At 39.7% G+C, this 71,728-nt stretch overlaps 4 protein-coding genes and 3 non-coding genes across 9 annotated transcripts in view; 2 read left to right on the top strand and 5 right to left on the bottom strand.

The window, feature by feature from the left end:
• Nucleotides 1-2,364: 2,364 nt before the first annotated feature.
• Nucleotides 2,365-5,954, bottom strand: LOC106383041 (putative terpenoid synthase 7). The gene is made up of 7 exons (XM_048751386.1): nt 5,595-5,954; nt 5,195-5,459; nt 4,712-5,090; nt 3,962-4,183; nt 3,253-3,394; nt 2,851-3,099; nt 2,365-2,783 (listed from the first exon to the last, which is right to left on the bottom strand). Exons 1-7 carry the CDS (start codon nt 5,841-5,843, stop codon nt 2,490-2,492), a joined length of 1,800 nt encoding a protein of 599 aa, XP_048607343.1. The 5' UTR covers nt 5,844-5,954; the 3' UTR covers nt 2,365-2,489.
• Nucleotides 5,955-13,085: 7,131 nt separating this feature from the next.
• LOC125584828 lies at nt 13,086-13,196 on the bottom strand. The gene has a single exon (XR_007321735.1). It is a non-coding gene; the product is annotated as a small nucleolar RNA R71 (small nucleolar RNA).
• A 15,615-nt stretch (nt 13,197-28,811) lies between these two features.
• LOC106385427 (TLC domain-containing protein 4-like) lies at nt 28,812-30,737 on the bottom strand. Of its 2 annotated transcripts, none has more exons than XM_048751385.1 (8): nt 30,481-30,737; nt 30,195-30,391; nt 30,014-30,102; nt 29,804-29,861; nt 29,654-29,728; nt 29,385-29,582; nt 29,211-29,270; nt 28,812-29,086 (listed from the first exon to the last, which is right to left on the bottom strand). In XM_048751385.1, exons 2-8 carry the CDS (start codon nt 30,306-30,308, stop codon nt 28,949-28,951), a joined length of 732 nt encoding a protein of 243 aa, XP_048607342.1. In that variant the 5' UTR covers nt 30,309-30,391; nt 30,481-30,737; the 3' UTR covers nt 28,812-28,948. The 2 variants fall into 2 exon arrangements, with proteins under 2 accessions (XP_048607342.1, XP_013680796.2); XM_013825342.3 differs by having other exon boundaries at nt 29,804-29,945; nt 30,481-30,730.
• Nucleotides 30,738-42,482: 11,745 nt separating this feature from the next.
• LOC106424629 lies at nt 42,483-52,713 on the bottom strand. Of its 2 annotated transcripts, none has more exons than XR_007320891.1 (2): nt 43,069-52,713; nt 42,483-42,930 (listed from the first exon to the last, which is right to left on the bottom strand). XR_007320891.1 is itself a non-coding variant. In XM_048751384.1 (2 exons), the coding sequence occupies exon 2, from the start codon at nt 50,900-50,902 to the stop codon at nt 45,182-45,184; it is 5,721 nt and encodes a 1,906-aa protein (XP_048607341.1). In that variant the 5' UTR covers nt 50,903-52,228; nt 52,367-52,713; the 3' UTR covers nt 42,483-45,181. The 2 variants fall into 2 exon arrangements, 1 of the variants encoding a protein (XP_048607341.1); XM_048751384.1 differs by having other exon boundaries at nt 42,483-52,228; nt 52,367-52,713.
• LOC125584736 lies at nt 50,154-50,260 on the top strand. The gene has a single exon (XR_007321645.1). It is a non-coding gene; the product is annotated as a small nucleolar RNA R71 (small nucleolar RNA).
• An 11,117-nt stretch (nt 52,714-63,830) lies between the features above and the next one.
• On the top strand, nt 63,831-63,937 carry LOC125584785. The gene has a single exon (XR_007321693.1). It is a non-coding gene; the product is annotated as a small nucleolar RNA R71 (small nucleolar RNA).
• Nucleotides 63,938-71,493: 7,556 nt separating this feature from the next.
• The window catches only part of LOC125583251, a 1,404-nt gene continuing 1,169 nt past the window's right edge, over nt 71,494-71,728 (bottom strand). The window contains exon 2 of the mRNA XM_048749886.1: nt 71,494-71,728. This exon is cut by the window's right edge and continues 585 nt beyond it. Coding sequence (XP_048605843.1) covers nt 71,494-71,728 — 235 coding nt within the window.

Here is a 71,728-nt window from a genome sequence, read left to right as displayed (position 1 = left end):
TACTCAGTGATTGATCCAGTCTGCTTCAAAGCAAATAACCTCGTCTCTGGTTCATTGTCAATTGATTCTGAAAACCTGATCAACAACCTTTGTTTAAAATCATTCCAACTCTGAAAACCCCCTCGACGTCTCACCCAACCATACCACTTCTTTAATGCTCCTTGTAAGCACAATGGAACCAAATCCATCTTCGCCTCATCACTGTATCTCCCAAGAGCATAAAAGTACTCAATATCTCCAATCCACTCAGAAACACCCGAACCATCACAACAAGGCATCTCCACTTTCTTTAACATAGATTCACGACTCGCTAAATTCAATCCCTCAGATCGATAACCTAGCGGGAAACGTCCGTCTCGTTCCGATAAAGAAGGATATACCTGAGACGGTTGTCGTAGAGATTCCGAAGGTGGAGGACTCTCTCGGACTGGCATCTTCCCAATAGATTTCATCATCGCTTGAACCGACGAATTTAGCTCCTTCATCGTCGATTGGAGTGAATCCACCATTGAATTCGTAACCGTATGCTCCTTCGTCAATCGAGTCACACTCTGCGCCAGCTCGTAAACCTGCGCTTTCCATTCCGCTTCCACATCGTCAAAATCCTCTTCTTCACTCGATCGCAACGTCGGAGGTATCGCCGCCATCGTTGCCGCTGTATCCGAACTTTTCACCGCACCAATGATAGAGTCTTGATACTCGTAACTCAACGAACACGAACTCTTGTATTATAAATCTCGAGAAACGTTTACACTTTGAGGTATGAACTAAACAAGTACTCTCATAACGAATACAAGTTCAATCCGTCGATCTCATGGCGGTCGAGAGCTCAAGACTCATGTCGTCTATGAACATACAACATCAAAATATAAAAATGAATAAAGGAATTGAATTCTCTATATAAGCTGATCTTCAGTCTTGAATCTCATCCGTAACTGCAAAGCCTCTGAAAGGTTCAGAAGGTTCGCCAAACTCTTTTAAACTCTCAACGACTCCCTCCACGTCACCTTCATTTAAACTTCCCTTGTTCTTCTTCCTACGCACGTAAGCCTGATGGTACCTATCAGCTTCCTGATGGAAATAACTTGGTGGGCAATGCCGAGGAAGGTGAAATGGTAAATGATCTTCTTTGTTTTCACCATCTCATGAGTCTCTAAGAGACATTTGGCAAACTTTGGTTCTCGGCCATGGTGCGAACGAACTCAGTGTATTTATCGAATTTTCTTTTTGGCACTTGGACTATACAATCCTACGGTTGAGAAACAAAACAAGGTTTCCATCCATCAGAAACCTCCCTTGGGTTAGGGACTATAGTTTTGCATTCCATTTGTATTTTATAGGGAAGAGAAAACCTCTTGATGATTTTTTTTTTTGCCGATCTATGTAAGAGCCATTGTCAGTTTTCGACTCGAGAATGTTTTGATAAAATAGGAAACAGAATGGGCAATTGATTTGTCAATGTAGTGTTTTTGGTTGGGTACGACTTACGAGTCATGTGACGTGTGAAAAGAGTAGGGTGTCAATTCGGGCTGGCTCGGCCCGGCTCAAACCCGCTAAGCCGTAAATATTTGAGCCTGGCCCGGCTCGGCCTGAAAATATTTTGGGCTTAAAATTCATAGTCCGGCCTGGCCTTTATAGGGCTATAGGGCTTTTCGGGCTTTTTTGGGCTTTTCGAAAAATAATTTGTCATTGTTACTTCTATCGTTTTAATACATGTGGTTTTTCATTAAAAATAGTTTCATTTTTTTGTTTTAATATATAAAGTGAGTTTAAACTTTTCTTCTTAATCAAAATGTTTTACTTTTTCGTATGCTTTAAATACATATTATAAACAATCCAAATCTAATAAGATTTAAATAATCAAATATAAATTATAACTAAACATATAAGAGAACAAAATTTATGATAAACATAGTCAAAAGTTTCATACTTTGTAGTTTGAAATAAAAAACATGTTGTACATGAAAAAAAAGTGCATTTGCAAAATTTAAAATGAGATTCTTGTAATGATCAAACAATAAAATGCATTAGCAAATTTTATATTTGTTTTATTAGAGTTTAGATTAAAATATTAAAATTATATGTCAATACTAATAATATTTTTGATTGCAAGAACGATAATATTTAAGCTACAGTATAAAATTTCGGGTTTTCAGGCCGGTCCTAGCCCAAACGGGTTTAGGCCCAAAAAACCCAAAACCCAAACGGGCATAGCTCGAAAAGCCCAATTTTTGGGAGGCTTATAAAACTAAGCCCAAACCCGATAATTTTTAGGGCTGAGCGTGCTCGGACCGCGGACTTCGGCCTTAATTGAGAATCGTTTCAGGAAGAAGAATGATTATAACGGACAATAGTCGCAATACATTAAAAAAAACATTTTTTTTTTTATTTAAAGAGTGGCCGACCACTATCAGTCCCTAGAAACCAAAGATATGGCCTTGTAAAAGAAACCAAGAACATAGGCAACACGCTTAGACATTCCAAAGTTGTTAAAGACGAATCTGATCGACAAACAAAGAAGTCATGTACTCCTTCATTTTTCCTTCGGGGCGAGTGAATCCTTCATATCCATAGTAGCAGACGGTGATCGATTGTGCAACACCTGTTGCTGTCTTGAGAACCAAACGTGACAGACGAGTTGTCTTCAAGAGCTCCTCATTTATTATGTTATCGGTATCCGCAACCATTTTACGTAGCTCCCTTAAGGCATCTTGTTTGCTAACTCCATATTGCTTCATATAACAGTTGACTGCATTCGTGATCTGTCCTCTACGCATGTCATCCTAATCAAAGTTTTAGAAATAGTGTAAGATAACAAAGCATGAAGAGAGAAACTATCCAGATTCTTACCTCTAAACCGGTTATATCATTCATAAGACGACCTCTAACAGATATAGATTTCACCAGTCTTGGTCTAGATTTAAGCCACTCGTAAGCTTCCTTGGTAGCCATCTTTCCCAGACAGATGAAATAACCAGCCAAAATTACGTACACTCCGATAACCACCTCAGCTACCTCCATGTACTCCTCAAAGCTAGGCAGGTGAGCGGCGTGTGCCCATTTTGCATGTTCAAAGTTGGCTTTCACATTTGCCTTGAACTGCAAGCTCAAAAGTATAATAATAAAACCTAGGACACAGCTACAAAATTCTCGTTATTTTTTTTTTCTTTTGAATATCAATCTTACGAGTCCACTGAATAAAATTTCTAATATAGGAAAATAAATATATATTATCCTTGATTGATTGGTTACCTCTTCTATATTGGCTTCCAAACTGTAAGGTTTTCCTCCCGGTCTAAGTTCTTTTTCAAAATCTTCAAAAGTATCCAATATAAAGTTTAGTATGGCTTTCAAATATTCTGGTTGTTTGTCCATAGCAGGATCGTAAGTCCACCTGTACATCATCATCACCACCACCACCGCCACCATAATGATTGTTTTTTTCTTGTTTACATAATGTTCATTGTTTATAGGAAAAATTATTGCTTTGTTACGTGAAGTATTGATCACCACATGGCTAGCTATACAGACTAAACTAATACATATCTAACTACACAAAGTATATGTTATGCATGACAACATCCATCAACTTAATGATGCTATATAGTTAACATCACGCCCTTTAATTCTCTCATTCATCAATTAAAATTTGACTCACCAAATTTTAACTTAACTAATTTGTTTGATTTTTCTTTTTGTCTGGATGGGTCTAATTTTGCGGATGGATCAAATTTTAACCGATCAGTGGGAGAATTAAACTTAGTTAATGCTTGAGATATCCATGTCATTTTTTAAATTAATAAAATTAAACACGTGATGTTAATTAAATAACATCATTAAATTGATGGATGTTATAGTAGCTAGATATACATTATTAGTCTGCATAGCTACTAGCCATGTGGTAGTCAATTATTTAGGTAGCCAATATTCATTTATCCTTGTTTATATGAAATTTTGATACCTTTCCAAGCTACTGGCGAGGATTTCAGCCTCAGGAAGAGACGCATATCTGTCGAATGTGTCATCTATCAACGTTAAAATGGTGTAATACTGAGTCAACGTAATCCTTGCACGTGAGAGTTGTGGATCGGAGAACACAGCTTGCACCAAGAAATAACTTTCGACAATTCTATGTCTGAAGTAAGGTGGCAACTTTGATCCAGTGTCCACCTCCTTGAACCAGCTTGAATCCAAACATGTATATATTATGTTAGAAAATTTCTTTAAACGATTATAAGCTGGTGGGACCAATATAAATATCTAAAGATTTTACGATGTCCGGATCCGGCCTCAGGATATCCAACATCTCAACATCTTGATATCCGTGTAACTATCAAAATATTCTCATGTGTAGAAAATGAAAAATTAAAATATTAAAAATAAAACCTAATATTTTATAAGCAAAAGATATATGATATTAAGAAAATGAAAATCTAATATCAAAAATTATTTTATGTAGAAACATTAATATATTAAAATAATTTTTTACAAAATTTAAAACTAATATGTCTTTATTATGATATTCTGACTTTAAAATTTAAATATACAGTTTTGACGAATCCAAGATTTTTATATTCAGATCTAGATCCAGCTTTGATATTCGGGTTCTTGGACCGTCAGATCAAGTCTGGATCTCGGACTCAGGACAATTCCACCGCTAAAGCCAAGCCATATAAATACTAGTATCTAAATGAGGAGATATGTTACATACTTTGTAAGGATTTTGAGATCTTGAATGTGCTGGAGCTGCAGTAACTTGAAACTGATCTTAGCAAACTTGAGTAGCATCTCGTCATGATCTTCTTCTTGTTCATAGAATGAGATATATTTCACAGCGACTAACATCTCCATGTTCCAACGCTGAGACAGATAGAGAGCATTTTGTATATGCATTGAAAGATGAGGCGGGCATGTTCCACCTGCAATTAATGACTCCAAATGGCTCGATGTGAAGCTCAATGCTTCGTTCAGTATATAATCTTTCGTTGTCCGCAAGTGCGCAGCTTCGTATAAGCTCAATATACCCCTGGGATCATCTTTAAGAGTTTCTTTGAAGTCTCCGTTGCTCTCTTTGAATCTTGTAAAGACATCTATTTACAAAAACGGATCAACTTATTATACATATGAATTAGACGTAACACACATCACTATGAACTTCGATTAGGATGGCAATCCATGCTAGTGATTCCCTTACCAGAAGATATGTGGTGACCGTATGTCCTGAAAACCCAGAAGATGATGGAAACTTTGTACAAATCTTCTTCGTTATCCATCATCTCCTCTATCTTTGTGAAACTCTCTTTTAGAGTATCATACATCTCGTCCTCGAAGTGATATGCAAGACCAAGGCTCACCAACAAATATATCATAAGGATTCTCTCAGTACCTTGGGAAGACATGAACACGTTCTTCACTTTCGGCTTTAGTGTATCAATCTCTCTCTTAAGCCCATCCATTTCCTTCAAGAAGTAGATAAGCACACATGCATTAGCTTATTTCTACATTAAAAAAAAAAAACTTAATATGAATTTGTTTTGGAACAACCTTAATATGCATATGCATATATATATAGACTTATATGATAAGGAACTCACGGAGACATCGAGGGTAACAGAGTGAAAGTGATGAGTCCATTCAGACGGTGGCAACTCCTTGAACTGGCGATTACTTAATTGACCATCACACGTAGTGGCCTTCAAACGAACATGCTTTGTACGTTTATCTGGAAATGAAGTCACGGGAAAACCGTAGAGTTTGATTATCGGAGGCAGAAATAAACTGTTCCGACAAGGAAGAGAAAGATGAAACCCAAGTTTTGGTCCAAAAACTGCTGTAGTTGCCATATTTTCCTGCAATGGTGTGGAATCTACTTTGACCACCAAATTTACAAAAGCTTAGTTTAGTCACTAGAAAGCAGTCATGAACTTTTCAAAACATAACGGCAACACAAATTAAGCCCTCCTTTCTTAAAATAGTAAGAGTTTCATGGCCTTGTCGTCTCAAAGTGGCTGACATTTGTCTTACGTATTAGACATCTGTTCCAACTCTTGGCATGTGTTTCATCTTTGACATCTGTTTCATTTGTTGGTTTTGGAGAGTGTATATATCTGATATCTCACATATTTATAGGAAATTGTAGCTTTTGTTTACGGGAAATTTTCATTTTTATCACTTTTTTTGGTACCATTATTCATGTTTACTACCACTAAAGAGACATTTTCAAAAAAATCTTCTTCATTAAGTAATAAAAGATTCTTATACTATTGTTCTCTGTATATATAATAAATAATTACCTAAACATTTTTTTATGTTTTCGAATTATACTTTTTCAAATTCAATTTTTTTATAAATATTTTTTTGATTTTTTTTGAATTTTGTTTTTCAAAATTTCTATTTGAAAATCGAAAATTATTTTTGAAACTATTTTTTTAAATTTTTAAAATTTTTAAAATTTTATTTATTATATTTATTAGATTCCTAAATTTCATATTCCAAAAACTCTACCATACTCTTCAACTCTAAACCCTGACTCTATATTAGTTAACCTTAGGGTTATAAATGTCTTTTACCCTTCATTAAAAGTGAGGGTAAAATTGGTTAGTATAAACATGAAAAGTGGTACTATGAATGTGGTATTTTAGACTATTTTCTTTTCTTTATTGACCTAGCTTAGAAACTAATTGCATAATTTATTTTCTATTAATCCAGTTCATGTTATTCGGGAAAACGGCTTATCCATGCCCGCACTATGAAGCCAGGAAAAATACATACCCAAACAATATTAACGTGCTAAAACATTCCTCAACTAAATAAGAATTTGAATTGCATACATAAACTCATAATAAATAGTTAAAACATGCCTATAGCCGGTTATATGATGATTTGGACTATTTTTTTTTAAATGTTTTGTAGTTTAGTCCCTATAATTCTATTTTTTGTTTAGTACAATTTTATTGTTTTTTACCAGATTTTAATTAAATTTAAATAATAAATTTAATTATTTATCAGAAATTTAGATAGTTATCATATACAATATATTAATTAATTTAGTTATCAAAGTATGTTATCTACCTTATTAAAACATGAGAATTAATTATAAATAATCTTACTCATATGTAACATTTACAAGAAATACCACTCAATTTATATTTATATAAAATTTTTTTTACAAATATAGTCATTCAAATTTTAATCAACATAATTAAAAATACTCTTTAGAAATTTGATTTTATTGTAGAGATCTTTAATAATATTACCCTTACTTAATAAAAAGAAAAGAATTGCTAGTTAACCAATAATAGTTTCGAATGCATCATCTCAAGAAACAAATATCGCACAAAACCACAAGACCATATTACATTATTTTTATTTTGCTACAAAACTAGTATGTAATAATAATAATACACAAAAAGTTTACAAAACTATTTCCCGATTAATTCTCGTATAATTACCAAATAATTGATTCGGCGCTAGGTTAGGGTCAAGCGCACACATTATGCCTAGTGTAATTAACATTGGTTTTGATAACTACAAACAAAAATTACAAATTTTTAATTTTATTTATATTATATATATCACGCAAGCACATAATAAGATTTGCAACTAAAATAACCTAAGAAAATATAAAAAATATTTTATAAACTTTAAGAACTAGTGAGATTAAATCAGACTTTAAATTATGATACTGTTTTTATGTTGTTTTCTATTTATTTAAATTTTTTGTATCAAATATTTCAATATGAAATAATAATAAAAATAATATATTTATATTATTAAATATATTTTATTTGATAAAAAATATTTCTATTTTATATATCACCAAATATTAAAATTTATTTCCAATTTTGAAATTATAAATAAGGTCAATTTGATGATTTTAATTATTTGTGGCACTTTACAAACAAATAAAATGACAAAAACTAAAAGATAATAATTTTAAAAATAAATCAATATATTTTAAAATTGACTGACACTTGTCAGTTACGAGGTATGTCTTAGCTATTTATTATGAGTTTAGGTATGCAATTCAAATTCCTATTTAGTTTAGGAATGTTTTGGTACGTTAATATTATTTGGGTATGTATTTTCCCTGGCTTCGTAGTGTGAGCTTGAATAAGCCGTTTTCCCCATGTTATTCTACTAGTATATAAAAGAGAAAATTTTATAAAAATAGTCTAACTAAATTTCGTTAAACTTTTTAATACCCAAACCTTTTTCCTATCCAATTTAATACCTTTACTAATTATTTTTTTTCTCATTTTAATGCACAAATTTTCTAGTTGTACCCATTTTAATACCCAAATTTTGTTTATTGTAATAAAATTATTAATAAGTTTCAAACAAAAAATTAAAAAATCTCCAAAATCTAAAAAAAATGTTTAAAATTTCTAATTTTATTTTAAGTTACAGGAAAAAGTAAATAGATTATATATAAAATTTAAAATTTAGAAAAAATTAATTTTGAAGAAAAACTTTTGTTTTCTATTTCACAAAACATACTAAATTTGATATTTAAAACTTCAAACTTTTATTACTCAGTTTAGGCTTATCCAATAATTAGCTACATTTATTTCTAAAACTAAAAGAAAAATTAGAAGTTTTGTGGATTTTAGAAATTTTTAATTTTTATTTAAAATTTATTAATATTTTTGATTAAAATTAACACAGTTTGAGTATTAAAACGAAAACCGTTAAGGTATTAAAGTGTATAGTAATAAAAGTGTGGGTATTAAAAAACTTAATAAAATTTACTTGGAGTATTTTTATAGAATTGTTCCTATATAAAAGTCATGAATTCTAATTTTTCCTATGATTACAAAGTCTTGTGTTAAAAGCTTATACTAACCAACGTTGAGCTAGCCTAGGGGTAAAAGGGTTGCGGCTGTAACTACCGCCACTTGGATGCAATTCACGTTGGGAGAGACTATTTACAATGCTTGAATTTTCGGAAAAGAGGTAAAACCACCCTTAATTATTTTTAAAAAGCTTATACTATTCGTTGACAAAAAAAGGGAAGAAAAAGCTTATACTATTTCTATATGATTTTGTTCAATTGCTATTCAATTTTGAAAATACTTGTCTTTAGACAATTGACTACATTAGTCCCAAATGATGTAGAGATCAAATCTCAGTAGGAATTATATTCATGTACATGGTGTGATTGGTAGTTGCTGTAGGTGCTGTCCACATCCCTATTTATTTCTAAAGCACCAAATTTAGAACAATCAAGCTTTAAATTTTTTTTTGAAACCACAACTCTTGAAATAAGCTACAGCTGTACAAGTGCTCTGCAGAACCAAATATCCAAAGCAATTTTTTAGTGATTTCCATAAAATTCTACAGCAATAAAATCTAAAGCCACAACAAAAAATCTACATATTTTTTTCTACAGCAAAAATTTTAAAGCTACAGCCCTTACCAATCGGACCCACAACCTTCTTCAATGGTTTATTAAATGTCCACAAGCAAAACAAATCAAAGATATGCAAACACAGAAGTTCACAACTCCATAGTGACTGACCAAACCATTACATATAACTAAGCACAACAAGATGGACTCACTGCCCTATCCATGGCCCTGTCTGGTATAACCATTCCTGTTGGATTTTGTGTTGGCTGTACTCGCGGTAACCTTCTTGCTGTAACCGGCCAAAAGAAAAATAAGGTATAACGGAATTTAGAACTAGAAGCAAAAAAAAAAAAAAAACTGTTTAAATTTGATTCTCACGAGAGCTCACCGATCTCATAGAATATCTCTTTGACTTTAGTTTCGGTTTTCGCTGAAGTTTCCATGAAGAAAAGACCGTTCTCCTGAGCATATGCTTGTGCCTCCTACAAGGAAGACCATTAATGCCAGGTATCGTCAAGGATTAGGCTTAGCAGTAAAATTCAGAAGTTACACTAAACTCGATAGATACCAGAAGTGTTAGAAGTTGTCTTTAATGTGGTTGAACACCCCAATTTGAGCAGTGAGCTACTCTAAACCTAAAATAATGCCTACTTGACTAGGGATGCATGTATAACTCATAAACGTAAATGGTTCGACCTGAAACTTCAAAGGGACAGTCTCGAGAAACGAGACACATGGTAGCAGGATAAGTACTCAACTCATATGGAAACATCTAAATCATTCTCCAAAGATGACTAGATACTATTAATGCTTGATGACAGCCTAACCATCTATAAAAGAAGCTATACTATGTTTTGTTGAGTGTGTGGGGTCCTGTAAGGTGGCTAGGTTTGTCAGGTTAATTAATATGGATGGTACATTGTAATTTACAACAAATAGATGCAAGCTCATGGTTTGGTCCTGTAAAACATGACTCATGAGAACCCAAATGCAGCTGAACAAGTTTGACATGATAGCTCAAATTTAAACTTGACAGCAAAATCCAAACCTCCCAATGAGAGAAATCAGCCAGGAAAGAATATGATTTTTCATACCTCTGAAGTCACTTTCCTTGCATCTAATAAATCAGATTTGTTTCCCGCAAGGGCCACGACCATACAAGCGTTACATACTCTCAAAGGGCACAAAGCATGAGATGTGACTGAACAAGGAACATATGAAGCTGAGAAGAATGATATGGCCATCGCCTTGATCATTCAATCAGTACCGGAGGCCCTTATCTTGCAAGTTGGCGATCTGGAGAATGCAAAGAAGGTGTGGGAAGCAATCAAAGCAAGACATATGGGAGCGGACAAAGTCAAGGAAGCTAGACTTCAAACTCTAATGGCTGAGTTCGAACGTTTAAAGATGAAAGACAATGATACAATCGATGCGTTTGTGGGGAAATTGTCGGAGATTGCATCAAAATCAAGCGCGTTGGGGGAAAACATCGAAGAATCAAAGTTGGTTAAAAATTCTTGTCTTCTCTCCCATAGAAAAAATACATCCACATCGTTGCTTCACTTGAACAAGTCTTGGATCTCAAGACAACGAGAATCAAAGACATCATTGGTCGACTCAAAGCCTATGAAGAACGAGTATGCGAAGACGAAGAAGATGTTCAAGACAATCAGAGCAAGCTGATGTATGCTAATATGGAGACGCCACAATCACAGTCGAGTCGAGAGTATCGAGATCAACAAGGAGACAATAGAAACAGAGGCCGAGAAGGACGTTTCTATAACAGAGGAGGACGAGGACGTGGTAGATTGATATATGGTGTTTTATACATCTTGTATATATGCTTTTCAATTGGTTTTCAAGTCTTTATCGAGTTTTCCTAGTCCTTTTCGAGTCATTACAGGTCTGGAGTTGCATTGGAACAATGCAATTTGGTGATTTTTACGCGGAACAGTCTGAGTGACTGTTCCCGATAGCGGAGCAACCCGAGTGACTGTTCTGGATAGAGCGGAGCAACCCGAGTGCCTGTTCCAGCGGCAGAGATTTTTAAGGAAACTACAAGTCATTACGGGATTTGCCCTAATTATCCCATCTTTTTCTCCCAGCCGCCAGTGGCTTCCATAAAACTTCTCTTTCTGTTTTTCTATATTATTCTATGCTTTTTCTTTGAGAAGAAACCAGACCTTAGAGTTGGAGACTTGAGATTTTGCTACTTTGTAAAGGGAGAAGGCCATCTCTCTCGATTTAGAGAAGAACCCCCTGAACCCTATTACTTTATTTCAGTCATATTTCATGTTGCTTTATATCTCTGTCTCTATGTTTTCTTGCTCCATGGCTAAGTAGTCAGCTTGCTTAGTCTAGGGTGTTAGGGTGTTAGATCGGTGAGCTTGACATAAATAAGTTATAAATCGATTGTCTTCATTCACTATTGTTCTTAAGGCTTGCATCAAGTTAACCACTTAGTGCCTGATTCTAGGTTTAATCTATTCATCAAAAGTGTTATAGGTTGCTAGACATAACTTGAATGAGCATCATATCCCTAACCAGCGAAAGTAGATGTTAGGGTGTTTTGTGAACATATCGGACTTGATCTCTATTGCTTGCTGTCGCGTCTTGATCCAAATGAGAGTTTAGGTATCAAGATCGATCAGCATAGGGAGCCGTACCACGACAGTGGACTGTTCTACTTGAGTGATCCGAGTTCTAGACTTGCTCTTAATTAAACTTGAATAATTGTTTGGCTCACACTTACTTAACACCCGATCAAACCACCCTAGCATTTTTAATCATCTGAAATCTTTAATTAATCTTATTACTTACTTGTTACGAAACCTTAATCTCAAAACCCTATCATTGTTTTAGCTAAGTATTGATCCCATAAGGGTAAAGTGTAATTGTTGGTCTCTGTGGATTCGATCCTAAAGTGCTACATCGACATACCATTCGATTGTGGTAGTATGCACATTAGGTTAATTGGTGTGCGTATACACGTAATATCAATTTGGCGCCGTTGCCGGGGACCATCTTTTTACCTTTATTTCTCGGTTATTTATTTAGTCTAAGACCTCTAACTTGTTCTATCCATTTTTTTGTAACTAATGTTCCAGGTGTATGACCAGTAGACATACTTGGAGAAACGCACAAGGAGAATTGGTTACACTTACCAACCAGGAGCTAGCAAGGTTAGAAAGAACAAATCGTCAACAGCCAAGGCAAACCGACACCACTATGGGTGATCACGCCAATCAGGATGATCTCACTGTTGCAATGGCACTCATGCAGCAGCAGATGCAACAGTTGCAGCAGACCATCCAAGCTCAGCAGGATGCTGCTGAACAGGCTGCTCTCGCGCGACAGGAACAACAGGCGTAGACTGTTCCGATCGGGGAGAGAAACCTTCCACGTAACATCCCTACTACGCGCTCTGCCATTGTTCCTCCACCCTGCACCAGGCATGACTTCGAAATCAAGCCTGCTTTGATTGGTCTAGTACAGAGAAAGGTGTTCTCTGGTCTCTCTACAGAAATTCCAATGGAGCATATTGAGAGCTTCAAAAAAGTCTGCAGTTTCACTCGCGTGAATGGTGTTCCACCAGACTACATCAGGTGCATGTTATTCCCATTCTCTCTTGATGGAAAGCTGCACGGTGGTTGAACTCTCTCCCTACCGGATCTCTCACTTCATGGGAACATGTCCGATCAGCGTTCCTCAGCCATTTCTACTCTAAGGCGAGAACAGCCGCATTGAGGAACAAGATCACCTCCTTCAGACAGCTCACTGATGAGTTTTTCTGCGACGCATGGGAGCGCTTAAATGACTATCGCAGAGAATATCCTCACGATGGATTTGATGATGATTACCTCCTGGACATTTTCTATGACGGAGTGGACTGGAAATACCAAGGTGCTCTAAACTCTGCGAGCAATGGAGACTTCATGACTCAAACCACTGATGGAGCGTTTAAGCTGATTGAGAACATGGCTGCTAGCTCAGCTAATAAGAAAGAGGAGAGTGATTGCTCCAAGAAAGGGAACAGTTCCGACACCCAGAAAATAGATGAGCTGACTGCCAAGGTTGATCCGCTACTGAAAAACAACCAAGGGCACATCTTCAACATGGAGCAAGCTACGGCCGAGCAGATTCAGAACCAGAACCAGCGACAACCGCAGAACAATCGGCAAGCTGTTCCAGCTACTGAGAACAGTCAACCAGATGAGCTGAAGGGTCTGGGTATGATGATGCAACAGTTGTTGCACGGTCAGCAGGTTCAGGCCAAGGCGTTGAATCAGGTAACCACGTAAATGGACACCAGGATGGGCAACATGTTCACTGAGCTGAATAACAAGTATGACACTCTTGCGATCCACATAAGAAAGATCGATGTTCAGCTTGCTCTAACAGTTGAGAGTGTCAAGAGGCAACAAGAGACGCTCCCTGGAAGAACTGATAAAAATCCTAGGACTGAGCACTGTAATGCAATAGAGCAGCCGTTCGCTGAGACTGTTCTAGGCGCAGAAGAGAACACAGAGCAGCCTGCTAGCTCTGCAGTAACTGCTCCCACGAATCTGCTGAGACTCCACCATCTCGAGTCTATCTTCCCAAGGTTCCCTATCCAATTCCACCTAGACATCTAATGGATCCAATTAGTGAAGAGCAGCTGATAGGTTTTAACAAGATGGTGAGAAGGCTTCCTAAAGAACTTGCATTCGAAGATGCTCTGCAGATTCGTCCATTGCTAAAGTTCTTTAAAAATTGTAGAGAGACTCAAGAGGAGATCAAGGTCCTCTATACCAAAGCACTGTCTACACCAGCACTGAAGGTATTGCCTAAGGTTGATGATCCAGGAAAGTTTGTTTTCCCATGTTCCATCGTAGGAACAACCTTCAAGGACGCTCTTTGTGACTCTGGTTCTTGTGTGAATCTCGTCTCAAAGGCTATTGTAGACGATTTGGGTATTGCTGAGGTTGAGCATTCTCAGCTGACCCTGACCTTTGCAAACTCTTCCAGAGCAGTCCCATATTGAACCATCTGCAGCCTTCATGTTCAAGTAGGGGAATGTGTTGTTCCCGCTGAGTTTCAAGTTGTTGAGATGAACAAGGATCATGAGATGCCTTTGATATTTGGAAGGACATTCATGGTTACTGTTGGAGCAACCATCAATATGCCCAACAAGAGAGTCTGCTTCTCCAACATCAATAAGAAAGTTTTCTACAAGGCTGTACCCACCAGATCTTCCTCATCACACGCCTCTTGCATCTCAGTGTTTGATGTAGAAAAGCTGAAGGTTGTTCCAGAGAAGGAGCATGTCGATAAGGGTGAGAGCAGGCTGTTCTCTGATGAAGATCCTAGCACTGATCCTACTAAATTCAGAGGGAATTCAAGGGTGAAACAGAAAGTCCAGAAGAAAAGGGTCAAGGGAGATCCTACAATGACTTTGATACCTCTCAAGTGTGATGAGAACTCCATCGAGTATGAGGTAAAGTGCAAGGGTACTTCCAAACCTTTCTCTAAAGTCAGAGCCATTCTCACACATGAGCTGAAGGAGAAAGGGAAAGCTGCTATGAAAGGGTTGTTGAGCAGGGTTTTGAAGCTGAACATGTCTGATTGTGGAGCTTGTTTTGGAACAGGCCCTCCTGCTCAACCAGATTGATCCCTATCACCAAGTCAAGCTAGTGACTTAAACCAAGCACTTGGTGGGAGGCAACCCACTGGTAAGTGTATATATAAGTTCGTTTTGTTTTTGTTTACTTATTTTTTGTTTTAGTTTATTGAGTCTCAAGTCAAAAAGCAGAAAACCCGAGATACTTCAAAAATTCGGGGTTGCAGCAATGGAACAACCTGCCCTCTGAAAAGAACGGCTGTTCCAGGTGACCATCTGATGATAGAACACCCAGAATTTTCATGGAGTGCCCGCTCCACTCAGGTAAGTATCTCAACCAAAAAAAAATGTTTATTCTTGTTTTCACCTTCTCTCTGATTTATTTTCACACCAGGGACGTTGTGAAGTAAGTCTGGGGGAGGGTTTTCGTCGTTTACTAACTTGTTTCTTTCTTTTGTTTTCTTTTGGGTCAATTTGAGTCAGTTTTTATGATCGAGTCAGTCAAAACTTTGTGGGAATTAGGACCTTATTCCGTGTTGATCACTGACCACCTCGTGCTTTAATTATCTTATTCAGTAACCTTGGCAGTGACGAAAGACACACATGTGGACCTGGAACACCCTGACATATCTCACTTGATTTTTCAGAAGTTCTCAGCCGATCAGGTTACACTGGGTAGACTTAACTCCACCTAACTTGAACCTAATCTTGACTGAAATTCTTCTTGTTATGGGCATTAGATCATGGAAATGAGAACACACTCAGGACTTCTTATCCTTTTTGTCCATCTTGCTGATCCTGAGTGGCTAGCTCATCTTTAGCTAGTTCCCACCCTGCACCTTAGCCTTTATTCCACCTTCATGCATTTGTTTTTCAGTGTCATATGTGCAGATATGTGCAAATAGGTCGGAGAGGAAAGGATCAACGCAGCCTTTTACTCGTACTGCTGCAGAAATTACGTCAGAAAGGAGAACAAGCAGATTAAGGGAGCAACCGCTCCATAACCAATGAACTGCGCAAGAGCAGGGGTGGAGAACCAGAATGGTCGTGAAATCAGAACCACCAGTGGCACTCAGAACGAACATGTATTACCTCCTTCTTCGTCACATCACCATATCAGTCTTCAAAAAAAAAATTTTAAAAAAAAATTTATTTAAAAAGATACGAAAAAACGAGAATAATGTGATGGAGAAGGGGAAGAAAGAAAAGAAACATGGAGCCACTGGAAAGGTCGAGCAAGAAGTTGGTACCAAGTATTGAAGAGTATGTAGAGGAAAGTGGAAAGCAGAACAGTCAGTCGCCTGTTCCGTCATCAGAACAGTCGCACCAGATAGAAAAACGAGTAGAGGCTGTGGACATCAATGGATCTATCCTCTCTTGCCATTTTGTGTGATATCCTGCATCCTCTACAATGAATGGTAGCCCCTAAACACTCTTAAATCCACCATTAAATAGCTTGTTACACACCTAGACCGTCTACCCTGAATAGTGCCTGTGATGAGAAGCTCACGCTACTCTTAAATGAATATAGGGAGTTCTGTCTCGATAGTGTTGCTTTTTCAGGTTTGCGATGTAGAGTATGGAGCCGATTTTCGAACAACAGTCAGTGGGGTTCCGGTAAGGGGGTGTTGTCCTAGTTTTACTGCTTGTATGGTTCAGAGATTTGTGGTTAAAGTATGGTTGCTGAGAATAGGAGAGTTCCTACACTTTCAAACCTTTCTCCCTGTTCTTGATACTTGACATTGTTTGAGGACAAACAAGGATCTAAGTCTGAGGGAATTGATATATGGTGTTTTATACATCTTGTATATATGCTTTTCAATTGGTTTTCAAGTCTTTATCGAGTCTTCCTAGTCCTTTTCGAGTCATTACAGGTCTGGAGTTGCATTGGATGGGAGATAGACCAGCTGGAACAAAAGAGGTAGAAAACAATGCAATTTGATGATTTTCACGCGGAAAAGTCTGAGTGACTGTTCTCGATAGCGGAGCAACCCGAGTGACTGTTCTGGATAGAGCGGAGCAACCAGAGTGCCTGTTCCAGCGGAAGAGATTTTTAAGGAAACTACAAGTCATTACGGGATTTGCCCTAATTATCCCATCTTTTTCTTCCAGCCGCCAGTGGCTTCCATAACACTTCTCTTTCTCTTTTTCTATATTATTCTACGCTTTTTCTTTGAGAAGAAACCAGACATTAGAGTTGAAGACTTGAGATTTTTCTACTTTGTAAAGGGAGAAGGCCATCTCTCTCTATTTAGAGAAGAACCCCCTGAACCCTATTACTTTATTTCAGTCATATTTCATGTTGCTTTATATCTCTGTCTCTGTGTTTTCTTGCTCCATGGCTGAGTAGTCAGCTTGCTTAGTCTAGGGTGTTAGGGTGTTAGATCCGTGAGCTTGACATAAATAAGTTATAAATCAATTGTCTTCATTCACTGTTGTTCTTAAGGCTTGCATCAAGTTAACCACTTAGTGCCTGATTCTAGGTTTAATCTATTCATCAAAAGTGTTATAGGTTGCTAGACATAAGTTGAATGAGCATCATATCCCTAACCAGCGAAAGTAGATGTTAGGGTGTTTTGTGAACATATCGGACTTGATCTCTATTGCTTGCTGTCCCGTCTTGATCCAAACGAGAGTTTAGGTATCAAGATCGATCAGCATAGGGAGCCGTACCACGACAGTGGACTGTTCTACTTGCGTGATCCGAGTTCTAGACTTGCTCTTAATTAAACTTGAATAATTGTTTGGCTCACACTTACGTAACACCCGATCAAACCACCCTAGGCTAGCATTTTTAATCATCTGAAATCTTTAATTAATTTTATTACTTACTTGTTAAGAAACCTTAATCTCAAAACCCCATCATTGTTTTAGCTAAGTATTGATCCCATAAGGATAAAGTGTAATCGTTGGTCTCTGTGGATTCGATCCTAAAGTGCTACATCGACATACCATTCGATTGTGGTAGTGTGCACATTATGTTAATTGGTGTGCGTATACACGTAATATCATAGATCATATAGAGACATTGACATGTCGAAGATGATTTGCTTTCGTTGTGATAAGCTGGGACACTTTGCGTCAAGTTGTCCGGACAGATTGTTGAAGCTACAAGAGACTTATGAGAACAAGGAGGAGGATACACGAGAGGCAGATGCATTGATGATGTATGATTGTGTATCTCAACGAAAAGAGCGTTAAACCGAAGGAATTTGAAGCCAGCTCGAATGGAGACAATATATGGTATTTAGACAATGGTGCAAGCAATCATATGACGGGGAATCAGAGTTACTTCAATTGTCTCAACGAAGTAATCACAGGGAAAGTAAGATTTGGAGACGACTCGCGTATTGACATCAAAGGGAAAGGCTCGATCTTGTTCTGCTGCAAGAATGGCGAACAAAAGACCTTGAGAGATGTATATTACATTCCCGATTTGAAAAGTAACATCATAAGCCTCAGTCAAGCCACTGAGTCGGGTTGTGATATAAGAATGAGAGACAATTACCTTACTCTCCACGACAAAGATGGCAATCTAATTACTCGTGCTAAGCGATCAAGGAATCGTTTATACAAGGTCATTATGGAGATAGTCGATACAAAGTGTTTACAATTGGTCGGTTCAAACGAAGCTACAACTTGGCATGCGAGGCTCGGACACATTGGAGATATATCAATAAAGACGATGATCAGAAAAGAACTTGTCGTCGGGTTAACAAATATTACAATCAACAAAGACACATGTGCGTCATGTTTACTTGGCAAGCAAGCTAGGAGATCGTTTCCACAAGCCACAACGTATCGAACATCAAAGCTATTAGAGCTCATACATGGTGATCTCTGTGGACCAATTACACTGTCTACGGCAGCAAGAAACAAATATATTTTTGTGATCATAGACGACCATTCCAGATACATGTGGTCCATTCTCTTAAAAGAAAGGGGAGAAGCATTTGAGAAATTCAAACGATTCAGAACCATTGTTGAGCTAGAGACAAAGACGAGGATCAAGTGCTTCAGAACCGATAGGGGTGGTGAGTTTACATCTACGGAGTTTAATAACTTCTGTGAGGAACGTGGAATAGTGAGACACTTGACAGCTCCCTATTCTCCACAACAAAATGGAGTAGTCGAGAAAAGGAACATGACGCTCCTGAAGATGACCAGAAGTCTTTTGAAACACATGTCAATACCGAATCAGCTTTGGGGCGAGGCGGTAAGGCATGCTACATATCTTATAAATCGAGTCTCTACACGAGCATTGAATGATCAAATGCCATACGAGGTCTTGAAAGGACAAAAACCCAACATAGCTCACTTACGCGTGTTCGGTTGCATCGGATACACTAAGATTGATAGTCAGTTTACCAAGAAGCTTGACGATAGATCAAGACCTCTAGTACATTTAGGGACTGAACAGGGATCAAAAGCTTACAGATAATACCACCCCACTCATCGAAAGGTGGTAGTAAGTAGAGATGTTACGTTCGATGAAAAGAAGACATGGCAATGGACTTCCACCAACGAAACACTTCTTGAGCAACCAGGAACATTTAAAATCATGTTTCTTGGAGATCACAGGAATCAGGGCATAAGAGATGATGACAAGATGGAGAAGAAACAGAGCAAAGCAGTAACGATGTTTCTGACGCCATCGAAGAAGAAACAGAGCAATCGGTCTCAAACGATGATGAAGGAAAAGATGGAGCTGAAGGCAATGCTCTAAGAAGATCGACGAGAGTGAGTAAGAAGCCTGGGTATCTTGAGGACTATGTTTGTTTAGTAGAAGCTGAAGGAGAGTGTTTACTTCTCTTGATCAATGAAGAACGCTATGACTTCGAAGATGCTATCAAAGAGAAGGTCTGGAGAGATGCGTGTGATGATGAGATTTCATCAATTATCAAAAATAAAACATGGGATCTAGTAGACTTACCGGATGGAGCTAAAGCAATTGGACCTAACTGGTCTTCAAGATAAAAATAAACTCTGATGGAAGCATAAATAAACACAGGTCGAGACTTGTTGCTAAAGGATACATACAAAGACATGGGATTGACTTTTAAGAGGTGTTTGCTCCAGTGGCTCGCATCAAGACAGTCAGGATCATCATTGCCTTAGCCGCATCTTGTGGTTGGGAGATTTACCACTTAGACGTGAAAACAGCTTTCCTCAATGGCGAGTTAAAAGAGGGCGTGTATGTCACACAACCTGAAGGATTCATAATCGAAGAGAGTGAAAGCAAAGTTTATAAACTAAACAAGGCGTTATATGGGTTGAAGCAAGCTCCAAGAGCTTGGAATGAGAAGTTAAATAAAGTGCTTGGAGAGTTAAACTTCATACGATGTACGAAGGAGGCATCACTTTATCGAAAACGTGAGAAAGGACATTTACTTCCAGTGGCAGTCTATGTCGATGATCTTCTCATCACCGGATCAAGCATAGATATGATAGTGGAGTTCAAGAAAGGTATGTCAACGGAGTTTGATATGAGTGATCTTGGTTTGTTAGCCTATTACTTGGGTATCGAAGTGATCCAATATAAGGGAGGAATAAAGCTTGTACAATAAAGATATGCAAAGAAGATATTAGACGAAGTGATAGACTATGGATTTGACCCATTTTCATCCATGGTTTATAGGTGTTTTTACTAATAATTATTATATTATAGAGTCTATTTATTATATTTATAAGATCATGAGTGATTTGGAGATAAGTGATGATTTTGGAGCATTCTGGAGATATTTGGAGCATTTTGGAGATATCTGGAGCAAGCACCCGAGATGACCATCGTGCTCGACCATCAGTCGATATTGGAGAGGAATAATCAATCGATGTTCATATCTTGACATCGATCGACAGCGAAACGCGCAGAAAGCCCATTTGGTCACAGCCGACTTGAAGCCCAAGTCTTCACCAATTTACAAGATTACCCATGATGAGTTTTAACCTAATTATATAAGCTTTGCCACCATGTTAGAGGCAGAGTGTGCTTTTCTTGTTTTATTATTTTCACAGCAAGGTTTTCTAGGATTTTGATAGATTGGAGGGAGGATCCAAAGTTATAATTTGTGATTGGAACTCCATTAATATCTATTTACTATTCTAATGAAGTTTTCTTACCTAACTGCTGTTATGAATTGCTTAGCCATGTCTGAGTAGTTTCATTGTTAGATTTTAGGGTTTAAATAGGTTAGATTGGATTAGCCCCAGCTATAGATTGCTGAGTGTGGTAATTGTCATTAGGATTGTTCATTAGTGTCTGTCTCTAGATTAGCTACCTAGAACTTGCCCTAGGATAGATAGATAAAAGCGAGAGCTTCACTCTCATCCTGAAAACATTCTAACTGAGCTAAGTTTCTTGCTATGAGTGATCTAGTGAGCTTAGTAAGCTATCATTCAACCCGCGCATAAAGCTTAACTAGAAGTGCGTCGATCGATATCATTATTGAATTATCGATCGACGGAGCGAAAGGTGTATCGATCGATATCCCTATAGGATCATCGATCGACACTTTCTAATTGGTCGACATACGATAGTTGAGATCATTAGATCTAGTTAATAGACAAGTCTAAATATGCGAAAGCTGATAGACTTGTTGACTAAGTAGTTGAGCTTTACATTATCATGCATGCAACTCATTAGACATCTGTAGGATTATAATCTCAAGTTTCTTGAATAAAAACCCTGATTCTAACTATTTCCTTTTTAAGCACCAAAACCTCAACCAATCAATTGAAAAAACACTTGTTCAATATAAAACTGCAATTTACATTTAAATTTCTAGAACCATCTAGATTAACAAATCATATTAGATTTCTTAGGTTCCCTAGCTCCCTGTAAATTTGATCCCTAAGTACTACAACTCGACCTATTATTTGAGAGAGTATAAATCACTCCTTAGGGTAATTTGAGTGGTTTCACGAAGCTGTTTTGAGTGATTGCAATGCGGTTCATGCTCTAATGGAACCGGGTCTGAAACTCTCTCTAGCTCAAGAACAACAAAGCGTTGACGAGAAGGAGTATAGGAGACATATAGGCTGCTTACGATATCTACTTCATATACGACCAGACTTATCATATTCTGTGGGAGTGTTAAGTCGGTACATGCACGAGCTCAAGCCAAGAGTGTCACATGCGGCTGCTCTGAAACAAGTACTTAGGTATTTAAAGGGAACTTCGTCATATGGTCTTACGTTCGCGCAAGGAAGTGTGAGAGAGTTGAATGGTTATGTCGATAATGGGCATAATATTGATGAAGATCATGGATAAAGTACCACTGGCCATATCTTCTACCTCAATAACTGTCCAATTTCGTGGTGTTCTCAGAAGCAGAGAACAGTAGCTCTCTCGTCCTGTGAAGCATAGTTTATGGCGGCTACCGAAGCAGCTAAACAAGCGATATGGTTGCAGGATTTGCGTGAAGAGATTACAGACCAGACGTGCAAGAAGACTGCTATCTACATCAATAACAAATCAGCAATTGCGCTTACAAAGAATCCAGTCTTTCATGGTCGAAGCAAGCACATACATAAGCGATATCACTTCATTCGTGAATGTGCCAAGAACGAGGAAATCGAGGTTCAACATGTTCCTGGAAACGAGCAGAAAGCTGACATAGTAACCAAAGCACTTGGAAGAATTAAGTTCAAAGAGATGAGAGAGTTGATCGGAGTACAAGAAGTGAACTTCAAGATTAAAGGGGAGAATGTTGGAAGTAAACTTAAAGTTAACTTGGAGACCAAGTAATACTAGTCTTATTTAAGTTAAGATTAGGAGAAAAGGAAATATGCTTTATCTATTGAGTTTAGGAGTTTATAAGATCTATATAAGGAGATGTCAATTGTGTGACATCACTTATGAGTTATGAGAAATCTTTGTGAGAGCTTGAGTTTTTGAGAATGTTTTCTTAAGCTATTAATAAGAAGTTGAGTTGTTCTTATTGAGATCTTTGAGTTCATAGTTAGAGATCAAAACACATTACGAAACACTTAAACTAACAAGCATAGACCACAAGAACAGAGACAAGAGAAAAAAAAAAACGAACGACTAAACACCCTAGACGAGACTCAAGCCCAGCCATAGAGAGAACGAAACCGGCCTGATAGTTTATGGACAACCGTTGCTGTAGATTGTGCCTCCAATGCTCCTCTGCTTCACCGACCCCCTCCAAAACCAACTAAACTCGCCATTGGACTATGAAGAAAGGATAAAGCTTCTTATAAAAAGAACAAGAAAAAATATTACACGGCAAGTTAGTATCACACGAAATATTAACTATATATACTTTTCAAATAATAACTAACTAGGTGTCTTCCTGCACCATGTGCAATAAAAAAATTTAATATATTTTTTTACAGATAAATATAAATTATATTTTAAAATAAAAATTTATTAATATTTTAAATTTTCTTTTTAATATCAATATTTTAATATAAATTTGATTTAATTAAACATAAAAATTATATTTAAGAATATGCATGTATATATTTGAAATTATAATCTTAGATAGATTTTTCTATCTATTTATTTTAATTAAATATATTAAATAAATTTCTAAAAGTTGCATAATTAATAAAAATTAAAATTAAACAATGTTTATATAATTTGTAGATATATAAGAAAATAATGATTTTACGATTAAATTTTTATAATTTTCTAAAAAAATTGTATACATTTTTGAAAATTTTAGTAATAAAATTGTATAATTTAAAAATATATAATTAAATTATATTTCGAAATTTATAATGCCATATTTTAATATATTTATTCTAATGATGATTTATGAGTTATTCTCATATTCTAAAAACATTTCCAAAAATATAAATTGACATTAAATGTAATATATGAGTTATTACCAAATTTTTAAAAATTACCAAAAATATAAATTAACATTAAATGCAATTGTCCATGTCATATTAAGCTATAAGACATGTCATCAATTTAAGTAGCCATGTCATATTTGTTTTCTGAAATTGATTGTAGAAAGGACATGAGGCAAAATCACTTCGCAAATATAGTCTAGTGGACTAGATTAAGACCCGCATTATATATAAATTATTTTATGTATTATATGTTTTTACATATTATCAAATAATAAATATATATTAAATAAATAAAAATCAGTAACTACATATATAATTAAATTGGTGCGAATATATAAATCAATTTTATTAATCCAAACAATTTTTTTTCTTTTTGATAGGATATAATTAAATTTAAATGATATTAACATACATAATATAGTTTTTAATTTTTATGTATTAAATGATGCTTTCTATTCATAATTTTTGTGATTATTTGTATAATTTATAGCAAAACAATTTAAATTACTGATAACAAAATTTTTATTCTTGATTAATAGTTTTAGTAAGTTGTATTTTTTTTTTAAATTTAATTGTTGATGTTTGTTCAAAGCTCTTATCAAAAAAATTTGTTCAACGTAAATTTAAAAATTAAAATATGTATGTATTTTATATGGTATATAGTTTAATTTAAAATGATATATATATTTATCTCTTTGAATCTTAATAAATAATTAAATTAGACTTTTTACTTATATGGTTTATAATCATTTGTATTTTATCTTAACAAAAATTCTGAACATGGATCACAAAATTTTAATGTGAGACTTTTAATAGTTTTAGTATTTTATAGTTGTTTTAAAAAAAATCAAAATATAACATATACAGAAAAATTCTAAATTTTATTATATGGTTAATGTTGTTGTATAATTTATTTTAATAATTTAAAATTAAATAATATGATAAAAGATACACTACTTTTATGAAATCTTTATTATTCAAAATTATTAATTATCATATATACTTTGGCGACACTAGGCAATTCCGAAAATTTTATTTAAGGAAATAATAAAACAAATTAATGATAAATTTATGGTGAGCTTAGTAAAAAGCTTATTATATAATTAAATGGACCAACATTGTTCTCTAATGATTTTCAGAATCATCATAGTGATGACACGTGGCTACAAATATAAGTTGTAATGTTTCTCAATTAATATATAGGAGATAACCCTCAACATTAAAGGTTACTAACGTTTTCTTGTTACTATTAATAACTTTATAACTAGAGCTTGAACCGCACGCCCGTGCTGGTATTTATTTTCTCATTTATATATATGAATATTATTTAAATGTTTATTAGTTAATATATTAAATATTTATCGTATCTTAAAATATTTGTAAAAATAATAATTAAATATTTTACATGCTGTGAAAAATTGTTACTATTAATAACTTTATAACTAGAGCTTGAGCCGCATGTCTGCGCGGATACTTATTTTCTCTTTCATATATGAATATTATTTAAATGTTTTTTAATTAATATATTAAATATTTATCGTATCTTAAAATATTTATAAAAATAATAATTAAATATTTTACATGCTGTATAAAATATGATTTGTGCGCTATACTAAATCTTCGACAAATATTGACCCATTAAAATGTTTGAGTAATATTTATCTTAACACGAAATTGTTTCCCAAATGTAATAATATTTAAATATTTTGATTAAATATAGGTCACATGGCAAGATTTATATACATCAGAAAATGAATATTGTTATAAACATTAAATATTATTCTACAAATAATTCAATGATATTTAAATCTTAATAAAGATATATTTTATTGTTGAAAATAATTAATAGTAACTGAAAAGGTTAAAATATATTTTAGAAATATTAGATATATATATATATATATATATATATATATATATATATATAAAGCGAGATTTAGATAGATTAAAAATGAATATTTGGTTATAAACAATCCATATTATTCTACAAATAATTCAAATATTTAATCTTAGTATAGATAGATTCTATTGTTGAAAATAATTAATGATAACCGTAATAGTTAAACATATATTTTTGGAATATTCAAAATAAATATATTTTAGGCCGTACAAGCTAAATATGAGAAGGATTATATGATTCTTGATAAATATTACATAATATTATTAAAAATTGTTTTTAAACTTGAATTTTCTTAAAATTTAGCTAATTCATTTTAGAAAATATGTTGAATACAAAAAAATTTCTAAACTTGATTTAGGGAATAATTTAATAAAATGGGAAAAGACAATGATTACTTAAGTTAGGGTTATTTAATACTTCTACGGCATGAAAATGTGAATATTGGAGAAAAGGTAGAGCCAATTCAATTTTGTACTCTTGTTTTAACAGATTAGATATGGTAACTAGATAATCCCGCGCCCTGCGCTGGATGAGTCCTTTTAAAATATTTTGTATTTCATTATTATAAACAATACACATTTTGTTATCATTTTGTTATCTATAACCTTATTTTACATTTGATTAGGGGTGGGCATTGGGTACCATTCGGATTCGGTTTGGGTCTATTCGGGTATCAGATTTTCGGGATTAAAGAATTTAGCCATATTCTTGAATTTATAAATTTTGTTTTGGGTTTGGTTCGGATTCTTGCGAGTTCGGTTCGGGTTTGGATAACACATTTAAATTATTATTTTTAATTATAATTTACATATACTTGAAATTTCTGAAAATCTAAAACTAAAATAATGTATAACATACGAATTTGAATAATGTATGCTATAATACTTAAACTAAACATAAAAATTGGTTCAGCTTAAATATTTGGATAGGAAATCAATAGATATTATCAAGTATTTTGGTATTTTGAATATCTTTTAGCTATTTAGACATGTATTTTTAAGTATTTGAATATATTTCCAAGTATTTTGAACAATTTAAAAACATCTTATATATTTTAGATATTTTTAGATATTAAATCCAAAAATAATTAATATCTTTAAGTATATAAATCTGATTCATATCGATTCGAATACCTGAAATATTTTGGTTTGGGTCAGGTTTGGTTTCGGTTTCGGTTTTCTAGATACCAAAACTATGAATCCGTTCGAATATCTAAACAATTTTATTCAGATTCAGTAATAAGTTTTTGGATCAGATTTGATTCAATTTTCTGGATTTGGATTTTTTTTCCATCCCTATATTTGATTGTAACAAAGTTTTAAACGAAAATGATGGTGGTTTATATTGATTTTGGGTATGTAACAATCTTAAACCAAACACATTCTACTATGTATGCGGCCTATTTAATTAATCATTAAAAATTGTTCTAAGTCCATTTAAAAAAAACGATGGGCTGAAATAACTGATCCACAAAATTCTTTAAAGATAAGTGAAAGTGTTGAAAAATTGTTAGATTGACCAGCCCCTTAAATACGAATACAAATATACTATTGATTTCCACTATTAATTTCACACGTTTGAATACACAATCATCAAATTTTTCTAATACATTAAAAGTGGTAAAACATGTAAGGAAAGATTTATAAGGTTAGTTATTTACATATTCGAATAAGGTTTGATATATCACAGTTTTTAGTCATCCATTAAATGTTTCGCCTTTGCTATCCTCGTAAAGTCGGTCGATTAAAAAAAGAGGTGAAGAGCTTTCTCAGCTTGACACGTAAGCATGCTTCTCAAGATTGTCATGTAACCAATGCTCCATGATTAGTATATAAGAAATATATTGAATAAATAAAAAGTCATTAACTATTATGTATATAATTAAATTGGTGCGAACATATAAATAAATTTTACAAATTCAAAATATTTTTTTTTCTATTTGATATGGTGTATAATTAAATATAAACGATATTAACATATATATGGTATATTTTATATAATATCTATTAAATGATGCTTTCTACTTATATGGTTCTTTTGATCATTTGTAGCTTTTATAGCAAAAACTTTAAATTACTAACAAAATTTTTATTGTGGGATTAATAGTTTTAGTACTTATAGGGTCTAAAAAATAATTTGTCAATATTTGTTCAAAGATTTTATCAAAAAAAATGTTCAAAGTAAATTTTTAAATTCAAATATTTATATATTTTTATATGACATATAGTTTAATTTAAAACGATATATCTTTTAATCTTAATACTTATTAAATGAGACTTTCTACTTATATGATTTTGTAATCATTTGTATCTAGTTATAAAAAAAATTTTAAACCATGGATCACAAAATTTGAATGTGAGACTTTTGACAGTTTTAGTAATCTATAGCCGTTTTAAAAAATTCAAAATGTAACATAAACAGAAAAAAATCTAAATTTTTATTACATGGTTAATATGATTGTTTAATTTATTTAGTTAGTTTAAAATTAAACATATATGATAGAAGATACACTTATATTTATCAATTCTTTATTATTCAAAATCATTAATTGTCATATATATTTTAGCCACTTTAGGCAATTCTTATTTTTTAAAAAAATAATGAAAAACATTAATAATAAATTTATGGTTAGTTTAATAAAAATATTATTATATATTTAGATGGACCAACCTATTTTTCAAAGGATTCTTAAATCATCTTAATGATAACACGTGGTTACAAAAAAAATGTTGTAATATTTCTCAATATAAGGGTATGGAAATATATTTTCAGATCCAGATATACTGTTTAAAATTGGTGGAATTTTAGTCGGAAATCAATTAACCAAAAGAAAGAAACCTACATAGAATCATCATAGTTTATTTTGTGTTTTAAATGATTTTTGGATTCTTTTCCAAGCTAGTCTAAAGTATTTCCCAAGCTTGACCGAAGCTAAAGAGCTACGCTAGGGAGATTCTTGGAAGAAGAAAAGCTTTGAACTCATCTGTTTACATTCCAAAGAAGAACCATGGCACAAATCTTTTAACGAAAATCCTTTCTTTCTCCATGTACTTTGCTTAGTATTGTGCAAACAGAAAAGGACAAACTCATTGTATGTTCTCAAATATTAAGTTAATGAATGGGAGTATGTTTTAGTAAAATACGTCAAAAAAAAGAGTTGTTTTAAGAAAATTGAAACGGTAACCGCACCGACAATTGTAGCGTGGTCTATTGATTATGAGCTTTTAACCTGTAAGATTCTTCATAAGAACTTTATATTTACATTCAGGAAAAAAGCTCATTCCTTATTGTCTTTTTTCTCAAGAGTTTTCATCAGTCCCTTCACTATCTTACCAAACCACATCAAGTTCATTACACTTAATGCAACCGGTACGACAAAAACCAGTAGATAACCGAATGGATGCATCATTGCCACCTGCCAAAAATCCAAAAATCATCTTTATAATTAACAATTACAACAACAGAAACAGAAACAGAGTAGTTTCTTCAATTTTGTCATAGAGGCTAGACCGTTTGGTCTATAAACCGGGTTTGGTTACCTGATCATAGTGTACATAGACATGGTAAAACATGTAGACGAAGAGAAGGATTCTTGCTGTCTGCAAACAAAAACATGAATTTTCATAAAAAGAGAATATGAATCCAATTAAGTTCTAAAACATTTTGCATATTCAAAATGAAAGAAAAATGTTTAATACTCTACAGAAACTCACCAACCAAGCCAAGAAAATAGCAACTCCATTAATAAGATAAGCCTTAGATCGCTTCAAACAAGAAATGTCAAGGTACCACCTAAGATTGATCTCTGGTGTAGTCACCTCAGAGAGTAAAACCATATATGTGTAAAGCTGAGCTTCTCCGGAGAACAGAGAATAAGCTACTGCTACTCCAGATAAGCAGTGATGGAAAATCTAGAAAGGAAAACGGTAATTATTAGCCAAATCAAGATTTTGAGGAATTAATTCTTGTACCTACTACTTACATATTCTGATCCTCCTAAAGTAGGGTATAACCAAATGATCATTCCAAGATCAGCAAGAAAGTAACCGACGGATACCTATTCAAACAGATGAATGATCATAAGGGCAGTTTTTATGAAGAAAGATGAGACATGAATAAGATGAAAACTTACCCCTAAACCAAAGCTAGAAATAGACGAGCTGCGAAACACTATAAGGCCTTGAAGACTTCTTTGGTCAGAAAACAAATCAGAGAAGAACACAAAGTAGAGTGCCATCAATGAGATAAAGATCGCATGGAGTGTAGAAATTCCTCTGTCAAAGTTGTATTATAAGCCAAAGTGATAAGAAACAAACCACAACATATATGTGTGGATACTCACCTGTTGTTCCATTCAGTTCTCTTCACTTTTGTGAGAGCTGAGTATGATTTGATATGAATTGAGCTGAATGACTGGGTAATATCATAGGCCTATTATCGGAATAGCTAGCATAAGCCACACTGCTTAAAACAGAATGAAAATAGTGGAGTTTGCAGTTGCATGTGAACAGAAGCATGATTACCATCTTGCAGAGAAAGATTCCAGCAAGAACAGAAGTGTATGGAAGAAACGGATCTGCTAATAGATAGTGTTTAACAAAACCCTCTGCATGACTCTGGTAAGACTTGATGTCCATGACTGTCTCTAGTTCTTGATCTTTTGTGGTGAATGGTTTTTTCTTGCTCTCAAATTTAACGTCTTTAAAGATTCATATCATTACTAAAATACATAAACAATAACAGAGAAAGAGAATCAATCAAAGTCATTCTCCCTAACATATTAAATAAAAAATTACAAGAAAATCTAACCTTATAGCAATATAGCTTATAGGAATGGTTTTGTGAGAAATACATCAGAACCAAAAAAAAGATAGAACCAAAAGCAAATAACACGTGAACCGCAAAAAGCTGCAGAAGAAACGCCAAGAAGATGAAGTAGAATTGGTGTTACAGAGAAGATGCGAAAAAGATGGTCTTTCTTCCGAAACTTCAAGAACTCATCCAAGTAACTGAAACTTATTATAAAGTGATGATTCATCAAACAAGTGTCCTCATCTTCTTTTAAGTCATCTTTCACCTTAGACACTTGTTTTCTTTTCTTTCCAGATGTGATGACTATGACACTTCTGTTTGTACTATAAATATGTGTACGTGAAAGTCACGATTAACAACAATAAGAATCAAGTTTCTCTCATCTTTTTACTTCTTCTCTCGTGACTCTCACTCCACTAGAAAACAAAAGCAAACAAATATATATATTACTAATATAATAAAAGAAACACTTATAAATATACTTCCTCAGCTTTTATTATACAACACGTTATCAGCACAAATTCTCATATACCAGTGAATATCAATCCGGAAGCTATAACCAACCGAAGCTTATCAATCCAAAAGTTTTTAAACCAGCTGAGTTATCATGTCAGATTTGACAAAGCTCGAAATAAATGCCCTGGATATTACGGAAAATAATTATATGACCTGGGCAGTGGGTGCAAAGATGCACCTGAGAGGAAACGAGCTTTTGGAAACCATCGATAGTTCGAAAACGGTGTCGGATGAAAAAAGGCAAAAGCCATGATATTTTTACGACACCACATCCATGATGGTTTAAAGGATGAATATATTATGAAAGAGGATCCTTGTGACCTCTGGAAATCTTTAAAAGAGAGGTTCGATCACCAGAAATATGTGATCTTACCGAAAGCTAAACACGAGTGGATCCATCTCCGGTTCCAGGATTACAAAAGTGTTAGCGAGTTTAATTCCGCGATGTTCGGAATTACTTCGAGGATGATGTTATGTGGAGAGAAAATAAGTGATTATGATATGATCGAGAAAACTCTCTCCACGTTCCATCCTGAAAATGTAATCATGCAGCAACAGTACCGGGTGAATGGATATACCCGTTACTCGGAGTTGATACAAGTCCTCCTTGTAGCGGAGCAGAATAATCAACTCGTGACTTTAAACCATCAAGCTCGTCCCACTGGATCTGCTCCATTCCCTGAGTCTCATAGAAACTTGTTAAGTTTTAAGGATATCCGAAGAAATGGATATCATATTGAGACTATGAGTAAAGATGACATTGAATTTCTTTGCATTAAGTCCGAGAGGAAACATATATTGGAAGAGCTAAGAATGTTATCCTCTGCACTATATTGTACGAAAATAACCATGACTGAGTCCTATGCCATGGTAAACATGAAGTTTACTGATACTTTTAAAATATGGCATGAGAGGCTATGACATCCTGGTTCAGTCATGATGAGAAAGATAATGCAAAATTCGAATGGCCATCCGTTAAAAAACGAAATTTTTTTGCAAACGGGCGAGTTTACATGCAATGCATGTTCTCAAGGAAAACTTATAACTCGGCCATCACCAGAAAAAGTAGGCAATGAATCACCAATGTTTTTAGAAAGAATACATGGTGATATATGTGGGCCGATCCACCCACCGTGCGGGCCGTTTAGGTATTTCATGGTATTGATTGACGCATCTAGTAGATGGTCAAGTGTGTTTCTTTTGACGACACGAAATATGGCTTTCACAAAGTTCATTGTCCAGATAATAAAGCTGAGAACGCAGTTCTCAGAGTATGCCATTAAGAAAGTAAGGCTTGATAATGCTGGTGAGTTTACATCGCAAGCCTTCAATGATTACTGTATGTCAATGGGGATTGATGTAGAGCATCCAGTCCTCCATGTGCATACACAAAATGGCATGGCCGAGTCATTGATAAAACGGTTGCAGTTGATTGCAAGACCGTTAGTCTTGAGAACGAAGCTCCCAATTTCTGTATGGGGTCATGCTATATTGCATGCGGCTGCACTGGTTCGGTTAAGACCGAGTGCATATCATAAGTACTCCCCATTACAATTGGCATCTGGGCAAGACCCAGATGTATCCCATCTCCGTGTCTTTGGGTGTGCGGTCTATGTTCCGATAGCACCGCCACAAAGAACAAAAATGGGCCCACAAAGGAGATTGGGTATATATATGGGTTATACGTCACCAAGTATAATAAGATATCTGGAACCGGTAACTGGTGATATGTTTACGGCACGATTTTCCGATTGCCATTTTAATGAGGATGAATTTCCATCGTTAGGGGGAGGAATTAGAGAAATTCTTAAAGAGATTACTTGGTGTACACCTTCGTTGTTACACCTTGATACCCATACGAATAAAAGAGAGCTGGAAGTTCAGAAAAATGTGCATTTGCATAATTTGGCAAACCAGTTACCAGATGCGTTCAAAGATACGAGAAGGGTGACGAAATCATGTATACCTATGGGAACCGGAATTCACACCGTCAAGATTTGTTAATCGGAGGAAAGCCAAGCTAACCTAGCCTTACCTGAAGGTCTCGGTTATCTGCTGGGCCACGCACAACACAATCAATATGAAAGAGTCGAAAGTAGTTAATCGTAAAAGAGCGAAAAGAGAACAAAGAGGTCTTATTTCTGAATTCGCGTTTGAGCGTGAACAACAGGTAAGATCCTAGGCCACGAGAGATGTCAGTATGTTCGCTAGTCTAGCCACCTAAGTTCTAACCTAGTCGAGTCGCAGCTCGATAGTAAAAACGGAAAAATGCTTAAATTGCTCTAAGTATTAAGTTTGCTCTGAGAAAGCTCCCTGTTTCTCCTCGCCTTAAGCCCTCCTTATATACTCTCTCTAGGTCGGTTTGCACCTTTTCCTGGGCCGGATTCGTCGCGAGATGGGCTTTTCCATTTTTCGTCACTCTTCATGATTATCTTTGGAAACTTGACATTTATCTTTTCCTGCGAAATCAAAAATAGACCGTCATATCAGCCTTGGGCTCAATTCTGTTCTAAAATCGTAAGTGGGCCGTTTAGCCATGGTTCAGGCCCCTTTTGGGCTGTTTTGGGACTTAGACGTTTTTACAATTTTTCCTAAGAAATAGCCGTTGGTTTTTCCGAAAGGATTCCGATTCCCCATATAGTTAAGGCAACTGGTGTTCAAGCTAACCGTAGCCGTTTTAAACGGCAGGCATGAATCCATTTCGACGACCAAGTTTTTATAACTTTTCCCGAAGTCTTTCTTTGATAATCATAAGCTAGACGAGACATGGGTATTGCGTCCAAGGGCCCGAGGATTGCGTTACGGGAACTTAGACGAGGATGCACGGTTTCGGGACAGGAGGTCGGTCCTCGCCCATGGACGAGGTAACCTCGGCGTGGGTCGTCCTCGCCCATGGGCGAGGTGACCTCGGTGCGGGCCGTCCTCACCCATGGGCGAGATGATCTCGGCGCGGGCCGTCCTCGCCCATGGGCGAGGTGACCTCGGCACGGGCCGTCCTCGCCCATGGGCGAGGTGACCTCGGCACGGGCCGTCCTCGCCCATGGGCGAGGTGACCTCGGCACGGGCCGTCCTCGCCCATGGGCGAGGTGACCTCAGTACGGGTCGTCCTCGCCCATGGGCGAGGTGACCTCGGCGCGGGCCGTCTTCGCCCATGGGTGAGGTGACCTCAGCGCGGGTCGTCCTCGCCATGGCCGAGGTGACCTCGGCGCGGGTCGTCCTCACCCAGGGGTGAAGTGACCTCGATCGAGACGGCCCTGGCTTACGATCGAGACCTCATCCAGACTGATCCTCTTCTCGACATTCCTCGGTTCGCACCCGCAAAAAACTGTCTTTTACTTGATTAACCGTTTTTCGGGAATGTCTAGTTTTCAAGGATCGATCGAGAGTTGGTTTTCCGGGAACTTTCAGGCATTGATTCCGTCGTGACCGGTTTTGACCCCAATAGTTAGCCCCCAACTAGCTAAGAGCCGCGGACCTGGGTGTGAGGTCCTAGCTTGCGGTATGACTTGTTTTGATGGAATTTGACGTAATCGTTTACCGAAAGTCTGAGAATGAATAGTAACCTTTTTTACTATATATAGGTGGAGTAAGTTTTTTTCAAAGTCTTCACTAACTTCTCTTTACAAGAAAATTTCTCCAAGGTAGAAATTTCTCTTATCGTCTCTCTCTTTACCTTTGTGTCAAAGTTTTTGTCATTCAAAAAATGACTTCAAGAAAGAGATCCTCTAAGAAAAAGACTTCTCCTCAATCATCTTCTGGCAATCCTTGTACCAACGAGGAGATTGTTCCCAAAGAGGAATTCGAAGTCGAGCAAGAAGAGAAGGAAGCGTACTGGGATGCTTTATGCGGTTCGATAACTCCGCCGTCCGAAGTCTTCTATCCCACAAGACCCGCGATGCAGCTTGATCCTACCCTTCCGAGCAGGACCTCTCCCGCCTATCTTAAAACCCTCCGGGAGTTTTACTGAGTTCCGAGCGGGGTTGTGTTTCGAGTCCCAGTGCATGGGGAGAGTGCGGAGGATCACCCGGAGGGATTCTTCACATGCTACGAAGCTTTCCTGACACGTTGTCGCATGTGGTTCCCGATTTCTTAGGCCATCGTCCGCGCACTCGACCGTTTTGAGCTGTCGATCAGTCAGCTAAATGTTGCGGCGTTGCATAACTTTCTTAGCGTGCTGATCCTGAGCTACGAGCTAGGAATGGACCTCAGCCCCGATGACTTTGAAGGGATATGGTCGACACGAAAGACCTCGATTGACTACTCACACCGCATGGCTCCCAAGAGACATATGTCGATAATCCAGGGGCATACTTCAAATGCCAAGGGATGGTTCGAGCGTTTTTTCTATGTTCGAATCGATAGCGCATCCGTCGAGGAGAACTGTCTCCCCCTGTTCTGTGGCAAATGAAACTTTCATCGTGGTATGATGGTTTGAAATTTGGTTCGTATAGATACTCGGAGGTATCTAACGCATTTTTTTTGTAGCGAACAGTATCGTCCCCGCGATCCCTAGGGACCTGTTTGCTAAGCGCAATCTTCTCCGCAATGGTCCATTCTTTTGGGATTCCTTCACCCTAGACAGGATCCGGAATGCAGTGGTGCTCTACCGATCGTGAGGCATCTCCCGACCTTTACGTGCATTGGGTATGGACGAGCCGCACCCCGATGCTGTTCCCGATCAGAGGGAGAGAGTTAGGCCCCGAAAGGACAAGGGAATCACTCTCGAAGACAGAAACTTTGTCTCAGAAGATCTTCCACTACCCGGATGGAACCCGGGTTTCACCCCGGGTGATGGGAGTGGAACCAGCGAGGCTCCTCTTCCGGACGACTTCTTTGCCAACCTTCCTCCCGGTTTTACTACTCCAGCGTCACTGGATGAAGCGTCGAGCGAGGCTCCTCGTCGGTCAAGTTACAGTGATCACTTTACGGATTAAAGCAATCCAGACGCATGTGGTACAATCGCTTAAGTGAATATCTTTTGAGTAAAGGATATGTGAATAATGCGATATGTCCATGCGTTTTTATAAAGAAATCGTCATCTGGCTTTGTGATCATTGATGTATATGTAGATGACCTGAACATAATTGGAACTCAAAAGGAGGTTGATGATGCTCGAACTCATATGAAAGAGGAATTCGAAATTAAAGATCTCGGCAAGACAAATTTTTGTCTTGGGCTCCAGATTTAGCATCTCCGAGAAGGAATATTTGTGCATCAATCAAATTATACAAAAATGTTAGTAAAACGCTTTTAAATGGATAAAGCGACTCCTTTGAGTACTTCAATGATTGGTAGAACTCTCGATGTTGAGAGAGATCCTTTTAGGCCCTGTGAAGATGGCGAGAAGATATTTGGTCCTGAAGTACCTTATATCTTGCAAACTGTACTAGGCCTGATATTGCTTTTGCTACTAATCTACTAGCAAGATATAGCTCTGCTCCTACTCGCAGGCATTAGGACGGAATAAAGCAGGTATTCCGTTACCTCCAAGGTACAATTGATTTAGGGTTAATGAATTTTAGAAAACCCGAGTTTGGTATGGTTGGTTTTGCAGATACATGATACTTATCAGATCCTCATAAAGCTCGATCGCAAACCGGTTATGTTTTTACAATTGGTGGAACCGCGATCTCTTGGCGGTCCCAGAAACAAACTCTGGTTGCGACATCTTCGAATCATGTTGAAACTATTGCTTCACAAAGCATGTCGAGAATGTATGTGGCTTCGGTCTATGAGTCACCACATACAAGAATCAAGCGGAATAGTCAACGAAAAATAGCCGACAAAAATATTTGAAGATAATTCGGCTTCTGTTGCTCAACTCAAGGAAGACTACATTAAGAGCGACAGAACAAAGCACATCCCTCCAAGATTTTTCTCGTACATAAGGGAGCTCGAGAAAAATAAAGAAGTGGACATCGAGTATGTACGGTCATGCGAAAATTCGGCTGACTTGTTCACCAAAGTTCTTCCGACTACAACATTCCGAAAACACGTCTACAGTATCGGAATGCGGCATCTGCGTGACCTTTGAGGAAAAAGCTAAGTCCACTATTCTCAGGGGAAGATTACGGCAGTGTACTCTTTTTTCCTCTTTACGGTTTTTATCCTAAAGGGTTTTTCCGTGATTAGGTTTTTAACGAGTTACTACGTAATATAAAATGAATCAAGGGGAGTATTATAAAGTGATGATTCATCAACAAGTGTCCTCATCTTCTTTTAAGTCATCTTTCACCTTAGACACTTGTCTTCTTCTCTTTCCAGATGTGATGACTATGACACTTCTTCTTGTACTATAAATATGTGTACGTGAAAGTCACAATCAACAACAATAAGAATCAAGTTTTTCTCATCTTTTTACTTCTTCTCTCGTGACTCTCACTACACTAGAAAACAAAAGCAAACAAATATATATATATATTACTAATATAATAAAAGAAACACTTATAAATATACTTCCTCAGCTTTTATTATACAACAAAACTCACAAGTAGTTCTCTTAAGAATAATCGAGAGAGAAATAAATAATAATAAAAAATAGATTAAGAATCAGAGAGAGAATATCCGCTTCTCAATTATTTACTCCAATAATTAATTAACAAAGAAAACCAAATGGGTTTTGCTTAAAGAATGGTAGACATGTAATTAGGCAATCATGCTGAAACAAGCAGAAAAGGTTGTATGTATGAACTCTTAACCTTTTTAGACATTTATATCGAGTTTGCAAGAAACTCCATTGGAGAAATAAGTTAATTAAGGAAATAATCTATCTTTTAATATAGAAAAAACAAGAAATGATTTCTTTTAGTTTGGTTTTGTCTTATATAAGGAAAATTAGCTGGATTTTAAAAAAAATTGGTATTTGGCGAGTAAGTTTTTTCAAGTCTTGTACAGAAAGTAAAGTCACGAGCCGCAAAACATGTATTTAGTGAGTACGACTGAACCAAAATTTATAATCTATATGAATATATATATATTTGAGTAATGTATATATGATTAAAATACTTAACTAAAATAAGAAAAGTTTAGGATATTTGAAATTTAATATTTAAATGTATATCTCATACAATCACTCAAGGGCTTAAAGATAAAGCTTGGAGAGGTGCAATGTCGATTGAAATAGATGCCTTTGCAAGGAATCAAACCTTTGACCTCTGTCATAGGCTGTCGTTGACTCTACGAAAACAAATTCTATACAAATGGAAAACACAAATGTTGTAGAGCGCGTCTAGTTGGGAAAGGTTACAACCAGACGTATGGACGGGATTTCACTGAGACGTTCAGTCCAGTTATGAAATCAACAACACTCCGCCTTGTACTGGATATCACAGTCAGCAATGGATGGCCCCTAAAACAGCTAGACGTCAACAACGCTTTTCTTAAAGGTACACTGAACGAAGAGGTCTATATGGGACAATCTCCAGGGTTTATTGATGCTGACAAACCTACCCATGTATGAAAGCTAAAAAAAGCCGTCTACGGTATGAAACAAGCACTGTTTGCCTGGTACAATGAACTCAGCTCCTTCTTTCTCAGTCTTGGATTTCGAAACTCCATGGCAGACACATCACTCTTTGTTATGAATCGAGGAAAAGAATACATATATCTTCTTATTAACGTTGATGATATCCTAGTGACAGGAAACACAGTTTCAGGAATCAAGAAAATACTACATCTTCTCAATGAAAGGTTTTCTGTCAAAGATGATGAAGACTTGAACTACTTTCTTGGTCTAGAGGTTCATCGCACCAAGCAGGGCCTTCATCTCAGTCAGCGTAAATACATTCTCGACCTCCTTCACAAGTATGACATGCTGAATGCAAAACCAGTTCTCACACCAATGGCGTCCTCTCCGAAACTTCATCTCCACTCTGGTAACTCTCTCTCAGACCCATCCAACTACAGATGACTAATCGGGAGCTTTCAATACCTACAATTCACTAGGCCAGATATAGCCTATGCGGTTAACAAGCTCTCTCAGTTCAAGCATAGGCCGACTGAAGATAACTGGCAAGCCGCAAAAAGAATATTACACTACCTTGCTGGTACTTCAACTCACAGCATCTTATTCTCTGCAACTAACAAGATCCTCCTCCATGCCTATTCAGATGCAGACTGGGCGGGAGACTCGGATGACTTTGTCTCTACCAACTCTTATATTGTGTAGCATCACCGATCCTGGATAGGATCGTCCGGGACGAGTCATGGTGCAAGGAGACACACCAGTCAGGTCATATGACCTAAAGACAAGCGTGTCATGATCCAAAAACATGGTTAAGGGAATCAGACAGCTGAGACTTAACCAAAACAGGTTGGAGACAAGCTCAAAGGAGTTGGTCGAGTGTTACGGTAGCTGGACGATGCAATGGTGAAGCTCGGAGGTAGCTCACCAAGTGTAAGTCAGCATGGATCATGGGAAAACTAAGTCTAGGTCTGGAAATAGACGAATAGACTTAGAAGGATTGAAGAAGAAAAAAGAAGCAAGCTGGACGCAGTGTATAACAGCTGGGCGATGCGGTAAGAAAGCTCGACCATCTAGGTGAAGTGTAGTGCAGCTCGGTATAGCTCACTAAAGGGTGGGTCAGCTCCCTGAGCTGGATGGTCTAGCTCACTCATCTTGGTCAGCTGGGGATCAGCTCAACTTAGCTGGACTGAGTGTTCAGGTCTCGAGCAGTTGGGCCGGGTCTGGACAGTGGTCGGGCCATAAGGGCGGGCTGTGTGTGCCGATGAGCTGGTGGGCTCTTGGGATTGAGCCAGGGGCATGGGCAATCCGTGTGGGATTGTTTTGGACTTGTCCAGAAGTGCTTTGACAGTCCCAGGGCGTGTGGTAACTGCCCTAGGCGAATGGGTGTGATCTGGTCCATTGATTAAATCAATGGCCAGAATTGATACCGAAGGGATGCAATGGTTAAGAAGTAACTACCCCTTCTCCTATATAAGGAAGGCAAGTCCGTGCCTTTGCAGGCACACCAGGGCTTCTTCCTACACCCTGAAACACAAAGAAAAAGAGAGAAAAGACAGAGTTTGTCGGATTCAACATCCAAGACCAGAAGTGGTCTGAAGGCCACAAAGTGGCAGTTTTGGGAGAGATGAAAGGGGAAGTTATGAACGACTCTTTAATGGGTTTTCATCCTCCAGGGTCTGAGAACACACGCAATTAGTCAGGGAAGAAGTGGGATGGCTGGATTCCAGTTCCTAAGGCCAAGATAGCCTTAAAGGGAGAGGTGCGTGGAAAGGCAGTTTAATGGGAGTTGGGAACGACCCTGTGATGGTGTTTGATCATGGATGATCACGTCCTAGGCTTCCTATATGTCTTGGGAACACACGAAAATACCAGGAGAGATGGGAGAAGGCCGGACACACTTCCAATGGCATAGACAGCCTTAAAGGAGGATGCAATGCAGAAATCGGTTTCATGGGAGTTCAAGGGGAGAGATGAGCGACACTTGCCCGGATCTTATCATTACTGTAAGTATATGATAAGGGATTGATAAGACATGATGGAGGCGTGCTTTGGAGGAGCATGGACGTCCATGATGAGGGAAGGCACATGATCTAGTCAGATCATGTTTAAGGTAACCGGTTTATGATTACTTTCCGGTTTATGTTTATGTCTCTTGTAGAACTGGTCCTGGCCAAGCATGGCACGCCCATGAAGACTAAATATATTGTGGAGTGATCTAAGGATCCAGTAGTTGAGGAAGGGGCCGGATCATAGTTGGTACAACTCGTCCATATGGTGTGATGGACGGATGCAATGCATCGGCCATACTATATGGGGCGGGACATGGGAACTTGGTTTGTGTTGATCACGGCCTGATCCACCAGTGTGATCTATGTATGGATATGATTGTCCATGATCATAGAACAGGAGTGAAGAGTCGTGACCTTTTAGAAAGGTAGTTATCCATGACGGTTAACCGAGTAAACAGAAACTGTTGTGGGATAGCGGTGGTGGCCGCATGATGAGAAGGCCGTGTGTTATCTGTTCTTGGGCAAGGATGGACGACCTGATCCATAGGTGATGGATCATGGTGTCAGATCTGAATGATCAAAGGATGCACCGCTTGTAAGAGCAAGATTGATCGGGTTCATTGGGATATGGTTCCATGGCCGGTTAGTAAGTGTGAAGACTCATCAGTTCTGAGTCATGTGGGATGGTTGGTTGATTGACTTAGGATCTGATGGGCATTATTAGTCCTTGAGAAGACTTGGCTCCAGGGGAGCATATGTTTGAGACTTGATAGCACTGAACCATGGCCTTGGCCGGTTCAGGAATGATGTCCATGGCCTTGGCCGGACTGATCATGATCGGGATCCATATGATCTGGGTCGATTCACTAGATTCCGATTATGGGAATCTCTTAGTTGGGATTTATCGTGAGTTTTCATGAATTTTAATTAATTTTTGGAGCACTTTTGGAAGTGGCCAAAAATGCACCTAAGACTTCCCAAAGGTTACTTGGTCTGTGGGGATGGTTGGCTGAGTGACTAAGTACCAAAGGGAAGAGTTTATGCAGGTATAAGAGAGCTGTACGAGTAGACGGGGAGCTGGTCGAAGCTACCTCGCAACTCTATCAGCTGGAAGAGAGTGATGGAACCTCAAGTGAAGTGTTCAGCCCAGCTAGCTGGATGAGCTAGCTAAACAACTAAGTCAGCTGGGACAATGAGCTAACAAGCTCCGTGGAAGTGGAAAGGTATGATCTAGCAATGTTGCATAGATCTAGATAGAATGGTGATAAAGGATAAGTTTAATCCTTAAGTGTTGTAGTACTTAAGATGTCAATCCAATCTCTAGTGATTCTAAGCACTAAGAATGCAAGCCATTTATCTCAATCTAAGTGCAATCAAATGATGTTTGTTTGTAACAAGTAATAGTGCGAAATAACTTGAGTTTTAATTCAAATATAACAAAGAAGAACCAATGGGTATATAGGCAATTGATTTCAAGGTGATAGTTCTAAATCAAGGCGTCTAACTTCAAATAATCTTAACTTTCTATAGGTCTAGATTTCATTCAATTTAGATTAATCCACTCTCGTGGTAGAAACCCTTATGCAATTATGAACTAAACATCAACTTCCGTTCGTTTTGTTCACTCAAACATACATTAAGTTCTAGTCTACTAACCATCTAGCAATCCTAACAACAATTCCTTGGTTATTCAAGCTAGAGCTTTACTAGGTCCATTCAAGCATTATGCAAACACTTTCGATGCCCTACAAACACTTAGAATCTAGATTAAAATGGCCAAAATTAATCTAGCATTAAGAATACTTAGTAAGCATAGAAATCTAAGCATTTAACCATTAGAACACCTTAACTCTTCCCTAATCACCCATTAATCTACCTAACCCATTGATCCTAAGGGTGATTACTCACTAATCATCTTGTTTACACTTAATCCCATGATGGATAGAAGCATAACCAAGATGATATGATATATGAAAACAAAAAAACAGAAATTAGATGAAGAGAATGGCTAAAGGAAAACAAGACTTTATAACATAAACTTCAAGAACACTCCAAGAACAAATGTTTTTTCTCAAACTCTCAAAATACAAAATATGAAACTATAAAACTTTCACTCTCTACTCTTTGTTGTATTGTACTCTGTGTATTGTGTCTTCCTCCTTCCCCTTGCAGTCTCTTTTATAGCCTAAGTAAAGGAGGATGACAACACATCCATCATGTGAAAGCATAAAGCATAAAACACACTCATAAAAGTTATTCTCCACTTTCTTCCATTATAGAACACCTTTTGCCCCTTCATATGGCCAAAGTAGTCTTGCCTCTTCAGAAAAGGTAGAGAAAGTTAGGCCAAAAGAGCCACCAAACTCATGATAGACAACCCATCCCCCATGTTGCAAGCTTTAAAGAGATAAAACTCACTCATTAAAGTTTTCTCCACTTTCTCCATGTTGCACACACCTTTAGAATACCAAAAATAAGAAGAATAATGAATAGTAATGAGTTTTATAGGTTTTAAGTGAATAAAAATGAGTCTAAAGGCTTAAAATTCGAAGGCTATTGTTGATGTTGCTAGGGTGGCCGCTAGGAATGTCATACTGATATGTGTGTAGTATTTTGATCATAAATCCCTCAATACAGCTCCAAACGACTTGAAACCACCTCCATTGTAAAGCTAACTCAATTTACCATGTCTTCCCAAAAGACAAGTTTCAAAAGATATCTTTAAGACCTTCATCCATGCTTGTCTTTCACACGTTCGGTTCAAGACTCCTCGAAAGCTCCTTTTGTGCTCTAATCACCTCCAAAACTCCAAACAATTCATCCAACACCTACAAGATGCAAATGTACATGCAATAGACTCTAAATGCAAATAAATGTAAGGTTAATGCATGAATATATATGAAATAACAAAGCTAAAACTATGCAAAATCACAACACATCAACTCCCCCACACTAGTCCTTTACTTGTCCTCAAGTAAACTTTCAAGAACATGGGAAGTGATGTTTCAATACACACATGGAAATTCATGACCTTAAGAAACTCTTCAATGCCATCGTTGTGATATCCTTACAAAATCATACCAAATAGCAAGAGCAAAATGTTTTTATTAGCTCTAACTTCTCTAGGCCTATCAATTCCTTTGATCTTTTAACTCATTATCATGAATCCTCAAATCAACCAACTCTCACATTCAATAAGAAATATCATAAGTGAATTCTCGCAAATTGCCAATTGGTCCAAATCATTTGGTTTGGTGAGAAAAAATGGCTTAATGTGAAGAATGAGAAGGGTCCAAATACTTTTTGCTATGGTGACTTACACTCAAGAATAGGAGCTTGATCATTATGCAAAATTTATCTAAGAAAAGAAGCAATTAATGCATACATAAATCGGTTCTCATCATTCTACCCTTTTCCTAGACAATTTTTAAGTTCTACCCTTTCTTTTCTTCATCTCAAATCCCAAATATACACCCATTTTCATCTCTTACCCAATGAACACTCTTTTCTTTTCTTTTCTTTTCTTTGTCTTAACAACTATGTATCTTAGCTCAAAATTTTCTTTTCCCCATTCTTTTTTTTTTTTCTTTTTGGGGTTTTTATTGACACAATCTGAGCTATCTTCTTAATTTTTTTTTTTTTTTAGTTGTTTTAGACACACTTTTTGATTCATTTCCTTTACATAATCTTTCCCAATTCAATCCCCAAGATCAAAATAATTAAAGCACATCATTCCAACCACCATCCTAGATGCTAGCCCAAAAGAGGTCCTAATGCTAGCAAGAGATGAGAACAAATCAATGTCGCTCCTAATACTTTCAAGATTTTGCACATGACAAGCTTTCACAAAAAGACCTCACTCAACAATTAATGATGGTTTGAAAGAAGGGAAGGGTTTAGGGTATGGACTACCACTTGAGTTGTCAAAAAGATTGGTAAAACGGTTTATACAAGCTCAAGTGTGTGTAAAGCCATGATTTAGTACTCAAGAGACCATAAGCAAGAAGCATTAAGTTCATTTAAGTCAACTAAGATCGGAGTTGGTTTCAAAGAGTAAGATTCAATGAGTCTTAAGAGGAGTTTTCAAGGCTCGAAGTCTACAAGAAATTCAGAAGAAGCTCAAGCTACTTATTATGATTCAAAAGGGTATCAACAATGAGTTCATTGCATGAGTCCTTTGTAAGGATTTTACCTATGCATTCTATATGATCTAGACTCAAACCTAAAGATGCAAATGATATAACTAAATGTTTTTTTTTTTTGTAATTTTTGGAATTTTGCAAATTTTTATGGATTTTCTATGCAAATGGATATGCAATGCTTATGACAAGTAAACAAAACAGAAAACATGTGAGATAAGTAGACTCTCCCCCCCACACTTACTTCACACAGTCTCTTGTGTGAGAGCAAGGTGAAAGAAGAGGTCTAGAAGAAACAAACATGAAAACTATATATTTCCAATGGTTGTAGAGACACTTAGCTTGGAGTTGCTAGATGGAGTTGAATAATTTTAACACTTGTAGGTTTGCTGGATGGCCATCTTTCTTCTTTGATTAAGTGGAGAATCACCTGAAAATTTTAAACACACTTATCAAACACACAAAAGAAAAACCACACAAGTTAAACAGTAATATATATAGGGATAGATGTGGGACTTCCTCCCAAGTGAGCTTGTTTTAAGTCTCTAGCTTGACTACCCCTTTTTGGTTTAGGCTGGTTTGGGATCGGTAAGTGGAACCGAGGTTCCTTCCTTCTCAGGTGTGGCCGCCATGTACAGCTTGACTCTTTGGCCATTCACTGTAAAGTCCCCACCGGTCTTGTTCCAAAGCACAATTGCTCCATATGGCCTCACTTCTTTGATCTTGAAAGGGCCGGACCATCTTGACTTAAGTTTTCCAGGGAACAACTTCAATCGAGAGTTGAAGAGCAACACTTGATCTCCAATGTTGAACTCCCTCTTCAGGATCTTCTTGTCATGGAATGCCTTGGTCTTTTCTTTGTAAATCCTTGAGTTCTCAAAAGCATCAAGTCGAATCTCATCAAGCTCATGGAGTTGGAAAAGTCTTTTCTCTTTGGCACTCTTGATGTCAAAGTTCAGCATCTTAACAGCCCATAATGCCTTGTACTCAAGCTCCACTGGCAGATGGCAAGCTTTCCCATAGACAAGATTGAAGGGAGTGGTTCCCAAGGGTGTCTTGAAAGCAGTCCTATAGGCCCAAAGTGCATCATCAAGCTTTGTAGACCAATCCTTCCTTGTTGTCCCCACAGTCTTCTCCAAAATGGACTTTATCTCCCTGTTGGAAATCTCAACTTGGCCACTTGTTTGGGGATGATAAGCAGTTGCCACCTTGTGCTTGACACCATTCTTCTTAAGAAGGTTCTCAAAAAGTTTGTTGATGAAGTGGGTGCCTCCATCACTGATCACAACTCTTGGGACTCCAAACCTTGGGAAGATAATGCTCTTGAACATCTTGAGGACAACCTTAGCATCATTGGTTGGGCTGGCTATAGCTTCCACCCATTTGGAGACATAATCCACAGCAACAAGAATGTATTCATTACCATAGGAAGATGGGAATGGTCCCATGAAGTCAATGCCCCACACATCAAACACTTCCACTTCCAAGATAGGATTTTGAGGCATCTCATTTCTCTTGGTGATGTTCCCTCTCCTTTGGCATGGGTCACACCTTGACACAAACTCTTGTGTGTCTTTGAACATATGGGGCCACCAAAATCCTGCTTGTAGCACCTTGGAGACAGTCTTGAAGGTGGCAAAGTGACCTCCATAGGCTGATCCATGGCAGTGTGTGAGGATTCCTTCCACCTCCTCTTGAGCTACTACTCTTCTATAGATTTGATCTTTGCAAAGAGTGTAGAGGTAAGGCTCGTCCCAGTAGTATCTCTTCACATCCTTGAAGAACTTCTTCCTTGCATAGCCTGTCAGATTCAATGGTTCCCTTCCACATGCCAAGTAGTTCACTAGATCAGCATACCATGGGCCTGTTTCATCAATTGCCTTCATTTCTTCAATCTTCCTTCCAGTCTCACAAGCTGTGACCATTGCTTCTATAGCCATAATCTGCTCTTCAGGGAGTCCCTCATCAATAGGAATCCCACACTCCACTCTTAATCTTGAAAGGTGATCAGCTACACCATTCTCCACTCCTGGCTTGTCCTTGATTTCGAGATCAAACTCTTGTAGTATTAATATCCATCTGAGCAGCCTTGGCTTGGCATCCTTCTTGGCTAGTAGATGTCGTAGTGCAGCATGATCAGTGTATACAATGACCTTAGACCCTACCAGGTAGCTCCTGAACTTCTCGAAGGCATAGACAATTGCCAACAGCTCCTTCTCAGTTGTGGCATACTTCATTTGGGCATCATCAAGTGTTCTACTAGCATAGTAGATCACATGTGTCTTCTTGTCCTTCTTTTGCCCCAAGACTGCCCCCACAGCATAGTCACTGGCGTCGCACATGATTTCGAAGGGTAGACTCCAATCTGGTGGTTGAACTATTGGGGCACTGGTGAGCTCCTCCTTCAGCTTCTTAAAGGCTTCTAGGCATTCTTCATCAAAGTTGAAGATGATCTCCTTGCACAGCAGCTTGGTCAATGGTCTAGCTATTTTGGAGAAGTCTTTGATGAACCTTCTGTAGAAACCAGCATGGCCAAGGAAGCTTCTTATATCCTTCACTGTTCTTGGTGGAGCTAGACCAACCATGACATCTATCTTGGCTTTGTCCACTTCAATTCCTTTCTCAGAAACTTTGTGTCCAAGAACAATCCCTTCCTTGACCATGAAGTGACACTTCTCCCAATTGAGCACCAGGTTAGTGTCCTCACATCTCTGTAATACCCTGCAAAGATTTGACAAACAAGTAGCAAACGAAGAACCGTATACAGAAAAATCATCCATAAACACCTCCATTACATCCTCAATAAGATCAGAGAAAATCGACATCATTGCTCTTTGGAATGTTGCTGGTGCATTGCACAGTCCAAATGGCATCCTTCGATATGCAAAGGTACCATAAGGACAAGTGAATGTCGTTTTCTCTTGGTCATTTGGGTGTATAGGGATTTGGAAAAATCCAGAGTATCCATCAAGGAAACAATAATAGGGATGGTTAGCTAGCCTCTCTAACATCTGATCAATGAATGGTAAAGGGAAATGATCCTTTCTAGAGGCTGCATTCAGTTTTCGATAGTCAATGCACATCCTATGTCCAGTTATTGTTCTTGTTGGTATTAACTCATCATTTTCGTTCTTAACAACTGTTATGCCACCCTTTTTAGGAACTACATGCACAGGTGAAACCCAATTGCTATCAGAGATAGGATAGATCACACCAGCATCTAACAATTTGATTATCTCTTTTTTAACAACATCTTTCAAATTAGGATTTAATCTTCTTTGGTGTTCAATTGAAGTTTTAGATTCATCCTCTAGATGTATCCTATGCATGCACAAAGATGGTGAGATTCCTTTAATGTCATCAAGTGAGTATCCTAGTGCTTTTCTATACTTTTTAAGTTCATTTAAAAGCATAGACAATTCATTCTCAGTCAGCTCACTACTCACAATGACAGGATATGTCTCATTAGGTCCAAGGAAAGCATACCTTACACCATCGGGAAGAGGTTTAAGCTCCACTTTTGGTGCCTTGAGCTCACTCCAATCAGCTTCATGGAGGTTCTCTTGAATGTCTGCTGAGGCAGCATGTTGAGTCACTTGTGGCAACTCCATGAACTCATCTTCTCCATCCTCCTCAAGGTGAACATCTAGCCTTCTTACTAGCTCATCACTCTCCTTGTTTTCAATCATTTGGGTCTCTCTTTCAATGGTCAGGGCATGTTGAAGAGAGTCCTCAATCGCTAACTCCTCAAGGAAATCATCAGCCAAGACATCCATCTCATCAATGTAGAATATTTCTCTTTGAGTTGTGGGCTTCTTCATCATCTCCTTGATATCAAAATGGAGAGTGTGATCTTTTTCAAGGTGGAGATCAATTGTGCCATCTCTCACATTCACCATTGCTCCAGCAGTTGCCAAGAAAGGTCTTCCAAAGATCAAAGGATCTCTAGGCTCTTCATCCATCTCAAGCACTACAAAGTCAGTAGGCACTTCACAATTTCCTATCTTGACAGGAAGATCTTCTAGGATGCCAATGGGGAGCTTGACAGATCGATCAGCTAGCACCAAAGAGATCTTGCACTTTTTATATTGTGTAAACCCAAGCTTCTTGGCAATGGATAGTGGCATGAGGCTGACACTTGCTCCCAAATCACATAGACATCTCTCAAATGTCAAAGGTCCAATGGCGCATGGCAGGGTGAAACTACCAGGGTCTTCTAGCTTCCTTGGGACAGTCAGTCTCTGAATAATGGCGCTGCACTCATGAGTAAGAATCACCATCCCTTCCATCTCTTTCTTCTTTTGTTCTACAGCATCTTTCAAGAACTTGCTGTATTGTGGAACCAGCATAAATGCATCAATTATGGGCATGGTGAGATGAACTTCACTCATTTGCTTGTCAAACAAGGCTTTGTACTTCTCTAGGAGTTGCTTCTTGAATCTTCCAGGAAAGGGAAGCTTTGGCTCATAGGGAGGAGGAGTGAACAATTTCTCCTTTGTTGATGTAGCAGCCTCATTTTTGTTCTCAACTTTCTCCTCTCCAATCTTTCTCTTGCCCTTAGCTTCAACTATCTTCTCCAAGATTTCCTCATTAGTCTTCTCATCCACAATCACCACATCATCATCTACATTGATGACCACCTCCCCACCTTGTTTCTCATTATCCTTAATGAGAACTTTAGGAGGCAACTCTCTTCCACTCCTTAGGGTGATTGCCTTTATTGTCTCCTTTGGGTTTTGTTCAGGCTTTCCAGGTAGGGAACCTTGTTGGCGACTTGAGCTGGCTGTCATAGAGACAAACTGGTTCTCCAAGGCTTTGAACTTGTTGTTTAGATCATGGTAATTCCCATCAATCTTGTTGTGGAGATTTTTCAGCTCATACCCTAATTGTTTCTCACTTCTTGCTTGTCCCTCCAATAATTGTTTCAGCATAGCTTCAGTACTACTCTCTTGTGGAGGTTGTGTTGATGATCCAGCTTGGTCTTGTGCAGGTTGACTTGGTTTTGGTGAGAATCCAGGAGGGAAGTTCTGTTTGGGTTGGTAACCACCTTGGTTGTTGTTGTAGAATGGCTTAGGCTGATTGTTGTAGAATGGTCTTGGCTGGTAGTTGTTGAATGGCTTCTGTTGGTTGTTGTAGAAGGGTTTCTGTTGGTAGTTGTTCTGGTATTGATAGTCAGGCTCCTTCTTGTACCATGTACCCTGAGCATTGACATAGTACATATCTTCTTGGCATTCTACTCTATCAACTTCAGCAACCATATGTAACTCCTCTTTCTTGGTCTTTTCTGATAGTAGCATGTCAATCTTGTCTTGAAGTGCTTTCAGCTCTCTCTTTGTGGTCATATCTTCTCCTCCACCACCTCTGTCTCTTCTATCATATTCATCATTGTAGACAGAGTCACTCTGTGTCATGTTCTCCAAGAGTTCTAAAGCATCTTCCACAGTCCTCCCCAAGAAGTTTCCATTGCTTGCAGTGTCAAGCTGGCTTTTGAATTTAGGCAAGACTCCTCTGTAGAAAGTGCTTAGCAAGCTCTCATTGTTGAAGCCATGGTGAGGACATTGAGACAGGTAGCTTCTGAATCTCTCCCATGCGTCTAAAAATCCTTCAAGTCCTCTTTGTTGAAAACCAGAGATCTGATTTCTAAGGTTGGCAGTCCTTGTAGCTGAGAAGAACTTGTTGAGGAAGGCCTTCTTGCATTCATCCCAAGTGGTGATAGTATCACTTGAGATGTTTTTCTCCCAAGTGTGAGCCTTGTCTCCCAAAGAGAAGGGAAACAATCTGAGCTTGAAAGCATCCTCTGAAACTCCATTTGTTTTTGACAAGCCACAGTACTTATCAAATCTGTCAAGGTGATCTAGTGGGTCTTCCAAGGCAAGTCCATGGTACTTGTTGTTTTCAATCATGTTGATGAGGCTTGACTTGATCTCGAAATTGTTGTTGGCAACTGGCGGTGCCCTAATGCCCAACCTATTCCCATTTATGTTAGGTTGATCATAAGTGCCAATGGATCTTCCCAGGCGTTGTTGATTTTGAGGCCTAAGGTTTGCAGCTCCTTGGCCATGTTCCTCTTGAGCAGCTCCAGGAGGAACTCCTTGGACATTTTGTCTATGATCATCAACTTCATAGACACCTTCCGGTTGATTCGGGTTTCTCTCCATCTCAAGCCCCAATCTATGTAAGTGGGCTTGCTTTTCTCTTTCTCTTCTCTGTCTTCCCAACTCTCTTTCTAAGGCTTTGATGTTGTCCACTCTTGGTGCAAGATTTGTTGATCCTTTGCTTCTCAAGTTCATGCACCTGTCATCCAAATAGAGATGAAGATAGATAATTAGTAACTTAAAAATGAAAAATAAGACTTAGTCTCAAGTAATGACCAAATCCTAATGTCAAAATCAATCTAGAGAATGGCAACGGCGCCAAAACTTGATAAAGGATAAGTTTAATCCTTAAGTGTTGTAGTACTTAAGATGTCAATCCAATCTCTAGTGATTCTAAGCACTAAGAATGCAAGCCATTTATCTCAATCTAAGTGCAATCAAATGATGTTTGTTTGTAACAAGTAATAGTGCGAAATAACTTGAGTTTTAATTCAAATATAACAAAGAAGAACCAATGGGTATATAGGCAATTGATTTCAAGGTGATAGTTCTAAATCAAGGCGTCTAACTTCAAATAATCTTAACTTTCTATAGGTCTAGATTTCATTCAATTTAGATTAATCCACTCCCGTGGTAGAAACCCTTATGCAATTATGAACTAAACATCAACTTCCGTTCGTTTTGTTCACTCAAACATACATTAAGTTCTAGTCTACTAACCATCTAGCAATCCTAACAACAATTCCTTGGTTATTCAAGCTAGAGCTTTACTAGGTCCATTCAAGCATTATGCAAACACTTTCGATGCCCTACAAACACTTAGAATCTAGATTAAAATGGCCAAAATTAATCTAGCATTAAGAATACTTAGTAAGCATAGAAATCTAAGCATTTAACCATTAGAACACCTTAACTCTTCCCTAATCACCCATTAATCTACCTAACCCATTGATCCTAAGGGTGATTACTCACTAATCATCTTGTTTACACTTAATCCCATGATGGATAGAAGCATAACCAAGATGATATGATATATGAAAACAAAAAAACAGAAATTAGATGAAGAGAATGGCTAAAGGAAAACAAGACTTTATAACATAAACTTCAAGAACACTCCAAGAACAAATGTTTTTTCTCAAACTCTCAAAATACAAAATATGAAACTATAAAACTTTCACTCTCTACTCTTTGTTGTATTGTACTCTGTGTATTGTGTCTTCCTCCTTCCCCTTGCAGTCTCTTTTATAGCCTAAGTAAAGGAGGATGACAACACATCCATCATGTGAAAGCATAAAGCATAAAACACACTCATAAAAGTTATTCTCCACTTTCTTCCATTATAGAACACCTTTTGCCCCTTCATATGGCCAAAGTAGTCTTGCCTCTTCAGAAAAGGTAGAGAAAGTTAGGCCAAAAGAGCCACCAAACTCATGATAGACAACCCATCCCCCATGTTGCAAGCTTTAAAGAGATAAAACTCACTCATTAAAGTTTTCTCCACTTTCTCCATGTTGCACACACCTTTAGAATACCAAAAATAAGAAGAATAATGAATAGTAATGAGTTTTATAGGTTTTAAGTGAATAAAAATGAGTCTAAAGGCTTAAAATTCGAAGGCTATTGTTGATGTTGCTAGGGTGGCCGCTAGGAATGTCATACTGATATGTGTGTAGTATTTTGATCATAAATCCCTCAATACAGCTCCAAACGACTTGAAACCACCTCCATTGTAAAGCTAACTCAATTTACCATGTCTTCCCAAAAGACAAGTTTCAAAAGATATCTTTAAGACCTTCATCCATGCTTGTCTTTCACACGTTCGGTTCAAGACTCCTCGAAAGCTCCTTTTGTGCTCTAATCCCCTCCAAAACTCCAAACAATTCATCCAACACCTACAAGATGCAAATGTACATGCAATAGACTCTAAATGCAAATAAATGTAAGGTTAATGCATGAATATATATGAAATAACAAAGCTAAAACTATGCAAAATCACAACACATCAAATGGTTAGGGAAATGGAACCTCGGATTTGTATGACTTGGAAAGGGTTCAGGATCGACCTTGGAGCTAGCTGGTAGTTGAGTATACTAACCATTAGCTGAGGTGATTCGACCAGATAATGACTAAGCTAGGGAATGACTAAGATAGTCTTAAGCTAATATCTAAGTTAGCCCTCGCCTATGGGCGATAATATAGATAAAGGGCGAAATTTTGAGAGGTTCGGTCAGTGTATGGACCGACCGACGTAAGGCTTAGTGCGCGGCCTAGACGGTCGGGATCGGGTCATTACAAGTTGGTATCAGAGCATGCTTGATTCTAGGATGTTTTGGTTGTGGTTGTTCACCCACACATCCGGACAAGTGGATGCTGATGGTGTTAATCGGCCAGTTTTGTTGCCGACTCAGCTGGAGAAGGTTAACAATGGAGCTGGGTTGCCTATCGGTCAGCTTGACCCTACTGAGGTTTGAGTTGGATGAGCAGAGCTGCAGCTGGAACAAGAGTTGGAAAGGGGAAGCTGAATCCTTTCATGTTGGGAACCGGTCTGATCCGAACATTGTTGCAAACGATGGGAAGACTTACCGGTGGATCAGACAGCTGCTCCGGCAGCTAATGGTCGAGTTGTGCCAGTAGCTAAGGTGGTCGAGATTGATCCACCAGCTAGGACAGCTTAGAAGGTGGACTACCTGAGTGTTGCTGGAGCACATAGCTCAAATGAGAACTAAACATTTCTCAGGTAGTATGGATCTTATTGAGGCAGATGAGTGGAGGAGCCGGTTGGTTCACAACTTCAGCTCAACTCACTGCTCAAAGATATTACGTTCCAAACCGAAATTATTTCTGAAAACTGAGAGAACTATGGAACCTTAGCTGTGGTGAGCCAAGTGGGAGTTGAGGTTAAGTTGGGTTTTCATGCTTGTGAACGGGGAAGTTCCAAGATGAGCCGGCTTAGCCAAGATGCACTCCCCAAGGGCAAGACCCTGAAAACAGAAAGGTTAGTTTATCTAGTTATTTGGGAGTAATAGACGGATTGGACGATGGACGCAATGCAAGATCTTTGTATGGACGACCTGGATAAGGGTAGTAACATGGACCAGAGAGTGGCTTAGGTTGAAAGAAACGTGCAGCACTCTCTTGGAGGTTGGTGTTATTTCCCTGGTGGCCGTTCTAAATAAGTGAGCATATGCGGTGTTCATGTTGGTCTAAGGGAGACGATGCATGGCTAGTACATGAGTGGGCTTGTGATCAGATGGATCAGCTTGGACTCAGTGTAAGTCAAGGTAGGATTCCTTAAGATCGAGTTGAATGGAATGGATCAATTCCAAGAGGAATTAGACCATGGAAAGGACATGATGTTATGTATCTTAGTTCGATGAGCATCGAGGTATATTTTAAACACTCTTGTGAATGGTATGGAACGTTCACAGAAGTGTGACACTTTGGAGAATAGTATGGGAAGTTTTCCAAATGTGTGATCAAACCGAGATCCTACTCAAGTAGGTACCTAATGTTGTGGGGAGTGGACCAGGTTCGGTATGCAATCGAGTCCAGCGAAGAACCATTGTTAGCTTACTCGGACGAGTCCAAATGGGATCTAGTCAGGATGGACTATGATCTGGTTGTGTCCGCCTAAAGAGTCACGAGGTGATATTAGGCATGGACTGGTTTGGAAAGAATCGGGCCACCTTGGACTGTCACCGGGGCATGGTGCAGTTTGAGAGTGGGTGTGGACCCCCGATCAGGTTCCAAGGCTTGGAAAGAATCGGGCCAATCTGGACTGTCACAGAGGAATGGTGCAGTTTGAGAGTGGGTGTGGACCCCCGATCAGGTTCCAAGGTATTCGTCCGACCTTTGGATTCTTAGTGATATCATCAATCCAAGTGGAAAGGATGCTTGAGAAGGGTTGTGAGGCTTATTTGCCTACAATCGCCACTAAGGAGGTTGAAGGGGCTGGTGACCCGGACGGGATTCTGCTGGTTAGTGAGTTCGACGACGTGTTTTGGGCGCTACAGGGCATTCCCCCTGATAGGGCTGACCCGTTCATAGCAGAATTGGAGCCAGGGACGGCCCCAATGTCCAAAAGTCTATATCTTATGGCTCCTGCCGAGATGGCCAAGCTGAGGTCGATCAAGTCCAGTGAGGGATGAGGATTGTGGGAACCGAATTCACACCGCCGATTATAATAAATAATAATGGAGGAAAACCGAGTGAACCCGTTTTTCCTTGAAGGTCCGAATTCTCTGCGTAATCACTTTAGAGCGATAAAAATATAGATAATCGCTCAGAGTCGTTTTATTAAATAGTATGAATACAAGATTTCTCCGAGAGGAGTAGAGATATGCTAACTATCGGAACAACAGAACAAGAGGCGGCCAAGACGTCCTAAGCCTTGCCGTGCTAGTCTAACCACCTAAGCCCTAAGTTCTGTAAGCTAGCAGGAGTTCTCTAAGTCTAACTTTCGGATCCCTTTTTCTTCTGGTCATGCTCTCCTTATATAGTCGCTCTAGGTCGGTGGCCCATCCTTCGCCTTCGGGCCCAAGTCTATCTCTTTTTGGAATATTCCTTTTTTCGTCGATCTTGATAGTTATCCTCGAATCTTTACATTTATCGTATTTCTGCGAGTTAGGACAAACCGTCATAACTTTTATGGGCTCGAATCCCTTCTGAGAGCGTAGATGGGCCTCTAGACCAGTTTGGATCCTTGCAGACCGTTCTTTGGCCTTTTGGCGTTTATAAGATTTCTCAGTTTTAGTCATAAAACTTCGAGAATAACTTTAATCAAAACGAAACGAGAAGTATATGGTCCCAAAGATCGGATATCATAGCTATACGGAAGATACGGGAGTCGAAGTAAGTCGGACAGGCTGGGATCAGGTCGAGCTCGCCGGGCGAGCCGACTCGCGTGGCGGCCGAACTCGCAGGCGAGCACAACCACACGACGGTTCAGCTCGCCAACCACACGACGGTTCAGCTCGCCGCGGGCCGGCGTGATGGTTGAGCTCGCCGGGTGAGTATAACCATACGTCGGTTCAGCTCGCCGGTGAGCTGACCGACGTGATGGTTGAGCTCGCCGGCTAGCTGGCCCGCATGATGGTTCAGCTCTCCGGCGAGTGGCTTTTGTGCGGGATTCGCTCGTTCGTTCACTTCGGATCTTTCTTTCAGTGAATGTTTTGCGAGAAATTCGTAAATAAGAAATAATCATAGCCGTTGATTTTGAAATAACCATTTTTGACCCCAACAGTTAGCCCCCCAGCCCGTAAGACTCGTAGACGATTTTGCGGGCGAATGATGTGAATTAGAAATCGAAATCTTTGGCTGATACACTGAAAATGAATCTTTGGTACTGACAAGTTAACAGTGGTAATTGTAATATTTGAGATTCAATCCAGAGGACCAGTTTACTCTTTACTCTTATGGGTTCAATGTTAAGCTGAGAAACAAGTGGGGTTTTGAGAATTAATTGTGACACGAGTAACAAGAATGCCTAGGTGATTCAAATTCGATCTAAGTGAAGCTGGCTTAGGGTCATTAATCGGATGTTAATTGCAGGACTGAACAACTATTCAAGTGCGATGAAATGCAGTCTAGAATTCAGATCAACCGGCTAGAACAATCCACTATCATGATCTTGTTCCCTTTACGTGTCGGTCTTGAGTCCTAAGCTCTCGTTTGGAACACGACACGATAGCAAGCCTTAGATGCGAGATCTGATTAGTTCACTTAATACCCTAATATCGGCTCTCGCTGATTAGGGATACAAAGCTCATTCAATATATATCAATTTATCTCCTAAATGGTTAGCTAGGGGATTAAATCAAAGATCAAACATTAAGTGATCAGTTCAATGCAGGCAGTAAGAACAATATGAATGAAGAACAGTTAAGATCACTTATTTGTGTTCAGTTCATGCAGCTAACACCCTACAACCCTAAGCAAGCTAAGCCTACTACTCAATCATGAAGCAGGATGACACAGACATGGTTTCTAAATAATACTGCATATAAAATAAAGTAGAAAGACAAGGGTTCAGGATGAAGCCTTCTCCCTTACAAGTTGCTTAATCCAAAGAAAAATAGTTCTAGGTCTCTTCCAAAAACTGGCGTAAGAAAAAGAAATGATAGCATGGTCTTTTTATATGGAGGCGCTGGTGGTAAAGAGATAAGAGAGAGTGGAATCTAGGGCAAACTTCCGGAATAGGAAGTTTCCTTAATGATCGGGAACAGTCAGACGCTTGTTCTCTTCGGGAACAATCTTCGGGTTGTTCTAGATGGCTGTTCCGCATCGAATCCTTCAAAACGACATCTGACTTCCTGAATATCTCTTATTTGCTCTTTCACCTGCTCCAAATCTGGAATGATATCAATTAAACACGAATTAGGACTGAGAATTAACTCAAAGCACACATATAATGGTATTAAAAACACCATATATCAATTCCCCCAGACTTAGATCCTTGTTTGTCCTCGAACAAGGCCAAGCCTCAAGACAGGGAGAAAGGTTTGAAAGAGTGGGAGCTCGCTTTTCCTGAATAACCATGCTCTTACCACACATCTCTGAACCATACAAGCTGTAGACTTAGACCGCACACCCTTACCAGAACACCCACGATCGGTGTTCGAGAATCAGCTCCATACTCTCTATCTCATGCCTGAAAAGGTTGCACTATCGAGACAAAACTCCTTAAACATCAATTAAGAACAGCGTGAGCTTCTCTTTACAGGCACTATTCTGGGTAGACGGGTTGATAAGGAACAGGCTGTTTTATGGTGGAGCTGAGAGTGTTTAGGGGCTACCGTATTTGAGTGTATGCAGGATATCACGCAAAATAGCAAGAGAAGACGGATTTATTGAAGTCCACAACCCTTACTCGTTTCTGCTTCACGGATTGGGTTGTTCTCCATTTCGGATCAATCATGCGACTGTTCTCCAGCTCTTGACTTCTTTTTATTTATTCCTCAAAAAATTGGTACCAACTCCTTGCTCACCCTTTTCCAGTGACGTGCATCTCCCGAAATTACCTTCCCCATCTCCAAAAATAAATAAAAGTATATTGTTTTTTATTTTTTTTTATTTTTTTTTTTACAAAAGTGATGGGGTTTCGAGGAAAGGTATCGGGATGAATGTTTTGCAGCCACTGGGGGTCTATCCTTTTGTTTCTGGTGGGTTGCCATTGTTCCTCTTGTTAGATCGCGCACCCTTGACTGTTCCTTTCATTGGGGATTAATCTTGTCGACCGTTCTCATTCTACTTGCTCTCTTCTCTGAATGTAAGGCATCAATGAGTAAGGGCTGTGTCAATCCTATCCTCTCCGGCCTTTTTGCACATATCTGCACATATGACATTGAAAAGCAGAGTGCATGAGGGTGAAAATAAAGGCTTAGGTACAAGGTTGGAACTAGCTAAAGATGAGCTAGCCGCTCAGGATCAGCAAGATTGGTAAAAAGAGTAAGAAGCCCTGAGCGTGGGTCTCGTTTCCCTGATCTAGTGCCCATAATAAGTAGAATTTCAGTCAAGATTAGGTTCAAGTTGGGTGGAGTTGAGTCTACCCAGTGTAACCTGATCGGATGAGGGCTTCTGGAGAATCAAATGAGATAAGTCGGAGGGTGTTCCAAGTCCAAGTGTGGGTTCTTTCATCACTGCTAAGGTCACTGGATAAGAGTGTTAGAGCACGAGGTGGTTAAAAGAATATATCACAAGGTCCTAATTCCCACAAGAGTTTTAACTGACTCGATCCTAAGCTGACTCGATAAAACATCCAAATGACACGAGGACTGACTCAAAAGCAAAGAAATAGAGTTTCAGCACACAGTGCTTCCCCCAGACTTAATCGACACCATCTCTGGTGTAAATGAAGCTGAGGTCAGCCGAAAAGCAACACAAAGTATAAAACATAAAAATAAAGAGTTCAGATGGATAGAACAATGGATAGAGAATAGTCCTTGTGGACTCAGTCGGACTCGCCGCTCTCGGCTGGATCAAAGGATCGTCTGTTGCGCGAGCGATAAACCTCCACTGTTGAAGGGCCTGTTCCCATGAGCTCCTTTCCTGGTCGGTTCGGTCTTGGAGTCCGCTCCGTTGGAGACTGTCGCTGGGTACTCCCTCCAATGCAGCCTCCAATGCGGTCTTTTTTTTTCTTGTTTTGACCTACAAAATAAATCAGAAAAGAAATAGAACAGACTATGGAAAACAATGTATATACTAACCAGTGGGTTGCCTCCCACCAAGCACTTGGTTAAAGTCATTAGCTCGACTTGGATCAGCCGATCAGGCTGATGGGGGATCGCTTAGGGGAATTTCTTCTCCCTCTGCGATAGTGGAGTCAGCAAGGTAATGCTTTACGCGCTGCCCGTTCACTACGAACTCGTCTCCTTTTCTGTCCAGTAACACAACAGCTCCGTAGGGTCGAACTTCCTTAACAGTGAAGGGTCCGGAGCATCTAGACTTCAGCTTGCCTGGGAACAACCTCAACCTTGAATTGAAAAGCAAGACCTTGTCGTTTGGTTCGAAATGTCTGGCAATGATGCGCTTGTCATGGTAGGCCTTGGTCTTCTCCTTGTAAATTTTGGAGCTTTCATAGGCGAGGTGCCTTATCTCTTCCAGCTCATGGATTTGGATCATGTGTTGCTCGGTTGCTGGCTTGATGTCGAAATTCAGTAACTTGACTACCCGTGCAGCTTTGTATTCGAGCTCGACAGGGAGGTGACATGCTTTACCATAGACCAGGTGATAGGGGGATGTTCCCAGCGGCGTTTTGTAGGCTGTTCTGTAGGCCCATAATGCATCGTCCAGCTTAAGTGACCAATCCTTTCTCGAAGTGTTGATAGTTTTCTGGAGAATGCTCTTGATCTCCCTATTCGAAACCTCAACCTGTCCACTCGTCTGCGGATGATAAGCGGTTGCCACCTTGTGCTTCACTCCATTCTTTTTCAAGAGGCCCTGAAATGCCTTGTTGATGAAGTGTGTTCCACCATCGCTAATGACGACTCGAGGCACTCCAAACCTCGGAAAGATGATGGAGCTGAACATCTTAGTCGCCACTTTTGCATCATTAGTAGGGCTTGCTATCGCTTCTACCCACTTAGATACATAGTCAACGGCGACGAGGATGTACTCGTTCTTGCAGGACGAAGGGAATGATCCCATGAAATCGATTCCCCAACAAACGAACACCTCAACCTCTAGAATGTAATTCTAAGGCATCTCATTCCTCTTGCTGATGTTCCCAAGTCGTTGGAATGCATCGCACCTGGCTATGTAGGCTTGAGCATCCCTTAAAAATTTTCTCTTGTCGTTTCCGGTGAACTTAAGAGGTTGCTTTTCAGCAGCTAGAAAATTTGCAATCTCAGCAAACCACGGGAGGTGAGGGTATTGCTTTTGGATCACGGCGACTGGATGTTCCGAGATGTGAGAAAAATAGGGTGCTTTCCCCGAAGGTTGTTCCGCGATGCTGGAGCAGTCTGATGTGGTTCGCAGAGGTTGTTCCGCTAAACACAAACCAATCGCGTTGACGTGTTCCACTGGGTGTTCTTCATCAAGAGTAGTGTCGTCCTCAATTTTCATTCTGGACAGATGGTCTGCAACCCCATTCTCGACACCTCTCTTATCCTTTATCTCAAGATCGAATTCTTGGAGGAGAAGAATCCACCTTAACAACCTCGGTTTCGCATCTTTCTTTGTGAGCAGATACTTAAGAGCAGCATGGTCTATGTGCACAATCACCTTAGATCCCACCAGGCAGGACCTGAACTTTTCGAATGCAAAAACAATAGCCATAAGTTCTTTCTCAGTCGCAGCGTATCTGCACTGAGCTTCATCCATAGTTTTGCTCGCGTAATAGATCACATGAAGTTTCTTATCCTTGCGCTGCCCAAGTACTGCTCCAACTGCAAAGTCGCTTGCATCAGTCATGATTTCGAAGGGGAGATCCCAGTCTGGCGGTTGCACAACAGGTGCGCTGACTAGAGCTCCTTTGATGGTGTGGAACGCAGCTAGACACTCACTGTCGAAATCGAACTTGATCTCCTTGCAGAGCAGTCTGGTGAGTGGTCTCGCTATCCTTGAGAAATCCTGGATAAACCGTCTGTAAAACCCAGCGTGACCCAAGAAACTCCTGATAGCTTTCACATTTGATGGTGGTTGCAAACTCATCATCACCTCGATCTTTGCCTTATCCACCTCAATACCTTTCTCGGAGATCTTGTGCCCCAGAACAATCCCATCTGTGACCATGAAGTGGCACTTCTCCCAGTTGAGCACGAGATGTTTCTCCTCACACCTTTTTAGTACCCTGCACAAATTAGACAAACAAACAGTAAAGGAGCTTCCATAGACGCTGAAATCGTCCACGAAAACCTCCACAATGTTTTCAATCAAGTCAGTAAAGATTGACATCATGCAGCGCTGAAATGTCGCTGGCGCATTGCACAAGCCGAATGGCATTCTCCTGTAAGCGTACGTTCCATAGGGGCAGGTGAACGTCGTCTTTTCCTGATCGTATGGATGGATAGGGATCTGAAAGAAACCTGAATAACCATCTAAAAAGCAGTAATATGGGTGGTTAGCCAATCTCTCAAGCATTTGATCAATAAAAAGGAGTGGAAAGTGATCATTTCTGGTTGCTGCATTTAATTTTCTGAAATCAATGCATATGCGATGTCATGTCACTATCCTAGTAGGGATCAATTCATTCTTTTCATTTGTGATAACAGTGATCCCACCTTTCTTAGGTACAACATGAACATGGCTGACCCATTTACTATCAGATATGGCATAGATTACACCTGCTTCAAGAAGTTTCATAATCTCTTTCTTAACGACATCTTTTAGATTCGGGTTTAACCTCCTCTGATGTTCGACAAAAGTCATTGATTCATCTTCTAGGTGTATTCTATGCATGCATAAATCAGGTGAAATGCCAGGTATGTCAGCTAGCGAATATCCTAATGCCTTGCGATATTTTCTAAGCCCACACAAAAGCAATGCAGTTTCCACATTATTTAGCTCAGCATTTACAATGACAGGATATGTGGAATTCGGACCTAAGAAAGCATACCTGAGCCCCTTGGGAAGGGGTTTTAGCTCAACTTTGGGAGCTTTAAACTCGCTCCAGGGATCCTCTGGTTGGTTCGGCAGAACAGGCGAGTTCGGTGTGGGGGTCACTCCAGGTGGAGTTGTTTCGTCCCTGCTGCTCTCCTCCCCCAGACTTAGACTCGCTACCATTCTTCCCATATTCCTTGCGAAGTCAAGCATCTTGGCATACCCATCTGCATCAATGTTCACTACACTCTACTCGGCTTCAGCTCGCACCAGTGCAAGCTCCAGTGGGTCTTCGGTAAGAATCTTCTCGATCATTCCCTCTTGTGGTTGGAGCGGATCAATCCCTTCATTGACCTCAAAGGTCTGCCCATCCAACATCAGCTTCTTTAGCAACTCATCCATCTCGAATTGCATAACTATGTCCCCAAGATTCAGATCAATCTTCCCCTGTCGCACATCAATGATAGCTCCAACAGTACATAAGAATGGTCTTCCCAAGATGAGAGGATCCTTAGACTCTTCTTCCAGTTCCAGAACAACGAAGTCTGCTGGAACAGAGGTATTCCCCACTTTTACTTGGAGATCCTCTAGAATACCAACCGGGGATTTGACTGATCTGTCTGCGAATAACAAGGACATCTTACTTGGTTTGAAATGCGCGTATCCTAGATGTCGAGCTACAGAATAAGGCATGAGATTCACGCTGGATCCAAGATCAACCAAGGAACATGCAAAAACTGTCTTCCCAATCTGGATAGAGAGGACAAATTTGCCGGGGTCTCCTCGCTTCTTAATCTGCCTGTTCTGAAGCACTGCGCTGCACTCCTTGGAAACCGTCATGAACTCGCTCTCCTCTGATATTTTCCCTGAGATCAATCCCTTCACAAAGCTGCGCATGGAGGGCATCATCTGGATCGCATCCATCAAGGGGAGTCAGACGGTTAGATCCTCCAGCATCTTCCTGCATTTCATTTCCTCTTTGTCCTTACGAGTGACCTTCGCTGGAACAGGGTAAGGGACCTTAGGAATGTATTCGCGAGGAGGAACAGCCTCTGGGATCGGGTGCACCACTTCAGCTGGTTGTTCTGACCCTAGCGAACCTGTTTCAACTGCTGGTTCTGTATTCCTCTCATCTGCCTGATTGGCTGGTAGTTGTTCTGACTCTTTTTGCTTCCCTTTCTCAGCCGCGGTGAACCTCCTCCTCTCTGGCTCGGAAACTTGCTTCCCGTTCCTTAGCTGAACCGCATTGCACTCCTTGGGGTTTTTGTCTGTTTTACCAGGTAGAGTACCTTGCTGCCTCTTGACACTCTCAGCAGTCTGAGCTATCTGAATGTCCATCTGTCTCATATGGCTTGCGACATTATCGTACTTGGTGCTCAAATCTCCGAACATATGGTTCATTCTGGTATTGATCTCGGTAGTGACCTGGTTCAGAGCTTTCCCTTGGAGCTGTTGTCCTTGGAGGAGTTGCTGCAACATGGTTTTATTTTCATCTTGCAGAACAGTGACAGGAGTGGAAGTAGCGACCTGAGTGTTCTTGTGGTTCTGCATCTGAGGTTGATTGCTCTGTGGTTGGCTTAGAACATAGGTTCGGAGTTGATAGTTCTTCTGATACCCCGCATACTGGCCTTTGTTGCTCTGCGCCTGATCAACTGGTTTGTCCTGCTTAGGCCAGAAAAGCTGTGGATTGTTCCTTACATTAGGGTTTGGGTGGTAATTCTTCAGCTGCCACCCTTGCCCATTTACGTAGCTCACTTCCTGCTGATCGTCTCTTGCTTGTTCAGCTTCAAACGCCTTGTCGCATGCACTCTTCTCAGGAGTTGCTTCTTCCATTATGAAAACCTGGCTCTGATTTCCCTTAAGCAGTTTGTCCACCTTCGCTGCTAAGTCATCTATGCTGTTCACACTTTTGGAGCGATCATGCTCCTTGTTCTTGTTCAATGAACTAGAAGCCATGTTCTCAATCAGCGCGAACGCACCAGGTGTGGTTTGAGTCATGAAGTCTCTGTTACTAGAGGAATCAAGGGTGTTCTGGTAGTCATAGCTCACTCCATCGTAGAACACCTTCAATATGTAATCGTCATCAAACCCATGGTGTGGGCACTCCCTCTGGTACTCTTTGTACCTTTCCCAAGCTTCATAAAAAGATTCATCAGATTTCTGCTTGAAATTGGAGATTCTATGCCGCAGAGCCGCAGTTTTTGACTTGGTGTAGAAGTGGCTCAAGAAAGCTGATCAAACCTGGTCCCATGATGTTAGAGAACCTGTTGGGAGAGATTGCAGCCAGCGAGAAGCTTTTCCTTCGAGAGAGAATGGGAACAGCGTGCATTTGACCTAATCTGGTGGTACTCCATTAGAGCGAGAGAAATTGCAGATCCTCTCGAAGGCCTCTATGTGGTCCATTGGTATGTCTGAAGTGAGGCCGCTGAACGTGCTCTTCTGTACCAGACCTATCAGTGCAGGTTTGATCTCATAATCTTGTCGAGTACAGGGTGGAGGGTTGATGGGAGAGCGGTTTGTAGCGAAGTTTCGCGGAAGGTTTCGCTCCCCAATAAGAGCGCCACGCTCCTCTCGCGCCGCGTTCTCGGCTGCTTGTTCCTGAGCAGCTTGTTGCTGATTTTGGATGGTTTGCAGCATCTGCTGCATCTGCTGTTGCTGATTCTGCATTTGTTGTTGAATGAGTGCCAATGCAGCAGTGAGGTCATCCATATTGCCGTGATCACCCATGTTGGTGTCGGTTACTCTTGGCTGTTGGCGGTTCTGTCTTTCTAATCTTGTGAGTTCATCGTTGGTCAGTTGATGTAGTGGTCCTTGTGCGTTGCTCCGAGTATGTCTACTGGTCATGCACTTGGATCATCTGTTCCAACAAAGAAGTAGAGCAAGTTAGATATCTCAGACTAGATATTAAACCGAAAAATAAAGGTAAAAGCCTAGTCCCCGGCAACGGCGCAAAACTTTATACACTAAAAAATGAATCTTTGCTACTGTCAAGTTAACAGTGGTAATTGTAATATTTGAGATTCAATCCAGAGGACCAGTTTACTCTTTACTCTTATGGGTTCAATGTTAAGCTGAGAAACAAGTGGGGTTTTGAGAATTAATTGTGACACGAGTAACAAGAATGCCTAGGTGATTCAAATTCGATCTAAGTGAAGCTGGCTTAGGGTCATTAATCGGATGTTAATTGCAGGACTGAACAACTATTCAAGTGCGATGAAATGCAGTCTAGAACTCAGATCACTCGGCTAGAATAATCCACTATTGTGATCTTGTTCCCTTTGCGTGTCGGTCTTGAGTCCTAAGCTCTCGCTTGGAACAAGACACGATAGCAAGCCTTAGATGCGAGATCTGATTAGTTCACTTAATACCCTAATATCTACTCTCGCTGATTAGGGATACAAAGCTCATTCAATATATATCAATTTATCTCCTAAACGGTTAGCTAGGGGATTAAATCAAAGATCAAACATTAAGTGATCAGTTCAATGCAGGCAGTAAGAACAATATGAATGAAGAACAGTTAAGATCACTTATTTGTGTTCAGTTCATGTGGCTAACACCCTACAACCCTAAGCAAGCTAAGCCTACTACTCAATCATGAAGCAGGATGACACAGACATGGTTTCTGAATAATACTGCATATAAAATAAAGTAGAAAGACAAGGGTTCAGGATGATCTTCTCGTGAGGATGAAGCCTTCTCCCTTACAAGTTGCTTAATCCAAAGAAAAATAGTTCTAGGTCTCTTCCAAAAACTGGCGTAAGAAAAAAAAAATGATAGCATGGCCTTTTTATATGGAGGCACTGGTGGTAAAGAGATAAGAGAGAGTGGAATCTAGGGCAAACTTCCAGAATAGGAAGTTTTCTTAATGATCGGGAACAATCAGACGCTTGTTCCCTTCGGGAACAATCTTCGGGTTGTTCTAGTTGGCTGTTCCGCATCGAATCCTTCAAAACGACATCTGACTTCTTGAATCTCTCTTCTTTGCTCTTTCACCTGCTCCAAACCTGAAATGATATCAATTAAACACGAATTAGGACTGAGAATTAACTCAAAGCACACATATAATGGTATTAAAAACACCATATATCATTGGCTAAAAATATTTATTGCAGAAATCCACGTCACCCTCATATCCTTATAAGTAGCAACTCACCACTCCTCATTCTTCACACATCTTTTTCTCTCACATTCTCTTTTCTTCAAACTACCTATCAAGAATGTCTTTCTCCCCAAGTGAAAAGAAAAGCTCTGACGTCAAGATGGGTGAGGCCAACTCGGCACTACCGACTCCGGCCATGCATGAAGCTACTCCAACCTTCGTCGCCGGGTTTCTTTCTTTCAAAGAGAGACTGTCCAGACGCAGTGCCGAGAAGGAAGGAGGTCGGATTCAGCCTGAGGTGCCAGCTATCCTTTCTTCGCCCGCAATGTCGACCTTGGCTGGAGGAAACAAATCCCCTGGTGATGCCGCGCCCCTCGCAGAATCGGCCATGGTTCCTGTTCAAGTTTCGGAGGTCTCGGCTCAACCCTCGGGCTCTTCGACCACACCAGTCCCAGCTCCTAAGGAAGAGAAGGCGACGGAGTTGATGCCTCTGCCTTTGGATAGGAAGGAGATCGTCCTAGGGCTTCCCGCGTCCAAGAGGACTGGCGCTGCAACCGAGACCGTCAAGAAGAGGAGATGTAACGCTGGCGCGGAAGGGGAGCCCTCGGGACCTTTGTCGCAACATCGTGCCAAGGTTTGTTTTGACTATTTTCAGCATAAGCCACCTTGTTCTACGATTATCCTGACCCTTATTTCATGTATAGTTTGTATCCCTAATTGACAGGATGCTCAACGACTGAGGATCAGAGATAGAGCGTTCGACAAGGGGCATGGCTGAATCACGAGAGGCATTGAAATAAGCCGAGGCCGCGTTGAAATCTACTGAAGCTGCTCGTGCTGCTGAGCTCTCTCAGCTGGAGGTTCGGGTCAGCGATCTCGAGCGGGACCTTGGAAAGTCGGCGAGCGCATTTTTCAAGCTGAAGAAAGAGAAGAAGAGCAAGGCTTCCGAAGTCCGTTTTCTCCAGCGTGAAATTCAGAACCGAGAAGAGTCGAGGACTGTTGTTTCGAGGGATGATTTTCACGCTCGCCTGACAAGGATAGCTGTTCTGTTTGATTCCCTCATGGCAGTCCGTGAGAAGGACCTGGCTCTGGCGAGCGTCGAGGGAAGCCTGAACGAGATCCACCTGCTCAAAGGCGACATGGCTCCGACTCTAGACTCCGAAGAAGCCAGGCTGTTGTCTCGCAAGGAGGAGTTGAAGGCTTCCGACGGGGACTTCGACTCGATCCTCTCTCAGCTGCAGTTCGAGTGCACCCTCACGCCGGGTTCGGGAGAGACCGAGGGGCAAGGCCCCGTGGCTGAAGAAGGTGGAGATGTTGCGAACGGGAGAGGAAATGACGAAGCGGCCGAGGGAGGCGATGGCTGTGAGGTTGAGGATGAAGGTGGTGCTCCAAGGAGTGCTTAGGGTAACGATCCTTTCGGGGATTTTTTTATTTTTTGTTTTGACCTGTTTGTGAGGCCACGGTTTGCATGTTTCGGGACTGGCCGTTGGTGGCTTTGAATCCCTGCCCTTGTTAGGGCATTTTGTATAATGCTTGGCTCAATCTATAAAACCTTTTTGGCTTATTATAAATCGAGAGAACTCTGAGTTTTTTGAAGTTAGAGGGCGAAGGAGTGAGTTGTCGTCTCGTTTCTTGCCCCGGACGATTACCGTATCCATATTCTGTTAAGCGCACAGCTTTTGCTTTGTGCGAGGACTCGTGAAAACGTATAGACTTAAGTGAAGAGACAAGTTTTGGGATCTCATATCGGGATGTCGATATTATGCATTTGAGATGTTAGGATCCAGTAAGACTGGGTTTAGGGAAAGACCTAAGTTTACTTTCGGACTAAGGCTATGCGATGATAAGTCGGCTTTCGTTTTTCATATTTGCGATTTCTACCTGATTCGTACCGATATAAAGTCCGCGAAGTGTTATCGGCTTATATGACTTGTCTTGGCATGAATCGAGCTACTTCCAAAGGCCATTTGGAGGTGCTGACCAAAATTTTGGATTTTCTTGTATAGCGCGCTATGGTATCCTTGTAGGATGTAAGAGAGCCTATCCTTTCGAGGGCGGCTAGTGTCTGTTTAGGACGTTAGGGTTCGTTTGTTGTGATCAGCAACAAAGAAGTGATGCCATTTTAAAGGCATTTTACCGTTAGAGGTATGTTGATTTTGGAAACAAGAGTGTTGTTTCCATAACTGTTGGAAACACCGTAACTTCAAGCGTGTTGCGACGTATCACAGTGCCAGAAGTTAATCTTTTTTGTTTTGAGCCGCGTTTTTCTTGCAGGCTTTTTTACCAAGGATGCTCTCTTTTTTTTTACGAGCATTCGTGGGTTTGTTGGGTTTAGCGTGATAGCTGATTTAGGCGTTCTGGGCGAGTTCTGGACCACCGTTCTAGCCGTTCGTCGGATCAACTTTTTGAAAGTTGTGGGAGTATACGAGTATACGTACCCATTCCCCCCCCCCCCTTTTTTTAAGATGGGGGGATAGCTGAACTCGCTGGGCGAGCTGCCTACGTACCCTTTTTTCGGGGATCAAGCCATCTCGTAGTTCTTTGGATCCACTTTACGATTAGTGGTAGTATTTCTTAAGATGCATCGCGTTCAAGGTTCTTTGGATCTTGACGTCCTACATGTTTGCGATTTCGTATGATCCTGGTCGGACTACCTTTATGACCTTGTATGGACCTTCCCAGTTTGCTCCCAGTGTTCCTGCGTTACGTTCGACAGTGTTTTGGAAGACTTTGCGAAGGATGAGGTCGCCTTCTTTGAACCTGCGATGGCGAACGTTTTAGTTGTCGTATTTTGCGGCGGCGTGCTGGTAATTTTGGATTCGTATGAGAGCTTGGTCTCGCCGCTCGTTAATAAGATCGAGTTCGTCCAGCAGCATCCAGCTGTTAAGATCTTCTCGTTCAGGGAGGAATCTTCTCCGTACTCCGGGAAATTCTACTTCCGTGGGGATCATACATTCCGTTCCGTAAACGAGGGCGAATGGGGTTTCACCCGTAGCCCCTCTTGGGGTCGTACGGTGCGACCAAAGAACTCCTTTGAGCTTTTCTGCCCATCGCTCCTTTTTGGCTTCTAAGCGCTTTTTTAACCCATCGAGGATGATTTTGTTGATGGTCTCTGCCTGGCCATTGCAATGCGGATATCTGGGAGTCGACTTAGTCAGTCGTATCTTCCACTACTCGCAGAATGCTTCGAATCGGGTAGAGATGAACTGAGATCCGTTGTCTGTCACGATTTCGTAAGGGACCTCGTGTCTGGTGATGATGTTCTTCCATACGAAGTTCTCGACTTGTACGTCTTTGATACTTGCGTAGGAATCTGCCTCTACCCACTTTGAGAAGAAATCCGTGAGGACCAGGAGGAAGCGTTTCTGCTTCGAGTTATGTAATGGCCCGACGATATCCATGGACCATCGCATGAAGGGATACGGAGACGAGATGGACAAGAGGACTTCTGCGGGTTGATGGATTGTTGGTGTGTGCCTTTGGCATTTTTCGCACTTCCGTGCGAACTTCTCGCAGTCTTTGATCATAGTTGGCCACTAATAACTGTGGGAACCAAAATTCGCACTGTCGATTTACGTTTAAATTAGGAAACTAGAAAAACCCTAATTTCCCAGAGGACCCGGATCTCTGCGAGAGCCAACGGCAAGTGACCAAATATATGCAAAAATCATGAAAAGATAACAAACGAGTTTAGGGAAAACAGTAGATCTTATTTCGAGTCCGCGTGAGAGCGTTGCGATCATTACAAGAGATCATAGAAGCTTTGGCCGCAAAGGCTGTCAGCGAGTTACCTAGTTCTAGCGGCCTAGTTGACTCGCAGCTCGATAACAAAAGACGAAGAAAATACAGAAAAGGTTTTTTGATTGATTTCGGACTGAACCTTATGAAAGGCTGCCTACCCCTTTTGAGGATCAAGCCGAACGTAGTTCAAGAGTGAACCAAGAGATCGAACTGCTTGTGCACGTTCGTCTGGTAATCGGGTGCCAATCATGGAAACAGAGCATGTCGAGAATAATGCCTCAGAGTTTCTAAGTGCCGAAAGTTCTGACTCTAAAAAGTCCTCCCTCATGCCTCTCGCCTAGGACTCCTTATATACTCGCTCCTAGGTCAGTTTACGCTTTTTCCTCTTCTGCCCTTAAGCCGTCATAACTTAAAAATGGAGATATTCCGTTTTTCCCGATCTTTCTAATTATCTTCGAATACTTCATATTTATCCGTGGAAACTTGACATTTATCTTTCCTTGTGAACCAAGCATAAACCGTCCTACGGTTTATGGGCTTTTGGTTAAGAAATAGTAAGTGGGTTTCGAGTCACGTCCTAGGTCTCTTTGGGCCGTTGTTTGACTCGAAACGTTTATTACGGCTTCTTTCGATAAAAAGGAATGTTCCGCAGTTTTTATCGTAAAGTTCGATTGATGACTTCAAATGACGAGAAACATGAAATGAGTTGGCTACAGTCTCCAGGAGATAGCATTAAAGAGTAGACGAGAATGCATGGATTCGTGTCGTATCGATTTTTAAGAAAGCACGGTCGCTACGTAGCGACCGAGTCGTGTGCGTGCTCGTTCGCTACGTAGTGACCGAGCTTCAGTGAGAGCTCGGTCGCTCCGTAGCGACCGAGCCATGTACGTGCTCGGTCGCTACGTAGCGACCGAGCTTCGGGGAGAGCTTGGTCGCTACGTAGCGACCGACCCGTGTACGTGCTCGGCCGCTACGTAGCGACCGAGCTCTGGTGAGAGCTCGGTCGCTACGTAGCGACTGAGCCGTGTACGTGCTCGGTTGCTACGTAGCGACCTAGCTTCAGGGAGAGCTCGGTTGCTACGTAGCGACCGATCCGTGTACGTGCTCGGTCGCTACGTAGCGACCGGGCTTTGGTGAGAGCTCGGTAGCTACGTTGCGACCGAGCCGTGTACGTGCTCGGTCGCAACGTAGCGACCAGACTTTGGTGAGAGCTCGGTCGCTACGTAGCGACCGAGCCGTGTACGTGCTCGGTCGCTACGTAGCGACCGAGCCGTGTACGTGCAAGGTCGCTACATAGTGACCGAGCTTTGGTGAGAGCTCGGGCGCTACTTAGAGACCGAGCACGCTACGTAGCGACCGAGCACGCTACGTAGCGACCGAGCACGCTACGTAGCGACCGAGCACGCTACGTAGCGACCGAGCCCGCTACGTAGCGACCGAGCACGCTACGTAGCGACCGACCACGCTACGTAGCGACCGACCACGCTACGTAGCGACCGATCACGCTACGTAGCGACCGAGCACGCAACGTAGCGATCGAGCTTTAGTGAGAGCTCGGTCGCTAAGTAGCGACCAGCTTTTGCGCTGGTTGCTACGCGGCAACCTTGTTCGCTTCTTTCTCCGATTTTTCGTGAATGTGTTTTCTCCGCAAGATTCTTCGTAAAAATAGATCTTTTTCTAAGATTTATTTTTCGTAAAAACGTTCATGCCGATTTTTACGGATTTTCAGACATTGATTCTGTCGTGACCGATTTTGACCCCAACAATAACCATGGCGCTTTATTTTTACGGCAAGAGATCTTCCGCCGGAGTGGTTCCCACATGATCCGGAATGAACCTCCTCCATTACTCTCCTTGCTTTTTCGCTTTCGGCGCAGGGCATGAGTGGGCCGGAGAATCTCCATTTTTAGATTTCTCCTTCTACCGTTACATATCGCGTGGCCTGGGTTTTGATTTTGCGGGCCGCCCATTTCTCAGTGGGAAGCGTCTCGTCGATTATGTATGCTCGGATTGGCTCTATCCATGGGCTGTCGCAGCTGTATTCCAACTGATCCAATTTTTCTTCTGGTGGGTCTTCGACTTCCTCCGCATTTTCAATTTGTGCTCGAATCAGATTGGCGACCACTGGTGGTCTGATACTT

The sequence above is a fragment of the Brassica napus genome, chromosome C3 (assembly GCF_020379485.1).
Source record: "Brassica napus cultivar Da-Ae chromosome C3, Da-Ae, whole genome shotgun sequence".
NCBI classification, from domain to species: Eukaryota; Viridiplantae; Streptophyta; class Magnoliopsida; order Brassicales; family Brassicaceae; genus Brassica; species Brassica napus.
This window is presented reverse-complemented; position numbering and strand designations above follow the sequence as displayed.

Excerpts from the sequence above, each read along its gene's own strand:
- LOC106424629 (XM_048751384.1), bottom strand. The coding sequence starts at position 50,902 with ATGAACTTGAGAAGCAAAGGATCAACAAATCTTGCACCAAGAGTGGAC.
- LOC106383041 (XM_048751386.1), bottom strand. The coding sequence starts at position 5,843 with ATGGCAACTACAGCAGTTTTTGGACCAAAACTTGGGTTTCATCTTTCT. Across the intron at positions 5,460-5,594 it reads CTGTTACCCTCGATGTCTCC|GAAATGGATGGGCTTAAGAG; the intron begins GTGAGTTCCTTA and ends TACTTCTTGAAG. Across the intron at positions 4,184-4,711 it reads GATCTCAAAATCCTTACAAA|CTGGTTCAAGGAGGTGGACA; the intron begins GTATGTAACATA and ends TTTGGATTCAAG.
- LOC106385427 (XM_013825342.3), bottom strand. The coding sequence starts at position 30,308 with ATGGACATCAAGTCTTACCAGAGTCATGCAGAGGGTTTTGTTAAACAC. Across the intron at positions 29,271-29,384 it reads CTATTTTCTTGGCTTGGTTG|ACAGCAAGAATCCTTCTCTT; the intron begins GTGAGTTTCTGT and ends TTTTGTTTGCAG. Across the intron at positions 29,087-29,210 it reads TCTATGTACACTATGATCAG|GTGGCAATGATGCATCCATT; the intron begins GTAACCAAACCC and ends GATTTTTGGCAG.